Here is a 72,089-nt window from a genome sequence, read left to right as displayed (position 1 = left end):
TATACCCCTTGCAAACCTTTTTAAAACAGTTTCAACCAGACTTGTCCAATCTTTTAGAATGTGGGGCTGAAGCATTAACTTTTTGTCACCCAGTGGGCCTTCAAGCCAAAAGTCAACACCCTCACCCAAAGCAGTATATTCAAAAGTGATGGTGTGTGACCTTTGACACAATAGCATCACACGCATAGCCATGCAGTCCCAAAGATAGCTTTTGGTGTCAGGGGCAGTGATCAAAGGTTAGTTTCTTGTGATTTCTTCCAGTGTGTATGTGTTGATATTTCTCTGAAATAGTGGGGATGACCGAGCGTAGCGAGGGAGCTATAAGGATCTAGGGAGGGATTGGGGGGTCCCCCCAAGATTTTTTTCCAAATATGGGGCTGAAATTGTGCATTTTACAGCAGGAAAAGTGACCAAAAAGCCATAAGTTTACAATCAGTTCTAAAGGGGAACATGTACATTCCAGGTCACCAACAGCAAACAAGAACATTGTAGAACACAACACATTTTAATGATCGATGTGTCCACAGTGTGCATTCAGTCACTCAATGTATTTCTGCTACCAAAAGTGTCATGGATGAAGGTCCTCCCCCAAAATATCAATGACAAAGTATTATTGTTTCTGCTGCCGTTTTTGAAGTTTGTTGAAAATAAAATAAGCAAAAACAATTTTGTTTTATAAAAAAAGACAGAACTAAAATAAAATATTGACTTGTACCTCAATCAGCCATTTTTTTTGTTCACATGCCTTGGAGGTGGCTTGAACCCTGCAGCATTGACCAAATAAATAAATAAACTGGGCCATGGCCTGTAACTGCCTCTGGTGCCCCCTTGCACGGTTTATTTATTTGGTCAATGTTTGTCGGGTCCATGGACCCGATTCATTTATTTATTTCTGCAATGTTGGGTCAGACCAACATTGCAGAAATAAATAAATTAATTGGGTCCACGGACACGACAAACATTGGGCAAATAAATAAATAAACCAGACCGTGGCAGTACCAGTCCTCTGGCACGGCATGGTTTATTTATCTGGTCAATGTTTGTCGGGTCCGTGGAGCCAATTAATTTATTTATTTCTGCAATGTTGGTCAGACCCAACATTGCAGAAATGAATAAATTAATTGGGTCCAAGGACCCGACAAACATTGGGTAACTAAATAAATAAATGAGCCAGGCCGTGGCCTTTAAGTAACTGCCTCTGGTGCACCCTTTCAAGGAGCACCAGAGGCAGTTACTTACAGGCCACACCCCGCTTTTTTATTTATTTGTTCAATGTTTGTCGGGTCCGTGGACCAGATTAATCTATTTATTTCTACAATGTTGGTCGGACCCAACATTGCATAAATTAATACATTAATCAGATCCATGGACCCGACAAACATTGGGCCCGGTTTATTTATGTATTTGTTCAATGTTTTCTGTTTGGCCTCGCGGGCCACATGAAATGGCTTGGAGGGCTGCATTGTGCCCCGCGGGCCGTATGTTGGACAACCTTGGTTTAAACCATTTTTTGACGAGGGGTGGCTAGGTGGAATAGACAAGGGCCACAGAAAATGATTATTTAATTGTATCTTATGTTTACAATATTTGATTTGTTTGTGGGTGCACAGTGTACTAGACATGCATCACATCAGAGAAGGCTGATCAGCATTTAAAGGGTGGGTCACGGGTGTGTTGGCAGAGAGAAGGGGCAGAAGCTGTATGTACTGGAACTACTGAAACTGGAATCTATTTGGTTTGAACATCTATTTTCATTGTTCAGTATGCCAACAAGCAAACCACTGTGAAGCCTTTTGTTTTCTTCATTTTGCACTGGATCAGAAAGGCTGTTGGTCTGAAAATAAAAAATACAGCATTATTTAAGGAGGTGTTTAAACATTAGACATTGTACATATATAATATTCTAAGCCTAACAGATCATTGGACCTGAGAATGCACACAACCCTATACGTACATACATCACCTCCACTTCTAAAATTATGCAAGGCTCACATTTTGTGGGAGAGGAAACACAACACTGTGACAGATGTCCAGCCATTGTATCCTTCAATCCAAAACCTGGGGCTGTCTGAATGAGTAAATATGGCCATGACTACAAACACATTAATGTTAGGGTATGTGTTGAGCACTAATTCCAGTAGTGATTCATACATACAACCATGTTATCACAGACATATTGGTTAACTAATATTTGTGGCCTTTTTTGTTTGCAAAACCCGCTCCAATGTTAAACAAAGTAGCCAGGAACACAGATCAGTGTTATTTGTCCACTTCCCCTTTCTCAAGGGGTATTTTATTGAAGTATACTAGACTGTCCTTTGTAGACGGACAACCTTCCATCAGAACACAATTTATATGGTTATTCTAGGGCTTGTTATTGTGCTTTAGCCAGTAAGGAAATTGTGAGTTGTTTTATTATGATACAATTTATAGTTGCACTGAGTATTAGAAATGAATACTGTACGATTGAGTAAAAACATTTTACAATGTTAGCACAATTATACCTCCTATTTTTAATATCTTCTTGAGCCCAGCATATACAAAATGTTGTCTCTCAAAATATCTTTCCATCCAGGAAAATGTCTCACTCAGATTAAAATCAATGATATGTTTCTTCTGTGAGCACCAATGCAATGTGCCATTGTATCTGGTGGCTACTAATTGGTTGTCAGTGCTGTACAACCCACACCTTTATAACAGTAGTCACAAACACTAACGATATTTAAAAAAATAGAAAATAACAAACACATTTGTAGATCCTGCAGTCTGGCCATCTGGTCCCTTAGAACTTCTGTCAGAACCACAGCAGCCCATGCCGAGCCCATCTGACTCCCCATCAGTTCCCCAGTATAGATAATACACCAAGAATGTGGTGGTGACACACCTGAAGAATGCAGTCAAAGGCAATGGAAGTCTCCAAATACCAGGCCAGACCTCACCATGGGGGATGCCTCTGTTGCAGCTGCTCACATTCTACTTTTAACCAACAACAACAAAATCACAGTAAGATACAAAGCAAGATGTTTGAATGTTTTGCTCTGGCCACGCTGATGTCATCAACATTGTTAGTGGCTCTAGCAATTGTGTGTAATGGTTGGTCGGAACATCCCAGCCCTGAACAGACCTGATAGGCCCGGAAACCTCATGCCCATTAAATAGCACAGTCAAGGGGAAAGGTCTGTTTTATTAACAATCTGCATAAAACAGGGACAACAAAAAAACACAATTTGTGTCCGAGCTCTCAAAAAATTCCATGCACATTTGCATAAAATCGATAAATAGGCCATAGGTCAGATTGAATTTACTAGAACCTACATGAAGGTGTGATTGGTTGAGGGAATTGTCTACATATAGAATGCATTCTGGTCCGTGTTTTCAATGGACGTACAATTCTAGTGGCCCCACCTCAGACCATCAGTAAAGGTGATAAGGTAGGAGAATAGATCATAGTAGAAAGTAATTCGCTCTTGCAACAGTTGTAACACAGCACTGATCAGAGAGCAATGATTGGTTTGTCCCGCTTCACCAACCTTGGACATTTTGGCAGGTCAACAGCGCATGAGCAAAATAAATTGCTCAGGAGGAGAGGCACCGGAGAGCCCCTTCTTTCAATGACTTAAAATACCATCCCCGATTTCCTAGGCAACAGGTAAGGGCTCCTGCCTTTGAACCTATCTGTTCCCAGCATCTTTACTCTGAGAACTATTAGGGAATTAAGCATGTGCTTCTTCGTAGCTGCCACTAATGAATAGATACTGTTAATTATTTATGTGTCATGTGAGAGGAGGCCATGTTTCGAATTAACCTGTTGAGCTTTTGCCATGGATTTAACTCTTATGAATATGGATGCTATTGATTTCGGTCCTCTGTAGACTTGGTCTAGTTACCCTTCATGTGTTTTTAAGCTTTTGACTAACTGGCACTCTGCATCTAAAGGTTCTTTGTTCTTTCACCGAATCTAAGAGAAATATGTCTTGCGCTTGGGAACTGTTATCTTGTGTTCTACTATAGCCATGGACAGGGGCCACGTAGCTCTTTTCTGGTACATGCAAATCTGCGTTGTAATTGATTCAACACACTGACTTTCTCTGCAGCGTCAGAGACACCCTTCGATCCTTCATTCACTCTGATGTGGCTGCTCCGTCAATTTTCTCCAAAATGGTCACTTGTTATTGTTATATTTCTGCATCAAGAAAGCTTTATATGCATTGTTATGCATCTTGCATTTCATCGTACATATTGAGTATTTGTGTTCTAGCGTTTATTGAATTTTGGTAAAATTCTTCATGTCTAAATGCAGTTTTACCTAGTGTCTGTGTGACTTCATGGTGAATGCGTATATCCTTTGTGTCTAATCCAGCTACGTATTTCAGTTTCGGCTATAGTCTCATTTTGCTCTTGTCATTTTTGGTTACAACATGTCCATTTCTGCTAGGGCTTACAGGTATATCACTTCTTCAGTCGTCCCAGGGTAAGGTCACTAGGGTTGTCTCCGTGAATATCGTCTCCCGTGCTTCCAGTACGGCGGCGGAGAGGGGACAGGTTCCATAATGGGTGTACATCTTCCATCCCTACAATATTGAGGTGGGAAGGGGTCGATGCTATGGATGATGCATTCATCTGCCTCTCAACATTCCCCCCTCTGGTCGAATCCTCGACCACATCTCTTGGTGGTCCCTCTCCCCTGTGAGGTGTATTGGGGGTTCATATCTTTGTCACTCCCATCAGGTCACCTGAATAGTTTATGTGTTCGTCCACACTCCAGGTCCTATAGCAGCATTCCCCGTCTAGTTTTCAGAATACCCAGTATCCCACGTAATTGCGAGGATCTCAGAGGTAACAAAATCTGGAACCTGGAGGGATGATAGGACTTTGTTTTAAGTCCAAGTGAGGTAGCTTGTTGGTTTGTGTGTACTGATGCAACCGGGCATCCACGTTCACCACTATTTTCGTCCCTACTGCCTTTTTGGCAGTCTTTTTACATTGTTTTATGGCTATCCTCAAAGCGCAGAATCCCAATAGCACTAACACCAGTATGCTATCAGTATTTTGAATGCATTATCCAGCCAGGAGGGCATCCACAAAAACACATAAGAGAACCAGTCATTGCTTAGAATATCTTCCAACCTCCTCTATCATGTCAGTGTGAAGATCTGTTAACAACGTAATGTCCTCTGTGAGGGTATCAATGTTGTCATCATGAACAGGTGTGTAGGTTCAGCGAGATGGGACGATTTCTGTGCACACGCTACCTTCCATGGCTGTCAGTAGTAGGTCAAGGACATACCTATTGTGGAAAGCCATGAGTCTGATGGCATTCAGCTCTTCCCTTATGGCATTGCTTACTTACTTTTACTTATTTGCATTTTTAAAGTTTTTAAAGCGCTCGCACAGCCCGCGGGCATCGAGGCGCTGTTACAGGAATTGTTTGTTAGTTGCGTAATTGTTTTTTTTTTGTTGGTCTTAGTTGCATATGTCAAACACGCTGAAATACCCAGAGGTGTCTAAGCACGGACCCGGGGATCGAGCATGTGTTGCTTCGTGTCCTCTTGCTTCCAAGGCGGACACGTTGCCGCTGAGCTGTCCTCCCGGGACACTGTCCATTGAAGCCTTTTACTGTTGTGTTGATTAAAAAATAAAAAATAGGGCAAGGAAAAGCCTTTTTTTTTGTTAAAGGGGGGGGCTTGACTCCAAAAGGCAATATAGCATAAAAGGGAACCAAAGAGTCAGTAGCTACCCCTTTCAACCGTGTATAGAAGGTAGGCCTGTTAGGAGACAGCTAGCTAGTTTATACAAATACTGGCTATAGAAGGTCACAGACTAGTTTCCAAAGTGGTTATTTGGTGGTACAACTTATTTATAAACTTAGACACACATCTAAAATCTGTGGGTTCACATAAGCAAAAAAACAAATGAACCTTATAAATCACATTTAAGCCTTGTTGGACTTGCAATTAGAGTCTCCAAAATGTTACACCACAATTGAATGAGTGAGGGTTAGTAACATGAATGTATGGTGCCAAGTTTCATACTACTTCTAAACTGGTAGCATGTTACTATTGTCGACACAAAAATGATGTTGGTGTTTCTGGTTCGGGATAGAGTGAGCCTTCACTGGGAGTTGAGTGGTTGCAGGTGAAGGGTGCGAACTGTCATCAGGACGTTATTCAGAGGGTGAACGCCTGCAAAGCACAGATGACACATGGGACAGAGTGTCAGAAACAAGGGTGACCTCACAGAGAGGATTCTATGTGAAAACTGTATGCTAAAGGCCTACCTTAGTGGTATCATGCGTTGAGGCTGGACAGATCATGAATAGACCTCATATTTAGGGTGACAGGTTATCCATGGTCACTAAAATATGTAGGATAATGTTTATATCAGGTTTGACGACGACAGAGGTGATAATTGCCGAGTGGACTCGTTCTGTTGTGAATGGTAACAGTGAGGGAGGTGAGTTGGCTCGTGCCGTTGTGGATATTAACAGCAAGGATTGCGAATAGCTTTCGTATCATGGTAGTGCCTATAGTTGGTGAAAACGTGGTCTATTCTTGTAAGTTGTTATGACTGGGAGGTCAGTTGAAAATATCTGTGTGGTAGGTTGAGAAATTATGATTACAACTGGTGGAATTTTAGTGCGCTAAAAGGTGCCTGAGAAAGCACTCGTAAATTATATTGAAATGGAATCAAATAACCAGAGTTTCGTGCTCGATGGTGAGTCCAGGAGCATGGTAGCCATGATCGTGGGATAATTGCAGAAAGGCTGTGCTTGATCTATTACCTTGGAGCTATTACCTTGGAGCGTTGAATGGAGCTCTACGTGCGCAGTGTGTTCCGCTCTGTATTGAAGGACAGGGGAGTGCTGAGTTATACTTCGTGCGGATGCGTCGTTGCTGAAGTGGATGGTACTACTAGGTCTAATGTGTGCATGCGCATTGAGGTGACTAGGGAAAGGGGGCGCGCATGCGTGGTTAGATGCCACTGCGAGCGCTACCTAAAAGTAGATGGCGGTGCTAGAATGCAAGTCGAGTGTACGTTAAGTAGGATGATGATAGTAGTGTAAATTGTTTGGTACTGATACAAAATGTATTTTGTACAGAAGGCAGTCACAAGATGCTGGTACATATATTAGCATAATAAAAGACAATTCTAGGGAAATTTCACGGTACAAAAGCATTGTCATCATTATTTCCGAAATACTAGAGCTTTCATGTGAATGATTTTAGAATGGTTACAGACCGTACACTGGTTTACAAATGGTGCATTTGAAAGTGGTTAAAAAGAATTTTTGGTTGAAAGTCACAAGATGCTGGTTCGTATATTATCATAACAAAAGACAAATCTAGTGAAATGTTCACGGTACATGTGAAATTAACAGACGTCTCTCAATGGATCTCGCATAGTACATTGTCATCACTATCTCCGAATTTCTTGACCATTCCTGTGAATGATTTTAGAATGGTTATAGACAGTACACTGGTTTATGAATGGTCATAAATGTATTTGGAAGTGGTTGAAAAAACTGGTTAAAAAATGCTTATTATTCATTGAAGCCTTCTGAATCAGAGCCGAGGTCAATGGTAGATACGCTACTACTACTGTATAGAATTGGGAGATGATGGGGAGGTGGCATAGAGGGATGGATGGAGTTAATCAAAGATTTCCAGACAAATTTGAATTATTTGAAGAAAAGGTTCCATTCAATGGCCACGTTCAGACCTTGCTTGACAGAATCTAGTCGATAAATCCATTGTTGCTCTAGTTTGCGGAGGGATAGGTCTCTGTCACCGCCTCTGAATGGATTTCTAGCTGTTTGCAAAATGAACGAGAACATGTCATTGTGAGTATAGTTCTTCTCTCGGAAGTGTGCAACCATTGGCTTGTCAGGGATGGCATTTTTGATACATGAGCGATGTTTGCATATTCGTTGGCGGATTTCTCTCTTGCTTTTCCCGATGTATAGTAGCTTGCACGGACATTGATTGGCACATACTGTCCATTTGCTCTTGCAATTTGTAAAGGTATTGAAGGTCCAGGTTTTTCCGTTTAGGTCGATGGATTTCATATCTTTCATCAGGCAGCAAACTGAACAGGACCTGCATCTATTGTGGCCTTTTACCGGTGGTAGATTCCACAGGGTGTTCTGTCGTTCCGGTGGTATGATGGATTCTGTGTAGGTGTTGACTAAACGGTCTTTAAGATTTCTACTGCGCTTGAAGGCAAAGCGAGGTTTAGTAGGTTTGAATGGTTCTGAATAGGTCTGAAGGTTATCCTACATATTTTAGTGACCATGGATAATCTGTCCCCCTAAATATGAGGTCCATTCATGTTCTCTCCAGCCTCAACGCGTGATACCACTAAGGTAGGCCTTTAGCATACAGTTTTCACATAGAATCCTCTCTGTGAGGTCACCCTTGTTTCTGACACTGTCCCATGTGTCATCTGTGCTTTGCAGGCGTTCACCGTCTGAATAACGTCCTGATGACAGTTCGGACCCTTCACCTGCGACCAGTCAACTCCCAGTGAAGGCTCACTCTATCCCGAACCAGAAACACCAACATAATTTTTGTGTCGACAATAGTAACATACTACCAGTTTAGAAGTAGTATGAACATTGTCACCATACATACATGTTACTAATCCTCACTCATTCAATTGTGGTGTAACATTTTGGAGACTCTAATTGCAAGCCCTACAAGGCTTAAATGTGATTTTTAAGGTTCATTTGTTTTTTTTGCTTATGTGAACCCACAGATTTTAGATGTGTGCCTAAGTTTATAAATAAATTGTACCACCATATAACCACTTTGGAAACTAGTCTGTGGCCTTCTATAGCCAGTATTTGTATAAACTAGCTAGCTGTCTTCTAACAGGCCTACCTTCTTTACACGGTTGAAAGGGGTAGCTACTGACTCTTTGGTTCCCTTTTCTGTTGTGTTGATTGCAACATTTCCCATCTCATAATTTGGAGGCATTTTCAAACCACTGTTGCTTTGTTAAACAATGTATTCTCTTCTGGTATGTTGTTGTAGGCATCCTCCGATTTTGCTGAGAAATAGTTTTCACTTTGCCAATACGTGAGAGTGTGGGACCTTTTCTTCCTCAGATGTGCTTCCATCTTGGGGAAGCCAGCACTCTGTATATCACTTTGGGGTACCACCAGAGCGGATATGCCCAGTGTTGCTAGGGAACAGAGTCCTCCCCAATAAGGGGGCACCTTCATGTAGGCTCTTGATCCGCAGGTCGAATAGTGGTCCATTAGTACAGCTGTTCCTCCTCTCCTTCCTGGTGCATCAAAGATCCGTTCACACCCTTTGTTTTCCCCAATGTTTACTGTGTCATTCTTTCAAAAGCATAAGGTGACATTGTTTTGGAGTATTATCTGCAAAGGACCTCCCTCATCATCCACCCATGTCAGTAGTTTTGTAATCCTGGACCACTGGTCGATGCACTCTTTATTCTCATTCACTACAACCTCAATTCGCCTATCACTCAGGTGTGAGTACTGGCCCCTTTATCTGCAGTTGCCCACATTCCCAACATCCGGGTATCTCCTTCCCTGTCTTACCTTTACACTGTAACATTGTATTTTCCTCTACTATAATTCCTGCTCCACTTGACCCAAGCTGCTCATAGCTTTTCACCTTATGCTCCATTTTGGATTTTGCCCTAGATTTCAAATCTTGTATATAATTATCTTCTCATTTTGATTTTGTCTTGTTTACCCATACCAATGAAGCAGTTGAGCCTTGGAATTGTCCTCTTGTTAGACAGTGTGCAAGGTACCTTTTTGACAGGTACTTCTAGGGCTACAAAAAAAACATTGAGGTGCCCATAGCATAGGGAATAAGGGAACACACGTAGCAATTATCATCGGACGTGTGTCCTGCCACCTTACTCATTTGCTTTTACCATATATTATGGTTCTATTTGATTACAACGCAAACAATTTCAGAGAGGCATTTTTTAATGAAACGAAAACACAGAAAAAAATCACTGCTTTTCTTTTCTCTTTGGGGGGTCCCTGCCAGATCGCCCATTTCACTATGACTTTAAGCCCACCCCAACCCCCTCCCCACCTGTTGCATCCCCTTACCACACTCCCCAAAAATATTTTTAAATTCTGCATTTATTTCACTGTTTTCGTTTAGAACTGCCATGGGTCCTCCCCCCTCCCCCCCAGTGCCAAGGCCTTTTTTGGTGATTTTGGTATTTTGCCATTCAATGCCTTCTAATGTTTTCTGTTTCATAATCCCCTTAAGTGCCAAGGACGAGGTATCTCGTCCTTGGCAACAGGGAGGTAATCCCAAGGACGAGATACCTCGCCCTTGGCACTTAAGGGGTTAAAAATGCCTCTCTGAAATTGTTTGCACTGAAACCACCTGATACATATATTATTGGTCACCTGGGTGGAATCAGTCATATAGGATGTGTGTGTTGGAGGTTAGGGTAAACCTCCCATTTCATTCTCTTTGTCTGTTGGGTAGTAATAAGAAAGGGTTGTTCTATTGCATCATATAACATAACAATGGGTGTCATGTTAGCATGCACAGGCTTGGGCAAATTAGAATCACCTCTCCTACTGCCTGAAAAATGAAGAGATATAGAAAAACGAATGTAAAAACAGCAGCTAAAATCATCACTTCTATTGTGTCCATCTTTTTTAAGGGGACACAGCCATTAAATGGTCCGCGTGCCGAAAGGCTGTACTTAACTGAATTATAAGTATTAATCATTTTGCTTTTCCTTTCCTGGTATGTTCTGCGCACTGGGTACCCTCACATTCATATCAAGTTACTATTGGCTACAGAAAACTGTGTCATGATCGCATGAAGGATCCTTTAAAAAATAGATCTAGTCTTCAGATCTACTACTAGAGTGATACGCAGCACGCTGGTTGTCTTGAAGGCACAGTAGCTATCAAATATAAAGGCAAGAATTGTATACAGCAGTACTCTTAGAGGTAACATCTAGTAATCATTTCTTGTTTTTCTTTTATTTTTAAAGATGCAGGCGATTGCTTTATTATGCAGTTAAAATGTTTTTGGGGAAGAAGTTCATTTCAGCCAGTCGATTGTTTGTGTAAGAAAAACAGTGTATTAGTGGCTCTCACTCGCAGGTTGCTGTCTGTTTCTTGTTGTTGACCTTGTCTGTATTCTTGTCATGCCTTCTTCTGGTTGATCATCTGGGACTGGCGGCAAGTGGGGCTCTCCTTTGCAGGGTTTGATGTTGCTGAGGTGCAGCTAGGCACATCTTCCTTGCACTTTAATGGCGGTGGGAGTTGCTTCTTCCACCATAAAAGGTACTTCAAATCTTGGCTTGTGCAGGGTTAGCAAAAAATTATTCACAAAAACAGAATGACCAATGTATAAGGCGGGGGGTTTGAGTAAAGCCTGTAGACAAAGCTGTTTGCTGTCTTCATTGTTGTTTGACCTCACCTGCCGGGATCGAAGCTATCGAGACTTAAAAGAGACACTCATGCATTTCAGTTCCAAGAAGAACAGCAGCGCTATGGCCATCTGTCGGCGCTCTAGTGGGAGGAACAAACATTGACACACAAACACACATATTCTACAATTAATTTCCTCTCACTGCTGCCTTTTGCTGCTGTTACAGACCTGAATTTCACATCCTTCCACACCTGCATGACCAGACAGACAAGAAGGTCTGGTTTATGACACAATAAAACATTCTACCGACAATGGCCTGTTTGGATGTGCACTGCATGAATGTTCTTACCTCCATCACAGCAACCACCTTCTCCCACTTGGCCTTTCTTTACTTGGTGAGGGTATACTATCCCACGCCACTCCAGAATTTGGGGCATGTAAATTTGCTGCATAGTGACTGAGTCAAGTCAACTCTAGCTCACTAAAACGTGTGCCCAAACAATGTCATCCCCCACTCAACATAAAATAAAAATAGACTCAGGGATAGTAGCCAAGAAAGAGCAACAGTAGACATGTTGCTTTAAGAATCACATGTGTTTTGTGTGTACATGATTTCATCCACATCATGCACTCTATCCATGAATGAACTTCCCCAATCCTGGCTGTGCATATTTCGTTTTCTGAAAAATTAATTTTCACCAGTAATAAAATGTGCAAATGTGATTAGATGTTTTGTTGCACAACCTTTGTATATATGTGTTGATGGATAGTGTTGTGTACACTATTTTGTTGAATACCCCCGGACCTACTACAGTCCTGGGTCGCACCCTGCACAAGTTCTATGTCACTACCTACCTGTATTTGTATACTCGTGCACCACTGTGGAAATTGTCTCTCGATAATTGAAGAGGACTATACTCACCTGTATTTCCCTTAAGAAAAAAACGTCTGTCCATACTTTCGTGCTTATCGAAAGTCCTGTAAATGTTTAATTCAATTTATCTGTGCAAAATCGTTTTGAAGGCAAAATAAAATAGCTTCAAAACAAGACAACTATCTACGGATCTCCCATCCTGATTTCTAGCATTTCACATACAGGCACCCTCCTGGGCATATCAGGACTCCGCGAGGCGCCCTTTATTGAATCTCGGTAAATTGCATCTGCCAAATAAATGGTAAAGGCAAAAATTGTTTTCCAATCAAAGAAAACAGAAAAAGTGAGAAACTTTGCGACCTTACATAACTGAAAAGTCTGGAATTTCACAAATTAACTTCAGTGAAAAAGAAGTTGTACACCGCTAGTGGTTAGGGAATTGACAGAGTTCTATGTAATCTGCATCATTCCCAATCTGGACATGCACTATCACTATGTTGTTAAACTCCTCAAACATTGCTGGGTATAGCCTAGTGAAATGCTTCATCAAGACTGAGATTCTACTCATCGGCACACCCACTCTCTCCCTCCCTGCACCTCTCTGGCCAGACTCTCTTGGCCCTCTTCCTGCTCCCACCTACAAGTCAAAAAACCTTGGGTTCATCTTCGACTCCACACTCTCCTTCTCTCCTCACATCTCAGACGTCTCTAAGAAATCCCACTACCAGCTGCACCTCCTCAGAGGTATTCTTCCTTTCCTCTCCTTCCCCCAGAAGCTCACTGTCTCCAGAGCCCTGGTTCTCTCTAAACTGGACTATTGCAATAGTCTCTATCTTAATCTGCCTGTCTCTACTCTCTGCCCTCTGCAACTTATCCAAAACAAGACTGCGAGACTTGTCCTTGGCCTCAAGCCCAGGGATTCTATCTCTCCAGGACTGAAATCTCTGCACTGGCTCCCAGTGGCTGCAAGGATTAAGTTCAACACCCTCTGCATTGTCCACAAGGCCTTCTGGGGCCTGAGGATGCAATACCTGCAACTCTCTCTTCCCAAATACCTTCCTTCTGGGGCTCTTCGCTCATCTGCCTCCAACTCCCTCAGGGTCAGTCGCTTCTCCAAGCAGCGAGTGGGTGGTCAAGCTCTCTCTTCAGCAGGGGCCTCCCTCTGGAACAGCCTTCCTGCCTCCCTGAAACTTGAGGAGAACCATCTCTGGTTCCGGAAACACCTTAAAACCTTCCTCTTTGCTTCTGCTATCTCTGTCTCTCTCCCCTGCTGAAATTCCTGGCTGAAACTGCACTGGTTATCTGGCAACCCTTTCTGATCTTGGGTCCAGGCCAGGCCCCTCTTTTGCACACCTGGCCTGCCCCCCCTGGCAACCCATCGCACCTGGGGACTGTTTTCTGTATCCCTACAGTCCCCTACCAGCACTTATTCTGCTCTTACCCTGCACTTGCCACCATCTGGCCGCTTTTATTTATCTTATTTATTCTTCTATCTCTTGCACTGCACTTTTTCCCCTCTCTCTTCCCCCAGGCACTTGCCCTTTCCCCCTACCCATGCACTTGCACGATCTGAATGACACCTGGCCTAGTAAGATCATTGTCTGTTTCCCACTGTTTCCCCTCCCTTGCCTCGTTGCGCCCTGAAACACTTGTGTATGGGCGCGTTATAAATGTCATATCATATCATATCATATCAAGACAGGATTATCAGAGAACTGGTGGCTGAAGACCATGTACCTGTTTTCAGAGCCACACATCACAACACTAGTGGATCATGGAGCTGGCCTCTGAATCATTGTCATCTGAGTCAGGAGCAGTGGGGAAATGTTCAAAGTCTCCCAGATTTGCTAGCTCTGAAGTTCCATCACCTGGAAAAGCATTTGTGTGGGTCATGGTCAATATTCAGTATCATTAGGATTCATGCTTTTCTGTCTGACAGACATGCCCTTCTGTCTCTGATGATCACCCCTGCAACACTAAAAACATGCTCATAGTTGACACTGGTGCATTTTTACTTATGCTGATGTGCTCACTATTAAAAGATGGATACATTTGAGTGGCTAGTGGTTTCCATTGTGCTGGGAGTGTGCTTGCATATGTAGGGATTGTGGTTGTGGTGGTGCCACTGGGACTGATTTGTGTAGAGGTGGAAGAAGAGTGTGTATTCACTTCCTTTCCTAGGAAGATGCAAGGCCTTCTCCTCTCATATGCGTAATTCAATCCAGGATTCATGCCTTGAATTTGTCCATATTAACCTCCAAATATGGGAGAGAAAAAATAAAAAAAATACGATTTGCAGTAAGCATGAGTATACAATTGGTTCTAAGCCATTTTCCCTTTTTCTGGAGGTTGCATATCAAAAAAGACAGATTATTTTCGGTTGATTTCATGCCACCCCCAGAAAACGGGAAAGGGGCATCACTGCTTTTTTTCAATTAAAGGCCCCGACCCCCCTTTGCTCCCTGCCTGCCCCCACCCGCACACACACACATTTAATCACACTCATGCACACACAAACAGACACACACACACTCTCACACACACACGCTACACTCACACTTGCCTATGACTCCCGCAGCTCGTCCTCTCCATCCCGCCGTGCCTGTCAGCTCCTGCGCGCACTCATGTGCGGCGCAGAGGCTGTGTAAGGAGCTCATAATGTCAACAGTAAAGACAGACAATAGTGATCACAGTCAAGGGTGTTTATTAAACTGTATAAATGGGTTGGAAAAAGGACTAATCTAAATCTAAATCTAAGATGGGAGCAAGCTACGACCATCAAATAATAATAAGGCAGTCCTAGTGGCGTCTTGCCAAAAAAAATGCCTACACTAAAAAAATCTATTGCCAATCCTTAAAACTAATTTACAAATTAGTGTGAAATAATGTTCTCAAGAAAAAAAAGAAGTGTTCACCAAATGATAAATCAGCGTGGTATGGCTGGGACTCCCTTCCCCACGTTTTTTTTAGCGTGGGACAAGGCAGTGCCTTTGAGTACAGCACACTCCTGGACCTCACCAAAACGAGGTTAAAGTTTGTTTCCAAAATATCAGGGCCTTCTGTGGCCAAGTCTCTTTCACACAAAGTATCTTGCCTCAGAGGACCTGATGTGCCATAAACAATAAACAAAAAGTTCCTTCAATAACTGTTCACGGGTAATTACTCTTCCGTTTAGGATCCCCTCTGCTGGGCTCCAATCCTTCTTGCCACGTGGGCCTCCCTCAGTCGGGTTCACTACGGCCTTTTTGTCACAACATCACCATTTGCAACATTCGAGAGTCTTGATGTCTTTTTAAACAATCATTCACTGTGGACATCCCTTGATCGGGTTCACTCTTGTTGACACAGTGCTCACGGGTGTATTCCTATTCACCTTGATTCACGGGCATCTCTCAACCGGGTCCACGTTTGCCAAATACACAGTTCACTTTGCTTTCTTTCTTGTCAATGTGTCAGAGACTTTCAATTGTAAAAGTGCTTGACCTGACCCTTGTATTAACCCTTGGACTCCTCAGGCCGGCCTCTCCTATGGCATTATGGAACTTGCAGTTTCAACCAAAAGGGGACCAGTCAGAGTCCTTTGAATGAGCACACACATGGCGCCTGAAAAGAGCAGACTTTCTTTCAAAACACACACAAGTTCGTTGTGCACAAGTTCATACAATGTTAACGTTCACAACCTTGGGCTCAACACAGTCTGGTTTGCTATCAGCTCTCTCCGACTCACCGACTGTGCTGAACCTGTTGGCTTATCTTGCCCCTGGAGTCAAGGACAGAACCACCATAGCAAGCCTGCCTTCCCACCTGGGTTATAAATGTGCAAGGCCCCCTGTGCACCATTGACATCTGTTCCACCACACACCAGCATTATATCCTGGTTTTATGATTCTTTCCAAAGAGGCTTCACAGGTATGGGTTGAAAAGGGCAGGGGCAACTTCCTCCTTGTAGTCTTCTCCGATTTTGCCACCTTTTTTCTCAGTTTGAACTTTTGGTCCGGAATAGCTGCTTCCTCGTACATGTTGTCTCATTCAAAGCGTGCTTTCATGCTCCCCCTTTTATCTCTGTGGGGAAGGGAAAGGGCCATCAGGTGAGCATAGTTTTTGTCAGTTGCCTGACTCTGCCTGACCCTTGTGTTTAGACATATCAGGTAAACGGCTCGGTTGTTAGTCAGTTTTGTGTCACTATGTAGAAAAGTGTTTGTGTTGGAAAGGGGGTGGGTAGAGCTTCTGAATATCCTACGGGGTAGGATGGGGAAAGGTGTTATGAGAAAGGGGGTACCGCATCTCACCCATCAGTGTGCCACGTCCACTCCCTTAGGACCCCCATCCAGGTGATCCTCCAGCACTGGTCCACTCCCAGGAACTGGGATCCAATAGCGATGACCGTGTCCTGGCCACTTGGATGACAGATCCCCAGCACTAGTCAGGGGGATACCTTCAGGTTTCTCACAGCCGACAGTTCGATTTAGAAAGAACGCTCTGTGTGGTCAATGAGCAGTCTTTCTACATCAGTCTTTTTTCCTTTTGGAAAAAAGAAAAAAGGTCATTTGACCTAATACCATAAGATCGGGTAACACACGTACTCTTTTGAGCCAACTATTTCTTTGTTGATCCAGATTTATTTTCTAAGCACTGCTTTGTGCTTGTGGTCAAACCAAGAGCTTCAAAATCCTCTTCTTCCTTAATTTCCTGCCCCGTGGTCATGATCTAGTCTTTGATCACATTAACTGGAGAGATCACAACAATGATGATAGCGTTATTGTTGTGCTCATATGTGTAAAATATTGAAAAGGTGCTGTAAACTGGATGAGCCATTTAACAAGACACTGCGAGTTAAAGATATGTATGACCTTGCTTCACATTTGTGTTGCACGATGTGCTCGTGGATAGATTGTTGCTGTTCAAAAAGGCACTGAAGCATATTTAGGGGCTAATTCCATTGGGTGGAAACCTCCTGCGTGAGGCCAGGATGTGGAAGAGCATCCATGATTTGCAATCCTCTCAGTATCTTCTGGGCTTTGAAAGCATGGTTGATATGCCCACACATTTTGCAACTAACGGCTATTATGTCAGTAGCGTCTGTGTCTTATGTCAGGTAGTTCAGTACTATGAGGTTCAAGCAGCATGCAAAACAGGGCAGTGAGTAGTAATTGACATCCGCTATTACATGAGCAATCTTGCTACCATTGCCACTGACAACACAGTCTGTCCTTTTGGGCTAAGCCCACCGAAATACTTGCCATTGATTGCTGCCTCGAAATAAGCTTCTATGTGTGCCTTCTAGATAGCGAGCATCAGAAGGGTTGGTTTCTGGACCGTTTTTGTGGTATACCGGGTGGGGTAGTGTTAGTTGAGTGGCTGGTGTGAAGTTTCTTAAAAGAAGTCCAATGTGCAGTGATATACACATAATATGTTGCCTGTCACCACTCAACATGCCATTTTGCACATGAATGATATGCATGGTGGCTCCATCACTGCTTTTCTGGTTGTTATTAGAAACATATCTGGGAAGATCAGGCACTGCAACTGTGGAAACATGTGTTCAGCTTTGTACACAATATTTTGGACAAACAGTTTTGACAAATCCCTGAAATCCTTCAATAACCACTAAAGATAGGGGCAGAAGTTGAACAGCCAACATTTTGGCTAGGTTCAATTTGTAAAAACCCACCAAGGGATGGTTTGAATAGAACTCATTAGAATTGATTAAAAAAAAGTGCCTTGATGCATGCTGGTTTGTTTAAGAGGCTGTGAAAGTGTGCTGCCAGTGCCAGCAGCAGTCTCTGGCCCACTAAGTGATGTCCATGAATGATCAGGGGAGAATCGCATATCTTGCTTAGAAAAGGAACAGGGCACGAGGGCCATGATGACATCTTGTATATGTCTTCCAGCATACACTACATCTTTTAAGAGTTCAGACAGCTTCCTGTTCATCATCTTCTTCCTTGACAATAGGCATTCACCATTCAATGAACATTTCAGCAGCCGACCCACTGGTTCTCCTTTCCTGTTGAGCATACAATTCTTCTGGATTCATGTTTTTTTTCAACTGACTACACAGTCCCCCAGTGCCAGAATTAGTGCCCAGATTCCTAACTTCCAATGGTGCATGATTTTTTTGCAGAGTGCACGGATTGTAACGTGATCATTTTTGTTATCAGTAGTGAAAACAAATTCCATGGATAGAACATGACATTTTTCCCACTGCACTGCAGAGTCAGTGACAAGGCTTCCTGAATTGACAATGGGTGCTGGAAGATTCAGTAGTGAACATTGAAGAAACCTCGTTGTTAGGCAACTGCCTGTGGCTGCCACCGCAACCTCAGTCATACTTGGACTACTTGCCCTACTATATGTCAAATTCGTTTTCTTGGGCAAATAAAAGGCACTGAAATGTTCCACAGATGGCATTATCATCCTCATCACTGAAATGCATTAGCAATTCTTGCATCTTCCTTTTACCAGGTCCTGCAGAGGTCCACACATGGTCACTAGCAGCGTTGCCTAAAGGAGCAATAGTAGGCAATGGCTGTTTTTGCCATCTTCTCACATTGACCCTCATTCCCACCTTCTTGTGAAGAGATTTCCTTGTCTGAATGCAGCCATAGCTTGACCTTTTTGTTTGGTTCCCTGTGCTTACCTCAGCTCTTGTGACGGTTCAGCTCAACCTAATATTATCTCCAGTACTGCAGTGCAGAACACGTCTTCCCTATCATTCAAGTTAGATGGCGCATTGGGCTCAAGAGTATTTCCGTATTCACTGCCGGGTCTGATACCAGTGGCTGCAATAGGTATACTAAGTGGTGACTGCTGAAGTAGACACATTCCAAGGTTGTGGGATGGTTTGTGCCAAGAAACTGCCATTGAGGTGTGCACTTTTTGTCTTGCTCAAGCTTGCATCTTATGAGACAATTTTGGTTTAGCTTGTCAGTAAATTTAATCTGTAGTGAATGCTCATCATAGGAGAGAAAAAATATATATGGTTGCATGTATTATGCAGAATGAACATGTTTATATTAGTTAAGGTTTGTTGGAAAAATTGAAATGTTGAGGGTCAATGTCATATTATGCATTTGTTTATGAATGCTTTGCATAAGTGATTGGTTTATATGAATGAAAAGAAAACAACATTTTTGACAATGTCCCCAAATGTATGTAAGTGTACAATGAGTGGACTTTTAGAGTTCTCAAGTTCTTTTGGGTAAAAATACAAACATTATGGACCATACATGATTCATAGTGTCATTAAATGTGCTTATAAATGCATTGCATAATATGTCTGTCAACCTGGCTGAGCTGGTGGAATTGGCCAGAGCCAAAGTTGCATGAAATTTGAAATGAACAAGTTACTGATTGCACACATTTTGTGTAAGTGTGCAGTACTATACATTTACAAAACTGACCCCATTTTAGGATATATTTTCTTCTTTTTCCCTTCTGATGTAACAGACTTTGCACATCCCTTAGCAATTTGTCCATGATTTCCTGACAGGTGATTTCTTGTGCTATTCCTACTTAATTGCAAAAATGTAGCCATTATGATGCTATTAAATGGTCAGACCGGAAGATTGCGATCCTGAATAAAGAGGTGGACTGTGTCATTAGAGGGACTCCCCTAGACTAGAAAATGAGGGTCTTCAACTCTCTTTGTTTTGATAAATTCTTAGGGGAATTAAATGGACGTGTAAAATTCAATCAAAAAATTCACTAGTAGTGTTAGGGGGAATAGTAATCATGTATATAATCCAGATATGGCAGAAGCGAAGAGAGGATTGCATAGAGATATAAGGGCTTTGAAGCATGTAAGTATAGGAAGTTCTGATCTTTCGGTTGAACTGAAGAAGTTGAAGCAAAAATATAGGAATTTCTGTCAATCAAAAAAGGCAGTCCTATTGCAGTTGGATGCTGAAGTCATGCTACAAACTCTAATAAAAAATGATGCCCATGCTTTTTGGGTATTAGTGAATAATCTGGACCCTTCCTTCCAAGTTAATGAACTGAATACATTATGTGAAACCCAATGGTTGTACTTTTTTGGAGATATTTACGGCCTTGGGCCACTAGAGTTAGAATCCACCCTTGAAGTTAAATATATCATTGACTCTCCATGGGTTCCTAAAATAGACTATCAGGATATCGGGACCTTAATAAAGAACTGTAAGAAATTGCCAGCCCCCTGGAATGAATGTACTCACAAATTACACCTTTAAATTGGACCCTGTAAATTGGTCTAAGGTTTTGTTATTGATATTTGGGAGTATTTTGGACTCAGGGATTTTCCCTGTGTCATGGAGGACTGCCAACATTGTCCCTATTTTTAAGAGAGGCCTAAGCTAGACCCAAAAAACGATTGCCCTATCTCTCTAATAGATGAGGATTGTAAAATATTTTCCTCCTTTTTATTGGGCCATGTCGAAGAGTGGGTGCAAGCAACTATGAGACTTAACCCTTTCCAGACGGGGTTCCATAAAGGACACTCCACAAACTTGAACGGTTCGGTTGATGAGGGCCTTGCAAGATTCGGCTTAGAAAAGAAGGAATGTCTGTACTTATTTGGCATCCATCAACCTTTCCATGACCTTTGATAAGGTATCTAGGAATAGATTGTGGAGTAAACTGGCTAGTTGGGGGTTACCGGGTGGATTATTGATGCTCTTAATGGGCATCTATGCAGACTCTGGTAATCATGTTAGGTTAAACAAGGAGGGTGTCCTATCGGACCGTACTAAAACCTTTATGGGTCTGAGACAGGGCTGCAATCAGGCACCCTGCCTGTTCAACCTTTATGTCTCGGATGCAGTGAATTATTTAGCTGGGGCTGGTTTGGTCGATCCTAGGATAGGATTGATGAGCCAACGACTTTTTGTTATTTGATAATTCCTTGGCTGGGTTACACTGTCTCCTGACTAAATTCTCCCAATTCCCCAAAGATAATTGACTTGTGATCAATCCTAGTAAGACCAGGATTTTAGCATTTTCTCGGGAAAAAAACATAAAGGGACGGTTTGGTCTTTGGAGATCAAGTCAATAGGAACTGTTATTTCCTTGGTATACTTAGGTTTCCAGATAAGTGCTCGGCCGGGGAGGTACAATATTAGAGAGAGTCTTTTAAATAAAGGGAAGTTCTTGACTAATCAAGCCTTAAAAATCAACAGGAAATATGGGCGTTTCTCGATTAAACCTGTCTTAATTTTTTTTAAGGTAATATTGTCTCAAAACTAATCTATGGTCTGGAATTGGCTGATGAATCCACCTTTAAAATTCTAGATCTCATTAAAGCAAAATGATGGCGCAAAGTCCTGAAATACCAAATGCTATTCCATTAGAAACAATTAGATTTGAATTGGGGACTTTTTCTCTGGAGGCACGAGTGCAATAGCAGTTACTGGCGTTATTCTCAAAAATGATTGCCCCGATTGCATATTTCCTTAATGAGCAATTAGGGAAACAATTGCATTGTATGAAGCAAGGTGCTCTGCTATCCTAGTGAATTTGGTTATGGATAGGGCTACTTTGTTAGCCAACCCAGAGAAAGTAAAGAAATCCCTTTATGATTATGATTGGGTGTGTAGCACCAACTTATTCTATTAGTATTCTTCTTTGAGTGACCTTAGATTTAACATGGAATTCAGGGAACCCGATCTATGATTCTGGTGCAGTTTCCAAAACATTTTTACAGAATGATTTTACTTAGATTGAGATGCAACCTACTTTTAACGAAAGACATCTTATTTAGGAGACAAATTATTACTGAGCAGGAGATTAGTTGTAGGTACTGCTGGTCCTATGGAAATGGCGAGACATTTGGTTTTAGAATGTGAGGTCCTAAATAAATGTAGGATGAAATACTTTTTAAAGTTAGGTCATCAGAACTATCAACTAGGCTAATTAAAATGTGACTATTTTTGGAAAAGATGTATTAACATAAATTCGGTAGCAGAAGATTTAGCAGTGGCAGGTTTTATTAAGACTTTGAATTTGATGACTTGATGTATTTAAATAATATATTTCTTTTCGATGAAATGTTTTAAGGTGACTAATATGTTATTGATTCCTTTGTGAGTGTTTTTACTTTGTGCTTTGGTTTCTTTTCAATGTATGGTATTGACTTTGTAAAGTTTTTTTTAAACCAAATACAAATAAATAAAACAAAAAATAGCCATTACATTAAACAAATAAGCAATTCATGAAATATGTAACAGTAATCATAATGAAATACATATTGTTCACAAATAATAATAAACCAGATTATTACATGCAATTGTTGTACTTAATGAGTAATCTAACTGTAGTAGAAAATACAATTCATATTGATCAGAACACTAATAATGAAGATTAATAGAACTAGTGTATGAATTGATTAGCACAATTTTAGTAATACAAATAAAATGAGTAGTTATCAGAAATAAAATAACCAAGATTAAAACAAAAGTAGAAAATCATATAAATAAAACTGTAACTGAAAATACATTTTAAATTGACCAGAAATAATACTAATCAAGATATATATAAAAATGTAAAACTTACAATTGCAATAAAAATAAAATGAACATTGACCAGAAATAGAAGTAAGATAAGTAAATATGGTAGCCATTCATAAAAAAAGACAATAGTAAGAAAAATAATATTAATATGTATCAATATTTATAAAAATGCAGATGCATACAAAAAATACAATTCATGCTGACCAGAAATAATAATAATCAGGATTACAAATATTTATGTAATTAATGAAAAATTAAATAGTAACAAAAGAAAATTCTACTTTGATCAGAGATATTAATAAACATGAATAGTCAAACTCTATGGGTTAATGCATGAAGAAATGCAAGTAATTTGCCATACAGATGATTTGCTCTTCCAGAATTTAAATGGAATCTTAATGAAATGCATCAATGAATTTAAATTCAAATGTTTTGCAAAGAAAGTGATTCTGGATGGATGTACGTCACATGTATAAAAAAAAAGACATTACGAGATTCGAAGTCAACTAGGTGCAAAGAACCTTAACAAATTGCAGTTCCTGGTATGTGACTTACATGATTACTTGGCCCTTCAATCTGAGGTAAATGGGCAAGACACAAGGCGTTGAAAAAGCATATGTCTAAACATTGCTTTGTCATCTGTAATTTGTTGGCAAATGTCCCTATGGTGAAAAATTACACACAGGCAGGACACCCAGCAGAATATTTCCACTGGACAGTGATTGAGCAGGTCAAACCACACACATTGGGAGGTAAATGGATAGGCTACTAATGCAATGGGAACAGCAATTGATTTTCTGTCTCAAAATAGATGTAATGGGATGAATGAATGCATGGAATGTAAACGGCTGGTTGTTTTGTAAGAGCTACCAACTCAACTCACTCTGAGAAAACCTTGCATGCCCTACTGAAGTGCGACCATCTCTGGGACAACCATTTAGGCATGTTATTGATCAATGGCACCAGTTCTGTAACACTACTGGGTGACAGTGCAGTTCCAAATAGATTGTCTCAGAGAGCTGAATATCCTGCTACTGAGATTCGTTCATCTCAAGGCAACTTGTGAATAGTGTCAATACATCACTACAGGCAAATACTCTAGGGGGCCTATTGTGTTCCTGCACTCACAGCACACACTAGACAGGTGTGGAATAACACTCTGGTTAAAACACAAGTCCAAAACTCATTTTGGGATGTGTGAAATTGTTAAGGCCAAAACTTCCAAACATTATGGCAGGTGTCATCAGTCTGAATCATTATTATTATTGACATCATCATCATCCTCCTCAGTGTATGATACACTGTGTATGATACAATCTGTAGGTACAGTGTATGTAAGCTCTTATAAGATCCTGATAAGATCCTTATGAGAAAATCAATGAGAAATATGTGTGTGGGTGAAGACTGAGAAGCACATTTAGGCAGAACCACCTGGCACTCAGAGCCACATGATTGCAAAGCATGTCACTGGGAGCTACACAGAGGAAGAAATGATTATTTAGAGCCACATGTCAGTAGAGCTCAGACATGACAGTCACATGAAAGGAGAAAAGGGAGTGAAAGCCATATGGGGCACAACTGTGCAATTAGGTCTGCACAGGGGAAGAATGGGTGGAGACTCTGCACTGATAGAAACATAGGAGAATATGTAACTGAAAACTGAAAGCCACATGGCAGAAGAACCATCTACTAAGGGCCACATAAGGGCAGAACTGGGCACGGAGAACCATAGTGTTGCAGAACTGGGTACTAATAGCCACACAGGGAAGCATAGGGCTCTGAGAGACATATGGTGGCAGAAGTGGCCACTGAGAGACAAAGAGAGGCTGACCCGGGAACAGAGAGTCACATTGGGGTGGAACTGGGCACTGAGAGCCTGATAGATTGAAATCTCAGGGCTATAGCCACATGGGTGCGTAACTAAGGACTGACAGTGGCATCGGAAAGAAAAGGAGCAGTGCACAACACAAGGAGCAGAACTGGGGCAGTGACAGCAACATGAAGCAGAATGGTCACAGGATGTGTGGCATTGAGTAGAATCAATACAAGAAAAGGGACATTGGGGGAAAACTGGGGCAAGAAGCAGCATGAACGGTTGTATACAAATTGTTCGTTTTACAACTGTTCGAATTACAATTGACCTTTTCACAATTGACTGAATTGTGAAGGTCAATTGTAACATATATGTGGGGGGAGACCCCCCACAACCCCCACCCAACACAAAACCCCCCAAAACCCCTATATATATATATTTTTTTTTTAAAATTGTTTTAATCAATAAGATTTTTACAATAGAAGACTTTTCATTTTCAGTGCGAAGCTGTAGTAGCATCAGTGATGATAAGAACGGGAGAAGTATTGAGGCCGGAACTCATCGAAGGTCATCGAAGGTCGTTGGACGGACCGATCAACCTGAGGACGGTCGGCTGCGAAGTTCAGTGTTTACATAGACCAACATTTTGTAGGTGGCCAGCAGCCACGAAGGTCTGTCTCAGGCCATCAATCTGGACCAACAAACGTCCTGGTCACTTAAAATGTGCTCCGAAAAGATCTTCGTCAGGTAGACTGTTCGGATCCTGGCTGTGCGAGGACATGCTAAGAGCAAATGCCTAATCGATTCTGTTACTCCCGGCGTTTTGCAGAATCGGCACTCGTTCGATGGGGAAAGCCCTCTGATTGCTAAGATTTCGTTGGTTATATATATAACCAAACCGATATATATATATATATATATATATATATATATATACATATACGGTCAATTGTGAAAAGGTCAATTGTGACCCTTTAAATTCGGTCAATTGTTCATTCGAACATTTGTAAACGAACAAGTTGAGTAATACCGCATGAACACGTGTTTTGCAGTAGCAATGCTGATATTTATTTTTGAGACAGCCCTCATGGTTTTCTTAAGGCACAATCAGCATGGACATGTGATTTAGATTGGCAATTCTGGCATACATTGTTGAGCCAAGCTCCATGAATTTCTAAAAGCACAAGCAGCAGAAAATGCCTCTCGCTGTGGACCTGCTGAAGTACATTATTGAGCCTGGGCCTCATGACCTTCTTCTGGCACAGCCACTATACAAATGTGTTACACAATGTCCCTGTGCTTCTGTTGGTGTCCTGTCATCAGTATTCCATATATTCCCTTATAAAACGGATTTTAAGTTCAATGGCGTTTATCAAATTATTCAATAATTTATTCTGTCAAAAGCTGAATTTGAACCCAATATCATAACAATGTTCACTGGGGATAACCCTCCAAACATAGACAATGAATACGATATTTCCGAAATAGAGCATGTCCTAATGTTTAAGATATAAAATAAAAATAAAAATGTCCAATGCTTGTAATGGAGCCCTCTGTACACTAGGTATAAGAGAGGTCAGAATATGTGGATCTGAAGTGCCCACGTTAGCTTCGTAGTTGTTTCCCTTATATTAAAGAGACAGGCTAGCACATCCCAGTATGACGAGAACAAAATGCTTAGCCGTTGCTGGGGGAGATATTTCAGAATGGTATCTCTGTATTTTTGGGCGGTGTTGTATGGTGACCCCTCCTGGGAGCATGGTAGCTCCCAGGATGTTGTAATTGGTCACGTGGCTGAGCCACGTGACCAACCTAATAAAAGAACTGAGCTGCTTCCGGCTCGGCAGTCACTCCCATTCTGGCTCCAGCGTCGTTCCTGTTGCACCATGCTGGTGCTGCGCTGTAGGTGCTGGGCCCACGGACGGGGCCCAGCTTAAGGATGGTGCCCCTGCCGGGCAACGCCGTCCGGACGGTGCCCCTGCCGGGCAACGCCGTCCCTGTGGGTCCCCCAGCCATGTGAGGCGGGTTGGGGATGCGACCCCGGCCTGGGTGCCCCCAGAGCCGGGACCGTGGTGGCCAGGTGGACCTGGCCACGTGTGCGGAGCTCCGGTGATCTGGAGCGGGGTGGGCTGAACCCCCACCCCTGAGTATGCAGCATGGGCGCCGCCTAAGTGTGTATACTGTCGGGTACCACCCAACCCGAGCATGGGGCTGCCCGGTGATCCGGAGCAGCCCCCAACGATGGCGACGAGGGCTGGAGCCCTGCGTGTGAAGCGGCGTCGGCCGCATGTGGAGGAGCGTCTGCCCCCACCGCCACCAGGAAGAAGGAAACTGTTTTCTCCCCTTCCCGGGGGGAGTGAGAGTGCCCCGCGGCATCGGCCGCACAGACAATGTGCGGAAAACATTGCCGGACACAAGAGATGGATGCGGGCCCATCTCCAACTGGGCCCGCTAAGGAGGGAGAGGGGCCCTGCGCGCCCCGAAAGGGAATGGTGAGGCGGTCCCAACTCCAACTGGGCCCGCATAGAACATGGTGGGCGAGCTGCCTACACGTCCCCCGAGGGAGATGGAGGAAGTCCGCGGCCTCGGCCGCGTGGGTGTCTGCGCCCCTCCCCCCATCCTGGACACGGACTCTGCCGCATCAGGGGAGGGGAGAAACAAATGGGTGGCGTCGACTGCAATGAGAGGAGGCATGGCCGCAACATACGGATGCCCACGTTGGGGAGAGAGGTGAGGCCCTGCACCCCCACAACAGGCAATGGGGCGGCATCCGCCGCAATGGGGAGGTCAGCTGCCCCTCGTTCCCATCTGACGGGACTGCCCGTGAGGAGCAGGAAAAGAGGTGGGTGCCACCGCACAGCTGAGGCGGCCCCGGTCCAAGAGCGAGGCGGCCCCGGTCCAGGATCGGGTGCCGCCCAACAGCGGGGTGCCCCCCCTCCCAAGAAGTGTTGTGGCGGCTGAGGCCGCAACAAGGAGGTGAGCTGCCAGCCCCTCCCCCAGCAACTACAACGAGGTGAGCTGCCTGCCCCTCCCCCACCCGCAACACGCTCTGTGCGGCTCCGCGAAAGTGGAGAATGCCCCGAAAACAGAGAGGGGCCGCCAAACAGCTGACGCGGCCCCATGGGAGGCGGGCCCAACAACAACTGGGCCCGCGCGCAAAGAAAAAACAATGCTGCAGGCCCGAATCCAACGGGGCCTGCAAAGGAAAGGGACAAAGGAGGCGGGCCCAACACCAACTGGGCCCGCAAGAACAAAGGGAGAAGCTGCAGCGATGAGGAGGAGCTGTCCCCCCACCCCCCACTGTCAGGAGCCGCACGAGATGGTCTCTGCCCTGCCACAATGAAGAGCGGCGTACATTGCCGCATGGGAAAACGGATGCGGGCCCGACTCCAACTGGGCCCGCAAACAAAATAAGACCGGTGCCGCCTCCCCGCCCCCGCTGTGAGGAGGAAGATGCGGCTCTGCCGCAACAAAGAAGTGAGCCGCCGGCCCCTCCCCCACCCCGGGCAAAGAGCAGCGAGGTGGCTGCATTGAAACAACTGGGCCCGCGGCGGTGAATGGAAAAACTGTGATGCTGGCCAAACATAACGCCAGCAACCCCCATGTGAAGGGGGAGGTGCGAAAGGTGGCCGGTTTGTCCGTCGTCGGTGCCCTGACTCTGGACTTGGCCGATGTGGCCCCTGGGTTTCCCCCAGGTGCGGCTTTGCCGGCCTGTTTGTGACTCTGGTGAATGGTGACCTAGGGGAACATTAAGGAGGACCCTAATTGGTCTCCTGCAGCTCCATCTGTGCAGAAGAGGAGCCTCGTCACCGATGGCCCCCAGAAGTCGGCCGACACTGCTGTGCGGGGGGTGGCCCAGCGGGTGGACAGTGTTGGGTGGTGTACCTCTGTACACAAAGACTGCTTGATGTGGGGCCAGTGGCGCGCACCAGCGGGCTGTGTATTAGTTGAACCTACTCACCCAGACTAATAGAGTGGTGTACAATGAGTAGAGTGTTGATAGGAGTAGGAGTGTGTAGCGTTTTAAGTTTGTTTTGTTGTTTATTAAAAAATGGAGTGGTGTTGTATGGTGACCCCTCCTGGGAGCATGGTAGCTCCCAGGATGTTGTAATTGGTCACGTGGCTGAGCCACGTGCCAACCTAATAAAAGAACTGAGCTGCTTCCGGCTCGGCAGTCACTCCCATTCTGGCTCCAGCGTCGTTCCTGTTGCACCATGCTGGTGCTGCGCTGTAGGTGCTGGGCCCACGGACGGGGCCCAGCTTAAGGATGGTGCCCCTGCCGGGCAACGCCGTCCGGACGGTGCCCCTGCCGGGCAACGCCGTCCCTGTGGGTCCCCCAGCCATGTGAGGCGGGTTGGGGATGCGACCCCGGCTTGGGTGCCCCCAGAGCCGGGACCGTGGTGGCCAGGTGGACCTGGCCACGTGTGCGGAGCTCCGGTGATCTGGAGCGGGGTGGGCTGAACCCCCACCCCTGAGTATGCGGCATGGGCACCGCCTAAGTGTGTATACTGTCGGGTGCCACCCGACCCGAGCATGGGGCTGCCCGGTGATCCGGAGCAGCCCCCAACAGGCGGGAGGAAAATGTAGCAGTATTTGGAGGTTGATTTCAACGTCATAAACTTGCAGTGTTCATGGGACACCATGTGAGCCGAATGCCTATTGTTGGATCTTAAAAATTGTGATATTTCAAACATTGGCAATCTTTAGCGTTACCACTAAGCTCATAAGCGTGCCAAAAGGGAAGATTTTATAACGCTCAACAGATTTGTGTCTATCAGTACAGCAGTGATAAGGAATACAGGTATACAGTGGTAAAAACAGCAACACCACCAAGAACGCCTTCCTTGCATAGAAGCCACCTCTACATGCTGATCAAATCAAAGTGTTTTTCACTAACAAAAAGCAATATTGTCACAGTTAATATCAGAAACACGTTTTTGATGTGAATTAATATTTTTCATATCTGTTCTATCATTTTTCATTCACTAACTATATATTCTAGGTCAACCAGATGAGACACATATACCATTTCATTAAAACTGTGCTGCCATGTAATTGAATGTGCCTTCAATTCGAGTCCCCGCCTGTTTTTCGGAATGAAGCTACCATCAGACAGACCCCATCTGGCCTCTTTATGTAATGATTCAGCCCCACATTTTAGCATAGCAAATAGTTGCACATGCACATGATGCTTATTGCATATTTAACATAATCCATTGTGACACAGCTTGAACATAGCCGTGAGCCTTTTTCTGATTTGCATTATTAAAATGCTTCAATATATTAATATCCCATATGACCATTTGCAGCTCGCTTACATCTACATGCTTTAGCAACAATATAACACATTTAAGTCTGGTCTTGACACATTTCCACTTTATTAAGTATATTTGTTTTATTTATTTATTTTATTCGTTTCTCCTAGCTATCAGTTGCGGAATTCATGTTTAAAAAGGTTATATCCTGTCGTCAGTGCGGTTATGATATTTTTAGCAGTTTTATATAGCACAGTGCAGGCCCAGGAGAGCATCAGCTCAGGTATTGTTGACAACGTGTTATGACAATCAACATAATTACAACTGAATTATGGGGCAGGACTCAGGAAACAAATGGTATTTGGCATCGTTTGTAAGAAACCAATGCTTTGAATCCAGCCGCACTTAGCTGCGCTGATATTGCTACAAGCCCATAATTGCAAATTTTTCCACCAGAGCAGAGGCAGAAAACTTCCCATCATGCCAAGCAGCTTCAATGTTAGAGGGGAACTATGATGCACCCGAAACCTGGGCAACCCCTGCTCCGGCCCCCCTCTCTCTCCCGCACCCTCCACAGTCCCAGTCCTTAGTGGGAACTCCCCCCTCCCCAGCCAGCCCCTGACACCCCTGCCTGCACCCCCTCACAGACCCAGCAAACCCTCCTAGCCCTCCCACACCCGCAGTTGCGCCCATTCCCATCCCTTCAAAGTATTTGCATCCCTAAGCACTGCCCAGAATACCATCACCAATACTCCTCTCTTGGTTGCCCCGCCGACCCTCACACACAAGCTACAGGTGCACAAGAATCTATTAAAACACAGAATCTGCAACAACTGGACATTCTCTTCTCTGCACACTTCACCCTAGCTCCACCCCTAATCCCTGCCCGCACCCCTCACCTACACCATCACTACTTCACCCTTCTTACCAAACCCAGTCAGTAAAATCTCTCTTCAGTCCATCCTTTAACACCCCCCTCACTGACCCCATTCAGCCCTCTCGATACTCCTCTGGAACCCAACAACCCAACATCATCTCCAGCCGTCCACCCTCCATTCTTATCCGCTCCCATTCATATACATTATCACTCAGTGATCCCATTTGCTGCCCTACACACAAACCAGCCTGCCCTCATACCTCTGTGCCACTCCTCTGATGAGGGACCGCTCTGCAACTCCATCTCACACACGCCTTCCACCCCCTCTACCACACCAGGCCTCCTCCTAAGAAACCGTACCCCATGAGCACTCTTCTCTCACACCCAGAGATTTCTCATAGCACCCCCCAACAACAGGAACACTTCACTATCCCTAACAACATCACACCTCCTTTAATCCACCACCCTCCCCATCTTCCCTATGATGCACACTGAACCCTCCCACAGGGAATCATAAAGGAGATCCCCACCACTGTATCCTCCTACCCCACCTCCAACACCCTGCCGCTCTCCTCTCCGGGGGCTTATAACCTCTGTTCACCTTATAAAATTTCAAGCATCCTAATCATGCCAGGTCTGTCACCAAAAACAGACATAACATATTCAACATTAACAATTTCCTCTGAAAAACCAGACATCCTCTTTATCACAGAAGCCTGGTTCTCTGATGACCTCTGACCCATTGCAAACTTGGCATTCCCACCAGGATACACACTAATCATGCACAACAGAACCAACAGAGCAGGTGGAATCACCATATCTACACAGGGTCCACCTCACTATCTCACACTCTGAGGAACAAGCCTGCAATGCAGAGTGTGAATCCCTCCAAGTGAAATGTCTCATCAATTCATCCCTTACCCACAGCTTCTTACTCATGTACAGACCACCATGCTATAATATAAACTTTCCTGATGCTGTTAGCGACTCGCTAGAGGCCATCTTAGTCACCCACCTCTCCCTCACCAGGCTAGGAGATCTCAACGCATGGTTCAATGCCCAACATAATCCCATGACTCAACCACTCTTAGACAACCTGGAGGCCCTCAACATTACTCAACTGATTTCAGGTGCCACGGACACAGCAGGGCATCCCTAGATGCAATTTACAACTCCTCCAATCTGATCTCCACCCTCATCCTCAACCACTAATCTGGATGGACCACGCATCCCACCTCTTCTCGCTATCAAAGTCAACTTCCCCCTTCCCCTCTTGACTAACACCGGACCATCCACCCACTTCCCACAGTGGAACAAGATCATAGTAACGCTGGACATGGCTGACTACCTGCTTGCCTCCCTTCCCAATCTCCCTCTCCAGGTAGGCATGACCTTCATCAGCCATTTGTACCTATGGCTGACCAATGCCCTCAAACTGCCCCTCCCAGATCCCCCACCCACAGACAAGGCACCTTCCCTAGATGGTTCACCCCTTCTCTGAAATGCCTCAAAACACTGAACCACGCCCTGGAGCGCAAAAGGCGGGCTGATCCATCCCCCCAGAATAGAGCTGCTTACGCCAGTCAGATCAAAGCCTATAGGGCAAAAATCCTGAAGGCCAAAAGATCTGACTGGAACAGAATGATAATGATAATGATGTGTTATTTATATAGCGCCTCAATCCAAAGCGCTCTAGACTCACTAATGCCCGCAACACCAGCAGGTAACTCCACACAATCATCTCAGAATTCTAGGCCCCTCTCTGCACCCACCCCACCTCCCAATGCCCAAGCATTTTGTGATGCCCTCTCTGACCATTTTTACAACATTTCCCTGGAAGGATACAGTCCCATTGGTGCTAAACTAGCAGCCCCCCTCTGTTCACCTGCTCCTGTCTAACCCCTCTTACCCTTCCCGTCGCGCCGTATCCTCTGCTCCTTCTCTCACATCTCTCAACGCGATTTCCTGAAGCTTCTTGCTAGCAGCCACGCATGTGGATCCCCAGGCGATCCATGCCCTCCCACCCTCTTTAAGGATATCCTCTCCTGAACCCGTGCAGGCAGCATCACAAGATCTCTCATAAACTCTTCCCTCAACACAGGCATATACCCAGCAGCTTTCAAGACATCACGCATCAAACCCCTGCTCAAAAACCCTCCCTTGATCCCCTCTTTCTGGCCAAGTACAGACCTATATCTAACAATCTCTTCATAGCCAAACCTATTGACCAAACTGCCTATTTTCAGGTCTGCCTCTTCACCGAATCAAAACTCCTCCTCAACCCTACCCAGTCTGGCTTCAGACCCCTCTAAGTAACTGAATCATCTCTAGTCTCCATCTGGGATGACCTCAAAAGAGACGCAAACTCAGAAGGCTGTACCACACTTATCCTCCTCGCCCTCTCAGCGGCCTTTGACACTGTCAATCACAGCATCCTCATAGACAGAGTCACTCGCTTGGCATTAGGGACACAGCACTAAATTGGATTCTTCCTCCCTAACAGATTACAAATCAGGCTCCCTACTCCCCTCTCCTTGACCCTTCAACACTTTCACCAACGGGGTACCACCAGGCACCTCCCTATTCCCTCTACTCTTCAACCTCTACTCGAGCCCCTACCCTGCTATGATTCTCTAACATGACCTGATCTTTTACAACTACGCAGATGACACCCAGTTCATCCTCAAGATCCCTAGATCCCTAAGACCTCTGCCATTCCTCATCCCGACCTCACCTAATGACTCACAGAAATCAACCACTGGATGATGGCTAACCAGCTCCTCCACAACCACAGAAAAAGTGAACTCATTATCTGTGGGAAGATGGCACTCCTTCCCCAACTAATCCCTTGGCCCTCTTCCCTAAGCTCTCCTCCCACAACTTCCTACTCAGTAAAGAACCTAGGATTTACCATGGCCTGACACTTTCACATCACATCAACTCTGTGTCCAAATCTTGCTATCTACAGCTCCACATTCTCAGACCCATCTTCCTTTACCTCTCCTACCCTCACCGAGTCACAGCAATTATGGCCATCGTCCTCTCTTACCTACACTGCGCTAATTCCTTTTACCTGGGCGCCCTTGCATATCAACTCAGAAAGCTCCAAAGGTTCCAAAACACTGCAGCTAGGAACCTCCTGGCCCATGGCCTCGTAGAGCACATCAAACCTGCCCTCAGCATCCTCCACTAGGTCTCTGCCATGCGACGTGCCACTTTCAAAGCCATGTGCATCACCCACTGTGCCACCCACAAGACAGGCCCAAAACACCTCCAACAGAAGTGTACCTCTTTTCAACCCAATAGAAACCTACGATCATGCTCCACTCTCCTTGTGATGCCTCCCTTCAAATCGGCAGGAATAGGGGGGATCCTCATTCTCCATCCAAGCCCCCACAATCTGGAACACAATTCCCCTTAACGTCCGTCGCTTGGAGGATCACCTAACCTTCTGGAAGGTCCTCAAGACCTGTTTCCCTACCCTGCATCCTGACAAACCCAGGCAACACTTCGGCTCCCTTAACTGTCTGTCAGACAGGCTGAGGCAGTAATGAAACCCTCATTAAATGTAATGAGCAACTGAGTGAATAAACTCCAGCAGATCACAAGACAGAATCTGAATTGCTTCTACGAAACCAGAAACCAGCCAGGACACACGGCAATGTATCGCACTCCATACTGATGGAAGATAGCCGAAAGCACGGCCACCCACCCGCAAGCACCTGATATCATACACTATTTTAAGACATATTACACAACACCTCTGCTCTAAGAATGCATCTATGTCCCACGAAAAGAAGTCAGTCTAGCTGGACATATAATGAGTCTCCTGCACTCGCATACTCTCCCAACTACTTCATAGCACCCATTCACATGCCAGCATGGCATGGGAGGCTAACAGGACTTGACCACCCCTACCCACCTTTTTATTGGCCAAAATATACACACATTCTAAACCTCTCTGATGAATTATAGATACCTTGGACTTTGGTCCCCCAAGGGCGTTCACATATAGTGCTTTGTGGCCATATCAACGGGAAAAGGCGATATACAAATGACAAATGACATTACATTACATTACATAGTTTGTCCTGAATGTGCAATACCCTGGTCAAAAAGGCTCCACCTGGAAATATTGGTTGTGAAGTTGGAAAGACAAATTAGTGTTGACGCCCCATCAATAGCGTAATTGAGCTCAGGACTAGTGCTTGGTAACAGGTAATTCAAGACTGCTATAGATGGCATGAGTTAGTTATATGCATCATCAAATTACCAATGATGAAACACTTTCTTGCATATAGTACAGTTGTAAAACACCAGTACAACAATCTGTGGTCTAAAATCCCACAAGTATTCTACTTAATATTGGTGGGACGATTCATGGAAAACACGAGCTCTTAGAATTCTCAATGGGTTCGAAGATTTCTTTTCATCCAGCTTGAAACCAACTTGAGCTAAGTATCCAATGAATTAGGAACCATACGTTTAGGCACCTGTTTAGGATTAGTTGTCAACTCCTGTCCCACTGCCTTTTTTGGTTTCGTTTCAGCATTGTCCCCCTGTTGCCCAGTAGCCTTCCGTTTGGTCTTCTTCACTAGCATACAAAACAAGACAATCACGTTTGTTTGCCCAATGCAATTTCAGTTGCAGTTGTAACCTCTCTTACGCAGTAAGACCCCCAAAAAACGATGGTTAAAGGCTATGTGCCAGCTAAATGTCAGCTGGGCGCTGGGAGCGCCTGGAGACACCTGCCTGATATACTTGGTGTGACCAATGTGACGTGTGTAACAACACTTCTAAGGGTGCACAGAGTGGACACTGGGCATCGAAGGTGTATAAATAAATGAAGTCTGACCCCGGTTCATGAGCTCAGAAGCACAACAACTGGCAGCTCTAGGACTTACCCACAGCACAAAGGTAGGATACTGTTAGCTATAAGCAGGTCAGAATAGTCACAGTGGGTCCACAGTTTCACAATTGAATATGCACAAAAAGAGGATCAGAAGTTGAAGCTGGGGCTCACCTTGGCTCAATTCAGCACCCAGCACAAAATCAGAGGGGCCGTCTCCGGTGGTGGACAAGTCACTGCTAGACTGCGCACAGCACTCTACGCAGCAACCTCCTCATAAAGGCTTGTAGCTGCCAACACATGTCAGCCGAGCGGCCAGACTGCAGGACACACAAGGGTTTTCCTCTGCCTCTTGGTCTCTGAGTCTCTGGCTTTCCAATTCAGAGGATTTAAGAGCAGATGGCAAGGGAAACAGATAACAAATGGCAGAGCCCTTCAGTGGAGCGGCAAGCAGACAACAGCAGGGCAATAGCCCGGCCACCAGCCGGTCTGCCGCGCTACCCTGCACTTAGGAAGCAGCGTAGCTTATCAATCGTCCAGAGCCCAGCACAGCCTCCTCAGCTCCCTCTTATTGATTTCTCCTGTTACGGGCAACAGCCCGTCCACCAGCCACTGCACCAACATTTCAGGTTTTTTCCCTGAGGTTCAAGATAAGAGGCTCTACTGGGTTTGACCGTGCGTCTATAGAAAGGCTAGTCAGTAAAAACTTGGGACACTCTTTGGATGGCGTTTGAAGAGTCAGGGGCAGTAGTACAGTGCCCTGGATAGTTCACGAAAGAATTTGTGTTCTTAGGCGGTACCTACGTTTAGTTACAATGTAGCTTAGAGTAGTATTAAATCGATATAGGCCATATGTAGAGTGAGGGAATTAGAGTAGAATTATTTATGGTAACTTTGGGCGACATTAATTGTAGGGAGATGTGGAAATCAAACCAGGGGAAGGCCAAAGTAGTGAGGACCATACATGCATGTTGTAGGTGTTGTAGTAGGCCAAAGAAGTCTTAGGCACATGTACATTTTGTGGGCAAGGGTATATATCAACGCAAATTTAGCAGGACTTGTGAACTTTGTAGGCAGAGGAGTAAATTAAAAAAAGTCTTAGGAACAATGAATTCCATAGATTAGGGTGTACACAAAAGTAGCCTGAATCACATGTGGATTTTCAGATGGTGAGTATGTCAACGCAGTCTATGGCTCAAAGGCACACATGAAGGACACCTAAGCAGTCTTAAAGGTGAGGATTTTGAACCTTTTGGAGTTTGCCAAAACAATCTTAGGCATACATGAAATGTCTACGTGGAGGAGTATGCTAAAAACACCATTAGCACACATGACTTTTGTTGGCAAAGGAGTACACCAAAGAAGGTGAATGCAGTTAAATTATGTACATGGAGAAATAGCTCAAAGCAGTCTTGGGTACACATGAACTTTGTTGGTGGAAGCGTAAACCAAAGCAATATTAGGCACATTTGACCTCATTCCGAGTCCGGCGTTAATCAGTGGGTTGGTGCCGTACTCGGAATTAATTACCGGCACCTAACTTCCCGGTGCCACCAGGCTATTCCAAGTCCAGCGGCCAGGAAGTCAGGCACCGGCAATTTCGTTAATTTCCATCCCCATAGAGTCCAATGGCACTCTATGGGAATGGGGACATGGGAGCACCGGCACATTAAAAACTGTGCCGGTGCCCCCGTGACAAGTCTGCCTACTGTGGCCGCTGCGCCCGACAGGTTCAGCCCTATCGGGCACAGCAGCTCTGGCAGGCAGACTTGTAGTTTGCCGGTCCAGAAACAACAGTGCTTGTAGGTTTAGCGGCAGCATTTTTTCCAGACCGGTAAACTTACAATGAGGCCCATTGACTTTTTGTAGGTGCGGTGTACAGCAATGTCGTTTTCGGAATGCATGAACTTTAAAGGTGGGGAGTATATCAAAACACAATTAGGCACACATTAATTAGGCTGGGGAGTTTGTCACAGCAGTCTTAGGCATATATGAGTTTTGTTGGAGGAGAAGCGTAACAAAGCAGACTTAGACCCAAACACATTTTGTAGGTTTGTAAGTATGCCAAATTACTCTTATGCACCCGTGGATTTCGTAGTCTGGGGAGTATGCCTGCACAGTGTAAGAGCACATGAGAATACTTATAAGCTGAGGAGTATGCTAAAACATTCTTTCAGACACATTAATTTTGTAGGTGTGGGAGTACACCAAAGCAGCCTTCACCACACGTGAATTTTGTGTTTGTGGGAGAACTCCAAAGCAGCCCTCGGCACGCATGTTTGTGGATCACTAAAGCAGTCTTAGTCACTGATGAATTATGCTGGGAGACTATCAGTCTTAGGCACAGGATAATTGTGTAGGTGTGGAAGTACTTCAAAGAAGTCTTAGGCACAGGTGACATTTGTAGTAATATGAGTACATCAAAGCAGTCTCAAGCACACATGGATTCCATAGGTCTGGGAGTATACCAAAGCAGGCTTAAACACACACATGCATTTTGTAGGTGGGGGGAGTACAATAAAGCAATCTAAGTACACATTCATTTTATAGGTGTGTGAGTATGGTAATGCAGTCTTTGGCATGCATGCAATTTGTAGGTGAGGAGTATGCCAAATTAGTCTAAGGCATATGCGAGCTTTGTAGACTGGGTTTATTCAAAGCAGCCTTAGGCAAACCTGCATTTCCTTGGTGGTGGAATAGGCCAAAGCATACACACATTTTGTGGCTGTGAGAGTACATCAAATAAATCAATCTTAGGCACACATGAAATGTATGAGCATGTGAGTTTGCTGAAGCAGTCTTCAGCACACCTGCATTTTGTGGGAGAAGGGTATGACAAAGCAGTTTTTTGCACACATGCATTTTGTAGATGTGGGGTATACAAAAACAATTCTAGGCATACATGATTTTGGTTCTATGTACAAATTAAGAAAAACAAATAGAAACAAAATGAGTGTAATACACATTTAACATTATAATATTGAAAGGCTTGGATTAGTTTGCTTGCTAAATATTAGTTTAGTAGCTTTCATCTTTTGCACTTATTTCTCTTTTTGCATTAGAGTCCGGTTTCTTTATTTCAAATCTGCTGCATTTTGCACAAGCACTTTAATTCACCGAGGTAAGCATTATGTTGGTAATGGCAAAGAGAAATGCAACTAAATACCCCTTGACCGCAAAGTCTGCCTAGAAATCCATATAATATAGTAAACCAATAGATGAGGCCAATATCCCAATTAATGAAATTAAGTTTATTCTGAACAATATTAACCTTCCAAATATCAAAAAGCAAAAGTCTCTCATGAAAAGGTAAAGGAGTGAGAGTGAGATCATCCTATTGTGTAGTTAAACCTATAGAACCTCTATTGACAGTAGGTACCTATAGCTTACACAATCATCTACCTACCAGCTCTACTCTATATTGGTGAGACACTGACAGAATTCAATGTCCCTAAAGTTACTGATCAAGTGGGTGGGAAGAATTATAAGGTTCCCATGGAAATGAACAACTTACATGTAAATGACACAACCCAGCCAAGTGGTGTACCCATGGGGAGGGAGAGCAGCAAGGACCGTTCCCAGATTGAGAGGGTCGCTTACCCACCAGGTGTCACGTCCCCAAAAGATATGAGATTCTAACCCTTAATGATGCCAGAAATTCTATGATTTTGGCGGGACGGTCCAACCAAAACCATGTTAGATGAAAATGACATCATCAGAATTACTCAAGGAGAATGACGATGAGTGTATAATAACTCCAATAACTAGCATTACAAGCATAAGCACAGGCGACTGACTGAGACATGTAGGGCCAACACTTGCCCCTGTTGCGATAAGTTGTTTGAGGGGTCAGTAATGCGAGGTGGACAACTGCTTGTATTTTCTCAAGATTAGACATTTTATTAAAGAAAAAGTTTGCAAATAAATCCTTACTTGTCCTACTCTATCAGAGAATTCCCTACCTGGTCTAAAGGCTAAAGGAATAACTCCTAACATAGACAAACGGGACCTCACATTAAACATTCGGAGGTAATCATAAACAACATAAAAGAATGAACAATAATTAAACAGTATTTTGGATGACCTTCACCTGCCCTGGGTAGATCCCTTCGCCAGGGTTTCCCAATGTCAACTTTCCAAATGTTCAAAGGAAAAGAAATGTCTTAAACCAGTTCTTTTCAGTTCTTCAAAATGTTCAAAAGGAAAAAAAAAGTCTTAAACCAATTCTTGTGAGTTCCAAGTTAAAGCAAACGTCATAAAAATAAAATCCACTGGTAATAACTCTTTAGCTTTCAGTTGAAAAGATCTCTTTGCAATTACACAGCACCATTCCAGCAACAGTAGATTGCTCAACAATAGACAATAACAGGGGGGCGTTGCCAACATGCAAGCTCAGGAGACGTGAGTCCCATGAGCTCCTCTTGCCGCCGACAACATCCTGATGTTATTATCCTGTTTGGTGGGACGAAGCGACTTGTGATTTCAGGAGCAGCTTAGAGTCCGTCGGGAGCAGCTCCGTGACAACTTTCAGCTCTGAAATCCTAATTTTGGGGTGATATGAGGAGTAGAGGTTTCGGCGTGTAAGATACGGGTAGCCGCTTTCAAAATGGCCGCCTCAGCTCGACTTCCCTAACGGACGGAGTCTCCCAGAGCCCGCAGTGGGAAAGGACCTCTGTGCCGCTTCACACCGGGGCTGGATGGATGATAACTGCTCCCTGTGAATGACTGCTGAAGCACAGGGAGCGGAGCTGATATCCGATGCCCGGCTGCTGGGGAGACGGTGCACTGCAAACACCGCTGGAGCCGTCCCCGAGATCGGAGAGAGGGGACTCCCATCAGCACCCTCGCAGATCGGGTGTGCTGTGCGGCTGAGAGGCGGAGGAGGGACTGAAACATACAGCCTCATATCCGCCGGCTGCGATCTTGTGCTGCTTTTTACACCGCAGGCATCGGCGGAGGTGGCTGGGGAGAGTGGCATTGGCTGCGGATACTGGCGGATGTGATCCTGGGGGCCGGTGCACCGGGGGAACAAATCAACACAGAGAGAGTGCTATTCCGCCGGACTCCGGCGAAATCAGCTGGAACCCCCTCTTCTCCCTTCAAGCGAACCCGCTGCCTGCTGGAGTGCACTCCTCCATACTCGACACGACTGCTTCGCACAGCCCCTGGTTCTCATGAGGTGAGCGGACCATAGCTGTGCAATGGCCCTCTGGCATTGAGGGGTGCTGCTGCCGGGATATAACGGTGGATGGAGAGCTGTTTGGTTTACCGATGGTGACACTCTTCTGGATCGCAACCTAATGACACCCCTCGACTGGGCTGGGGAACCGAATTCAAGAAGCATTCACTGCCTAGAGTCGCTAGGGAAGACTACCCACTTCCATACTGGTGCTTGCATTTCTACCCACCGATATTCCTGGGACCCACACGTTGTGTGCACCCGATCTAACTATAGGTGCTTCTGACTAGGAGGACCTTTGGTGTTTACCTGGCTGTGGGAGCAGAAAGCTTGGGGGATTAAACCCTGAGGGCCGTTAGCCTGCGACCCGTGTCCAAGATGGCCGCCGGAGCCTGGTGACGGTCCCCATTCGGTCGCCTGCCTCGCCTGTGACAGCTGAGCGTGGCAAACCTTCTCCTCCTCCCTGTGCCCGTGCAGCGCCCGCTGAGGGCGCGTGTCCCGCCTCTCAGGCTTCTGGATGGGGAGTGCCCTGGCTCTCGAGCCATAGCGCCGTGCGGGGAGAGGCCTGCGGGAGGAGACCTGCACCCGAACTAGAGGCGGTTCCGAAGCACAGCAAGTAAGTGGGCCCCCTCCTCCCGCAGCCTTTCCCGACATCATTGAGCAGTCAACCCAGAAAATACCCGAAGCGAGGGGGTGATCTCTTCCCACTGGGGAGAGGGTTGAGGGTGCGGAGGGGCCCTACAGGCCAACAAAGGGAGACAAACCCAATAGGAATCCAGGGATACGGCGAGGGCCCTTCTCGGGGTCTCTTGGCCGTACGGTCGCCGGGCCCATTGCGGGGGGTACTCACGGCCCCATCTGGGAAGTGACCTAAAATACAAACTTCACCCGGCAACTGCTCCCGGTGAAGGACAGGGCACAACATAGTGCATAGTGGGGGAGAGACCACCAGGAAGCGGCGCCAACGAGGGTGCCGGACCCCATTAGGATTCGGCTGCTACCCCAGGACTGGTCGGGCTGCGCTGATCCCTCCATTGCAGCATCAAACGCACAGAGTCCATCAAGATGGGGAAAGATAGACAGAAGAAAGCATCTACCCAAAGCAGCATGGACCAGTTTGCGGTCGCTGCCACCCCAGCTCTGGTGGGAGCGACAGCATGACCAAGCTCCCCACCAGGTGAAGAACCTCTCTCCTTGCGGGACGTCATGGCTGCCATTGCCAGCTCCCGCTCCTCCATGGAGATTAAGATGGATAGCATTGCAGCGGATGTCTCCTTCCTGCGGCATGATTTACAAAAGCTAACTTCCAGAACTGGCGAGGCCGAGCACCGTATCTCCGAAGCAGAGGATAACATCAATGGGATTAACAGGCAGCTGTCCCAAGCCCACACCTGCCTGAAAACCCTGGAAGCTAGAGTGGATGAGGGAGAGGGAAGGTCCCGCCACAATAACGTCCGCATTCTGGGCCTGCTGGAGGGAGATGAGGGGCAGTACATGGAATTGTTTCTCGAACAGTGTTTCACGGACATCTTTGAACCCCACTCTTTTCTTGGGGCAGACCGATCCCGGGTGCTCCGCCTCGAACAATAATTGCCAGATTGCTTAATTATCGCGACAGGGACGTTCTCCTGCAAATGTCGCGCTCACATGGGTCGATCACACACAATGGGTCGCGAATAGCCTTTTTTCCAGACTCCACCCGGGAGGTGCAACGCACAAGGCAATCCTTTGAGCCACTTAAAAGGCAATTGGCGCAGTTGAAGGTGAAATATGGCCTTCTCTTCCCGGCCCAACTTAAGATTCACCATAAGGGATCGACAGTTCACTTTACGGACCCACAGGAAGCCTGGAAATGGGCCGAGGCTCATATTGAAGGGGATTGGTCCACTAAACAAAGAGGAAGACCACGACTCGGGCCATGGTGGGCCTCCCCGAGGAGAGATCTGGAGCGGGAGGAACAAGAGACTCCAGAGCCTGCTGCAGAACAGGATGAACACTGAATAATGTACCATCCTGCAACGGAGGGACAGAGTGCCCTGCCGCAACAAATGGGTGCACCGAAGCCACACCTCCGGCTGAGTCACGAGGGGCACCCCACCATGTAAGACGCTAACATTCGGCTCAAGAAAGGGGACCCCCCTGGGAAGGACCTTTCCTTGGAACTTATTTAGAAGTTGAGAGTTAGAGTTGGCACCCTCGGTTTGAGTGTCAGCGATGTTGGGGCGACAGGTACTTCGTGTTGGGGTGGAGTATGGGGAGGGGGCGGGTTGGGACGAATTGAAAGTTTGTTCTCTTTTCATATTTTTTCGGGACTACAACATGTTCAGAGGCCGACTTTATCACTGTTCCTCTACGGGGACATTTTCCATCACTACATGTAAGAATTCTACTCACACTGCACTACACGGAGGGATACCGCTACTTCCTACTGGGCTGCAATATCCTGAGAACCTCCACAACGCACCATAAATGACATCTGTGGGTATCCAAGCACCGTCTATGCAACGCCCCAGATCCCTTAAACTGGTCACTTGGAATGTGAATGAATGGGATCAGGGATTAAAAGGCACCTTTTCATGTAATTTTTAAATAGACATTCTCCGATATGGCTCTCATAACTGAGACCCATCTGGCGGGGTCGAGATGTGCATTTTTCCAGAGATCTAACTACCACCTAGCTTTCCATGCGGGGTACACAATGGGCTCTAGGGGCACCCTTATCCTGATTCACAAGCGTGTTCCGTTCATCCTGCAGACTACCGAACAGGACCCCAGGGGTCGCTATGTGTTCATTCTGGGATCATTTTGGGGTGAGACGGTGGCCATTGCCTCGATCTATTTGCCACCCGGGCTAGGGCAGGACTTATTAGAAGAACTCACCTCCCTTATGGGGAAACACCAACCCGACACGTACATCCTGGGGGGGATTTCAATGATGCCATGGATGATAGCATCGATCGCTCCCATTTTAGGAATCGGAATCCAGATACCCCTACCAAATTGGTTAACTTCACATCCACCTTAGGGCTCCGGGATTTCTGGCGTGAGCTACACCCCGGCACCAGAGAATACTCGTTCCACTCGGGAGCCCATGGTAAATTGTCCAGGATAGATTACTTCTTTTTACCAAATACTGATCTCCATAGGGCACTGTGCACAGAATTGCTTCCTCATGGCATCTCGGACCACTCTCCACTTACAATGGAGATGCGTAAGCAGGGTGCTTTTCCCCCTAGAACCTGGAGATTAAACAACTACTATCTCGGGTTTCCCGAACTGACCGAGCGCCTCGTTGAGGTATCCACCGAATACTTTGAAATCAATGCAGACTCGGTGGACAGCCCAGTGACAGTGTGGGAGGCATATAAGACGGTGCTTAGAGGAGAGATAATCTCCTGGACGGCACATAAAAAGAAAACCCAACTCCAGAAGATACTAGAAGCCGAAGATGAGGTGTGCAACTGGGAGACCAGACATGTTCTCGACCCCACCCCCGAGTCTCACCGTTCCCTGCAACGCGCCCAGGAGCGCCTGCGGAATCGGACAATGTATACAGCTAGGAAGGCCCACTGGCAATCTAAGGCGAGAATATACGAACTTTGGGACAAGGTGGGCAAAATGCTCGGCTGGCTGGAGAGGAGGGATGAGGGACAGCGCCATGTGTGGGAAATAGTCACAGGTCAGGGGACTAGGTGCCAATCAGATGCCGAAATAGCAGAGGCTTTTGCCAGCTCTCTCTACGCAGCAACGGGATCAACTAGACTCTGCCTTGTCTGAAGCCGAAATCTCAGAGGTGATATCCCAATTACAAACGGGGAAAACCCTGGGTCCTAACGGTTTCCCCGTTGAAACATGGCAGAAATTGGGTGGTGATAGGATGGGCCCCCCCCCCTCCATAGAATGTTCCTCACCGCCCGAGAACAAGGGACTCTCCCTCCAGATTTATGTAAGTCGTCTATTGTGGTCATTCCTAAACCCGACAAACCCCCGGATAATTGTGCCTCCTACAGACCCATTTTGCTGATTAACGGCGAGGCTAAGGTCCTCGCTAAGCTGTTAGCGAATAGCTTACAATTGGTTGCACCCACCCTGGTCCACCCGGACTAATGTGGCTTTATGCCGCACAAATCAACCCGGATGAATTTACGACGTCTCCACCTGGCACTGGAACGCTCCCCGGTTATAGACAGATCACTGGCCCTTTTGGCAATTGACTTTGAAAAAGCATTTGATTCAATTAGATGGGACAGCCTTTTGGAGGTTTTGCGTCGTATGGGGTTTGGAGAGGCCTTTCTGGGGTGGGTGCGACTGCTTTACACAAATGCCCAGGCGGAAGTAAGAGTGAATGGCTGGTCCTCCCGATCCTTCCCCTTGGTAGGGGAATGCGACAGGGTTGCCCGCTCTCTCCCCTTCCCTTTGCCCTTGCGATCGAGCCGCTCGCTCTGTGGCTTCGCCAGAACGCAGCCTGGACAGGGTTTAGTTGGCCAGAATGTCATGATGACCGGACATCTTTGTATGCAGATGATCTCCTGGTATGCCTGGGGGATCCACCTCGGTCCTGCCCCAGTGTGACTCAGATACTCGTCCGCTTTGGGAGTTTAGTGGTCTTAGAATCAACTGGGAAAAATCGGTTCTCTTCCCAGTGTAGGGGGGTACACAGGCCATCCCCCAGGACTGCCCACACCGGGTGGAAAGACAGGGCTTCTGATATCTTGGGATCTGGATATCCGGGGATTTGACGGGGTACATAAAACATAATCTCCGGCCGATTATGGATCGTTTCACCATTGACGTCCAACACTGGAAGCTCCTTCCCCTGACTCTCATGGGCAGAGCGGCGCTCTTTAAAATGATCACCCTTCCCAGATTCCTTTATGTTCTTCAGAATGCCCCACTAGGGATCCCGGTCTCGGAATTTCATCAGGTGGAGACACTTCTTAGAGATCTCATATGGGGGGAGGCCAGGCACGCATTGCGCTCAGTACACTCCAAAGGTCGATCTGGGAGGGTGGCATACGGGTCCCTTGTCTCCAAACCTATTACTGTGCTTCGCAACTTGTAGTGGTAAACAACCTGCTACACGGAGATCAGGGCCTGCCTCATATACGGGCAGAGATACCGACTACTTATAGCACAGATCCGCTAAACCTCCTGTACCGACCCCTACCGAGATCCTCTCCACCCACAACCACGTCACATCTTATTATGGGGTGGAGACAGGGTGGGAAAATAAGGTTACCACTGCGCAACCCCTGTGGCAAAATAGCAACCTGTCCGAAGTCGGGAAGTTGGAGCCTTGGCCGAATTGGGTAGGGGCTGGGGTCCTGAGAGTGGGGGATATCCTCATAGATGGGAAATTGGCTCCATTTGACTCCCTGCAATCGCAATTCCAGATCCCGAGCAGAGAACAATACCACTATATGCACCTGGCCCATGCACTACGAGCCCACATATCGGCAGATGCTGATGTCCCGGAATACACTCCCATCGAGCGTAACATCCTGCCAGGATATATCCCCGCCAAATGCACCTCTATCCTATATAATGCCATTACCTCCTTTGCCACCCCCGAATTGACCAGTTTGAAGGTGAAATGGTAGGTGGATGTGGGCGGCATAGACCCAGAGGACTGGATACAGGTTCTTATGCACCTCCGAGAAATAGGCATTTGCTCTAGGCTTTGCCTCGTTCAGCTGAAAATCCTACACTGGGTTTATTACCCTAGGACACGCCTTTATGGTTGGAAACAGGCCTCAAACCCAAACTGTCTCTGGTGAGGGGAGGGTGAGGCAACTTTTATGCATACCCTGTGGTCATGCCCCCGGATACAAACCTTTTGGGAAGCATGTTGCAGCGAACTCTCCAACGTCCTTGTCCGTGATATACCACTGGACCCGAAGGCCTTACTCCTGGGAGTCCCATATGAAGTTGAGACTAACAAATGGGAGAGATTGCTCCTCCACACGGCTACGGGGCTAATCAAGCATAATATAGCGCAAAAGTGGGGAGCTCCTGACTCCCCGAAATTGGACCAATGGAAGGCGGATATGGACACATGCGCCATGATGGAGAACAGGATTTATGCAGCTAGGGGATGCTCTAATAAAGCTTCGAAAATATGGGATAAGTGGGAGGAAGCGGTGAACTAAAGACTCCTTTTTATATGTGGTATGGACACGACCAGCACTCCATCGCAGTTACGTTTAAGGCCTTTTTGATTACTGATAAATATGTGTAATACCTTATGATTGTGAATGAACATGACAGTCCTTTTGTTGGCTTGGTTGTTCTTTTTGTGATTGCTACATTAAAATAATAAAAATGTTTTATTAAAAAAATAACAATGGACAATAACAGACTTTTCTTACACAAACACTACGGCTCTCACTATTAGTGTGCATACTACGTTTACATTGTTTAGAAAGGATTTCCAGTGACAGCGTTCCTGGAGCTGGTAACAGTTACCTGCAAGGATTTTCAGTAACAGTGCAACAGGAGCTGAAAACAGTTACTGGCAAGGCTTTCTGATTGAACCTGAACACCGAGCTTCACCCACCAGCTACAGGAACACTGCAGTTGTGAGCTGCTTCACTTTCCTGACTTCTGCAACTTCTAATACTGCTTTGGGCACACTTGGGACCTCCACCCTTCCGCAGAACTTGTGTCTCCGGTCTGTCCACACCAATTGGGAGTCTCCTTCATTCCTCAGTCCCTCGACTTGCCTTCTGCTATGGTCCTTGGGCTTCAGCACGGTCACGGCTCCACAATCACAGCCGCTCGGTGAACATGGGGAAAGGTCCACTCTCAGCACGTCTTCCTCGGTGCAGCCATGTCAATGCATGTTTTGAGAACACAGGACCCTCTCAGAACTTGCAGGTGAAATCTGCTGTCTCCATGCACCAGTGTCCCTTCTGTGATCAAACTTTCTCATGAATTGCCAGCCTCGTGCTCTTCTGCTACCACTATTACTGCCAACCTCCCGTGGATGTCCCCCATAATGCCATGTCCCCCATAATGCCATTTTGTATGTCATTGTGAATCCCTTCTCTTATAATAAGTATATGCTCATGGGCTCTGCAACGGGAGCGCGCCGACTTAAGTTGGTCATGACTTTCCACATCCGCAGAATTTTAAGGGTTTGGTTACGTTAAATCTGCACAACTAAATTGCACCTTAAATAAGGATTTTCATTGAATTTCAAGGGTTTTGTTATACCATTGTTTATTTTACCGGCCTCTAGCCATGCCCTTCAGTCATGGCCAGTGGCCATGGCCTTTGGATGTGCCCACTGTATATTTTAAAACATAACCAGGCCACTTGCCATGGTCTTTGGCCATGGCCACTGTACATGTTCCCCCAATATACTTCTGTTGGACCCACATGCCTTTTGGGCCCAATTTTAAAACACTGGAGTGCCACTAGCCATGGCCTTCAGCCATGGCCCCCCAATAGGTTTGTTTTGGACCCACTAGGTTGCCACAGCCTTTGGCCATGGCCGCTGTACATGTCTTTTGGGCCCAGTAGCCAGGCCTTCAGCACTGGCCAGTGTGTACGCCCTTCATGCTCACTGGCCAGGGCCATATTTCACCCCTTGACATGTTGCCCCAATAGGGGCACACCTCCACTTTTTTTGTTCTTATGTCATTTTTTTTAACTCTCTTTTTTTAAAGTGTTTTCCCTTAACTATGGCTATTTCAGTAATACCAAATAAACCTGTATACTTTGAAAATATTTGTGCTTACTTCACATGTAACACACTTCCAAAAATAACCTTGAATAAGGAAAAATGTGCCTACAACCTCGAATATGTGAAAACCTTCAAGAGCTGATCATTGTCTCCAGACCCCCTCCCAACTCCCCAGTTTCACATGGCATCCTCTTTTCCCCTCCCCACCTCTAGGCTGATGCCGTTTCATCCTTTTTCCCACCTCCAAATGGCATTTTTTCAACTTTTTATTATCACCTAGAATATCTGAATATTCGTGACTATCTCTTGCATCGGAAAAACAAGATGGCAGCGTGTTCATTTCTTAAAAGCCTCTCTGCTGCAAAGCACTATGGGAGGATTCTCTATAATTTTGGGAGACAGGGGGCATCCCCTTCTCCGTCAAATATTTGGAAAAGTACTGGACGCAAACCCCAAACTCCAATGGAACTCGAGTCAAAGCTTCATACCCAAGTTGATTCATACCTAGTCCAATTTTCATCCAGCAGTTTTTCCCTGTGCAGTCTGGCAAAAATGTGCCTTTTTAGTCTATGGGACAGCTGATGGGGACTAGGCTGAAAGTGTGTTCTTGCTATCTTAATAAAAATGTTATTTTGTGACAGATCTTTCCCAAAATCTCCAATCTGGGTATGCTCGCGCGTAAAATGTTGTCTGCTAAATTTCAGCCAACCCTCCCATATGTTATTAGCATATAATCTTTCGGATTTTCTATTGTACTCAACATGCACCTTAACTACAGTGCGGCCACCAGTGCACTGCAATATATTGTTGACTTTATGTTGTGATGATTTGCAAAATATATTTGTAAAATTACGCTGCAACTTCCTCAAAATCAGACTAGTGCATTATTTGAAGGGGTACTAAAGAAAAAACAAGCATTTGTCAGTGATCTGTGTTTTTGGGAAATGTGTAAGTTTGGATGTGTTTTTATCCTTTATTCCAAAAATGGAAAACCTACTAATAGTTAAACCATGAACAATTATGCCTGCAGAACAAAGCTTGAATAAATATTTGTTTTTGTTATTGTATTAATGTGAAATTACTACTCTGTAAAGGCGGACTTGCTAACAGCAAGTAAACAATAATGATTGATGCATTCATTATCCTGTATTTTCATCTAATATGCCATTATGGGTTTAACACACTCAAAACTCTTAGTGCTCACGGCAAGGATTTGCAGAAATTGTAAAACTGTCAATTAGCCTCAACACAGCATAATGGCTCAGTGCAGCTGTTAAGTAGATTTAAGTATGGATGCAAACTATCCTTTTTGTTATGATGTAAATAAAATTATATTTAATCCCACACTTACAGGGCAAGCGACAAGTGTGCTAAAAAATGTGAAAAGAAATGTGTATACATGTCCAGCTATTAATTATTAAGTACTAACACATTATGTTCCGTTTTATTGATTTGATAAATCCATTTGTTTCAAATGGTGCAAACACTGTGGTCATTATTTGCTACCAACGTTTTTATATCACACCAATTTGAGCAGTATTTTTGACTCTGATGCCTTCACTTATTTTTTCCCTCTCACACTGATTTGAATCACTACTCGTTTGTATCTCCTAATTAAGATCTGTCCTATGTAGTTACTCCTTTCAAATGATACTGTGAATTGTCCTGGTCAGTAATGTACATCAAAGCAGTCTGAGGCACATGTGAATTTCAAAGAGCAGACAGTTCGCCAAAGCATTCTAAAGCACATATGTATTTTGTGCACAAGGTGCTACATCAAAGCAGTCTAAGACACACATGAATTAAGTCGAAGAGGAAGGATGCCAAAGCAGTCTTAGGGTCATATGAATTTTGGGATGATAATGCAAAATCCAATTTTAAAATAGAACATCTAATATTAATAAATCCTCATTGGCCAAAGTAGAGCCTCAGATCGCCTTAACTGAGACTATTGAGGGAAGACTGGGTAGAAATGGGACATTTGATACCAGGGAGATCCAGAATAACACGAAGGTAAGAGAGAGAGGGATTGAGATAAAGATGGAGCAGGGAACCCAAGACCCGTCAGGATTATGCCAGATGCATAAGTAGGAGATGGGGAGATAATTGACATTACTAGTTTCCCATAAAAGTGCAAAGAAGGGCCCCAATGAGGGCTGGGAGGCAGTAACAAAATTCATCGAAAAGAGGTGAGACCGTATACAACTGGGAGGATTGATGCTGATTTTAGATCTCCCCTCACCAGGCAGCTGCTCTAGATGTAGTATTGACTAATGTCCCAAGGCTAAACCCAGCTCCTGAGGAAGATACCATCTCACTCATGAATAAGGTGGCCCATTATGTAGCAAACAAAAAGAAAGGAAGGACCACAACCTTAAGTGCTCCCTAATGTTCTCTCATTATGTAACCTTTAGAAAGTCCAGAAATAATGGACCTATATTAATCCAAATATGTTTGTCTTACCTAAATACTATACAATACTTTATTATACAATCTTAACTATATATACACAAAACATATGTCCGTCAATTCATTCAAAAATGTAAAAATGTAGGAAATATAGCCTCTTCCTAAGGTGCATCAATATATAATACACGCTTCAAACATAAGACAAAGACATCAATCACATACACATACATTCTTGGACGGGAAGTAGTTGTGTATATATATATATATATTCAGTAAAAAAACTTTGTTAAAGGGACGTTATGGTTAAGTTGCGCTACTAAAAACCTATGAAATTCAGTGAAAAAACGTTGTTAAAGGGACGTTATGGTTCAAAGTAAAACCGAAAAACCCCTGAAATTCGGCAGTTATGGTAAGATAAGCAACCATAACTCGCGCCACCGTGCACTGCTAAGACTAACACCCAGGACATCAAAGAAGACATCACAAATGTCATTGATGACATCACTGATGACATCACATGTGCATTTACTTTTCATGAAAACTCTGTAGAAGGGATTCTTATTGTAATATTGACAAAAAAGTGTCAAGAATCATTGAAATAAATATCATGAGCTAATTAGTGCATTAAGGAATGTGTTGATATACATAGCATTCTATTATGAAGTTCTATCCAGTATACTAAGCTATTCATGCAGAAACATAAGCAGTGTGTGCAGCATAAATGATGAAGGTGCAATATTCATAATCTTGCCATGTTGAATACTGAAATGATAACTGCTTTTTTATGAGAGTTTTGCATAATGTGAAACATGTAATAGATAGCTAATAAAACCCAATTACTACATTATTGCATTACTGCACACCAAACACAAACAGTCAATAACACATACAAATAGAGCATATACAGGGAAAGCGAAGTAAACAAAAAAACAGCAGTATTACCCGACAATTTTCATAACGTAACTGATTATCTTCATGTACAGAAATGATTGCTCTGCTTCAAAGCTACTACTTCCCTATGTATAACTATCACATATTGTGGCTAGACCCTAATGAAAGTAGTGTACGTGCAATGTGTACCAATACGAGCATATTCAGGGAAAGTACAGTAATAAAAAAACAACAGAACTATAACACAGTGTTGATAACCGTACTAATCATCTTCATACATAGAAAGCATTGTTGTCTTCCAAGTCTGTGTTTTCTCCCTTGTATATGGTTCATATGCTTTGAGTGGACCCTAAGTGAATTACTGTAAGAACATATTTGTACTATAAGTCTACAAACATAGTACTTTGTATTATAGTATAGTGAATTTTTAGTTCCTGATTGTAACTGGCCTAGATATATCAGTAAAGGAAAAAATAGGGAGCCAGACATGTGATGTCATCAGTGATGTCATCAATGACATTTGTGATGTCATCTTTGATGTCCTGGGTCCTGGGTGTTAGTCTTAGCAGTGCACGGTGGCGGCGCGAGTTATGGTTGCTTATCTTACCATAACTGCCGAATTTCAGGGGGGTTTCGGTTTTACTTTGAACCATAACGTCCCGTTAACGACGTTTTTTCACTGAATTTCATAGGTTTTTAGTAGCGCAACTTAACCATAACGTCCCTTTAACAAGGTTTTTTTACTGAATTTCATAGGTTTTTAGTAGCGCAACTTAACCATAACGTCCCTTTAACAAAGTTGTTTTACTGAATTTCATAGGTTTTTAGTAGCGCAACTTAACCGTATCGTCCCTTTAACAAAGTTTTTTTACTGAATTTCATAGTTTTTTAGTAGCACAACTTAACAATAATAACTTTGACTTTATGTACATATAATATGGAACATACTGAACCCTTTCTACTGAATTTGACGGTCCGCAGACATGTTTGGACAACAGTACCACCACCTAAAAACTCTGGGGAGGTATGTGTAATAGTTATATCATAACATAGGAACATTTAACAAATTCACAAAGCAGCACACATACAAAGTATATGTGGTAAAACCTAAAAAATGTTACCCATATATGTAACACACTAACCATTCATGTAAATGCAATATGTTTTAAAATGGAATATACCAAAAGAAGATAAAGTGGCTTCCACCATAATTACCTCACAGACGCTCCACAACCAACAGCAAGACCAGACGTATACACTACTGATTACATATCTCACCAGACATAGTAAGTGCACTTCTTTTTACTCATATATTTATAAACTTTCTATATTAGAAAAAAAAAACATATTACTTTTTTGTTTTTTCACAGAAATGTGTAGTACTCTCGACTGGCTAGAGGAGCATTTCCCACGAGAGGAAATGTTAGAAAATAGTCCACCTAATGGTACACACTTTACTATATAAACCAATTAATAAATATTATTCTGTATACATTTAACATATACATTTTTTTTTTATTACAGACCATACAAACATTCCAAGCATCTCACAACAACAATCAGAGGATATCACTCTACAGCAGATTAATCAAAAAATGGATGATCTTATGCAACATTTTATGGATTTGAAAAACTTTGTGGAAAATTATGTGAAACCCCCAACAGCACACCATTGTCCAACCTGCACTTGTCCCCCCTCACCGTATCCCACGCAGTTAACCCCAAACCCTGTCTATGGACCAAAGCGTTTCGATGAGCTTTCCTTCCCTTCTTCACCTGATCCCAGTTATCTAGAAATCCCTAATTCTCCTGTTTTTGTTTCCGTTTCTTCCCCACCTTCCCAGTCATAATTGTATATATATATATGAAATAAAGTTACTTTTCTTATATTGTGTTGTAATTACTTTCAGTTCCTTGTGATAAAACCAATTTAGGTGTCCACGGACACCGCGGTTGTTCGGAAATGTTCGTAAAGAAACAAAAATGTGACTGTCCTGAGGACACTACATCTGTCCGTAATGTTCTCATGCAAGTTGAAAATGTTCTAAGAACACTCGTAGTGTCCTGAAATGTTCGTAAATAAACGAAAATGGAGGTGTCCTTAAGAACACTATGCCTATTCGTAGTGTTCGATAGCAAACAGAAACTGTTCTAAGAACACTCGTGGTGTCCTGAATTGTTTGTAAATAAACGAAAATGGAGGTGTGCTTGAAACGCTATGTCTGTCTTTATTGTTAGCAAATAAATTAAACTGTGCTAAGAACAAACGGCTGTCCGTAACTGTTCGTTTTACATGTGACGCACTTTTAATTAGTTCAGGACCCGAACACTGTCCGCAGAACATCAACACGCATGCGCAAAACAATGTCTGTACATTGGGTGTCCTGCGGACGACCGCTACCTTAGCGAACATGCTCACAAAACAATCATGTGACCGTGCCCACGCTCATCTCGTGCTCTAAATGCGGACACTGTTCGTGTCCCCGACCAGTTTAAAAGTACATTTCCAAGTAATCCACAATATTTCTCATTAAAAAATCACCATACCACAAATCCCACATACTAATCCTAACTTTCCACATAGTTTTAGTGACTTTTTGAACCTTTTTTGATGTTCGATCTGTCTTGCGGATGGCACGCATGTCCGTGACCCGCGCACAAGCACCCGATATAAGACCACGCCCTAGAGCGCATTCTCATTGTGTTTCTGACTATTCCACAGAGCACACTGCATGTTGCTGCATACTTTGCAGATTTTGAGATTTCCATCTCCAAGCCTATGACATCCATGGCTCGACTATTACCACATGGTGCTACATCTGCCTCAGCACCACCCCCACCCCCTCCACCACCACCATTTCCCCAAGGGCCTGAAGAGGGGAACAGGAGTGAGGATACAGAGGAGGAAGAAGAAGATGACGAGAATGAGGTAAAGGAAATCCCTACTACCCGCCCTCGGCGTGAATCTTGGGTGTGGCGGTTGTTTACCGTTCATGGAAACGGTCCTAAGTCTCATGCGAACCGTGTCACCTATAATGAGTGCAAAATGGTACTCAGTCGCGGGTAGCATGGTTCGTATAGCTTTGGGACCACTACCATGAAGCGAAACCTGCGCTCATTCCACACTGGGGCCATTCGCAAGGTTGTACCTTGTGAGAAGCGTAGTAGGTTGATTGCCTCTACTTCATCCTCCGTTCCTGATCCTGTCACCACAAGGAACACTTCTGTGGGACAGCGTCTTCCTCAAGCTGCCTCACAGGCCATACAGAATTCTGATGACCCTTACCTTTCGAGGGTCACAGTTGTATGTGTGTACTGTGACACAGTACTCTGCAGGGGGGAACGACTTCAGAGTGCTTTTGAGACGATCGTCTCAGAGCACCAGAAGACCTGCTCACTACCCAAATAAAACCCACTCTACATCTTCCTCTCTCAGCTCGCCCTTTCTTATCCCTGTGGTTGGTGTCCCCCTCCCTTTACCCTCCTTTCCCTCCTCTCCTAGTGTGTCGTGTATAAAAAAGAACAAAAAAATACAAAATAAAAAAATAAAATAAAAATAAGGCTCTTTTCAGAGCCGCCTTTCACAGTTAAAAAATAGAAGTGAAGATACATAAAGCATAGCCATTTCCATTTCGTGAAAGTCCGCGGACGGTCCGCGAACAGAAAAACAATTGCATTGCTACCCTATTGAAACCAATGCATTTTTCTCTAACAGGAAGTGGTGGCTCTGAAAAGAGCTTTTGGGAGTTGTTTGAATGTAAAACATTTTAACTACGTAAGACGTACTTCAAAACGAATGCTGTATTTCTAAAAAAGGTCGCAATGCATTTTGTACATTTCTCAGAAAAATCTGATTGCCAGCATAAGTAAGATGGACTCCATCTTTGCGAAAAATGTATGTACTACGAAACAAAATATTTTCATTGTTAAAAGAGGACATGCCAAAATCTCTTAGGAAGGCACAAACAGCCTTATTAACATTACATCTTGCTTTCTCCATTTGTGGACCACATGAGAAATAACGAAGCCACACTTGTCTCTGCGCAATCCGTGAAAAAAATATTTCAGAGTTTGGAAACATGTCCATTATCTTCTGAAGTCCTTCTTTCATTGCAAATTGCAAAGAAATTCCAGACACATGTCCTAAACTGTTCCCTCCACAATGCATTACAATTATGTCTGGATGTTCCTCTATCTTCAAAGTTGCACAGAGAGGTAGCAAGTCCAATCACTTCATTCCACGCACTCCATGCCAGTGCACTTCCACATGTGGGAATCCAAGATCTATAGATACTCCACAGCTTTCTGCATGCACCTTCAACCAATGAATCCACGAGTCTCCCAAATCCATACAATCTGTGTTTTTTTTTTTTTTTTTTTTTTAAATGTTTTGTTTGACTTATCAAACTTTTCATTTGTATTTTTCCTTCTACTCTTCTTACCACTAGATTTCATTCTGGTTTTTCTTTTACGGTTCTTTGTTGATTTCATTCCAAAACTTGATCACTGTAATGATCAACCATTGGTTGTTTCCTTTGAGCAGCATTGCCCATCGCTCTTCGGTTGTCATTCGGCGATTTGATATTTTAAAAAAATCTCTGAATAAGTCACGTTTGTTTTTTAGCCCTGGGCACACCATGATTAGATGAAATAATGTTTCTGGTTCTGTAGGGTCTTTACAGTAACAACAGATTGCCGAAATACTACGTGTTTGATCTATTAGTGACAGATATTCACGCGTAGGTAGGATGTTCAAACGAAATCGCAAAAATAAGTCACGAATTTTCGCACAAGGGAATTGAAGTAAATACGCAGGCAACACGTTAATAGCTCTTACTTCCATGTCGGCCTTCAGATGTCTTTTAAATTTTTTCTGGTCTTCTATTGTTCTTATCCAGTCGTTTTTCTGAATTTTTCGTTTAGCATATTGAGGTCTGTTTCTCAGCATTTCCTCGGTGATTTCCTCTTGTTCCATTTTTAGTTTGATTTTGCTTGTCCACTTTGTTAAAGCTGTGACTTGAAATGCCTGTTTTTTATCTTTTAAGATTTCCAGTTTTGGGATTTTTTCCTCCGAGATAATTTTTCTATATAGGTCCATTTGTTTCCACAGTACAATGGATTGAATAGATTGGAGGGCAAGTTCATAACGAATTCTAGAGATTGGAAAGGATTTTGGCAGAGCAAGGGTTTTTCTCCAGAATATAGCTTCATATCTTGGCCATTTCAATAGTTGTTGATTTATCAAAGATTCGCTCGCGTACGTCAGAATCGGAATGATTTTTTGTTTATACAGTAGGGTTGTAGGTTTTACCGTATATGCACCATATTTGCAGTGAAAGAAGCGGCCTTGTCTTGACAACGATATTGCTTTTTTTTCAATATTTTCTTGCCATTCTTTTTCATTCTTAGATGGGTTAATTATTGCACCTAGATATTTTATGGATTTGGTTGCCGCGATGTTTTTCTGATCCAGATAGAATTTTGGCGACCATTGTTTCTTTGAGTTTTCTGTGATGAGTTTCATCATTTTGGTTTTATCTGTGTTAATTTGTAAATCATTTGCCTTCATGAAAGTTTGCGTTTTATTCAGTGTTATTTGTAGACCTTTCACCGTTTTGTCCATGATGATAATGTCATCAGCGAAAATTAAGGTTTGAATAGATTCGCTATTTATCTTCGGTGGACTTGCCATAGTGTGTTTAATTTTTCGTTCAAACTCGTGGGTGAAAAGGTTGTAGAGGCATGCAGCTAAGGGACAACCCTGTTTCAGCCCATTCCATGTACGAATTGGTGCTGTTGCCTTTCCATCAGTTGAAAGTCGAACTCTAATTGACGTGTTCGAGTATAGCTGTTGAATTGGGTTCAGAATGGTTGATGGGCAACCCCAAGCAGCCAATTTGGACCATAGAAGTTGTCGATTGACTGAATCAAAGGCCATTTTTAAATCTATAAAGATTGCATATACCTGCTGTACTTTTGTGAACGCTTCATATTTTATCATATTCAGCAACAGAAGATTAACGTTGGTACTTATTTTTTTCACAAAGCCGGTCTGTCTTTTTGCTTGTTTACCATGGTGTATAGCCCAAACAGTTAGTTTTTTCTCAAGGTAGCCTGCAAATAGTTTCCCCAACGGATCTAGTAAGGCTATTGGTCTGTAATTGGCTGGGTTTTTTCTATCTCCTGCCTTGTAGATTGGTATTACAATGGCTACTGACCATGTGCGAGGAATCTCTTTCGTCTTTTCTATCAAATGTAAGAGATGTAAGAGGAATTTGGCCCAGTGTTCTGGATTTGCTTTAAGGTTGCTGTTTGCCAGCCCATCAGGACCAGGTGCCCTAGATGAATTCAGCTTCCTCATAGTGTTGGTAATATCATCTATATCCCATTTTAGGGTCCAGGGGTCAGCATCTTCTTGCAGAATTGATGTTGGTTCGAATACCGGTTTCTTATATAGGGTTTGGAAGTGTTTAACCCAGATATGTGATTCTACTTCTTGGATCAGAGTTTGATTTTTCACTGTTGTATTCATCAAGGACCACAACTGCCGCGTGTTTTTCCCATTTAGCGCCTTCAAAAGTTCTTCTGCATCGTGTTGCTTCATTGTCATTTTGTATGATTTCATTATGTTGGAGAATTTTTGTTTTTCCTTTTTTATTTCAATTTGATAGTCTCCTTTATTTTTCTTTATTTGTCGAAGTCGTTTGTAGTGTTTCTTTTTTTCTAGAAAGATTTGTAAATTGAAATAATGAGTATGTGGCTGTTTGACTCTTTGTTGATTTCTTGGTGTAGATTGTTGGTACTTCTCCAAGATCCAGCCATAGTTTAATTTAACTTGGTCCTTCAGCACTGTGTCTTCAAATAGAGTAGTTAAATCTTGTATTTGGTGATCTTTGATGCGAAGCCGGTTCAACCCGTTGTTTATTTCAAGTTCAGGGAGGTTCAAACATTGATCGGTTGAGGGTTCAGCTGGCCAGGAGATAAAAATTTGTCGATGATCACTATCTGGGTTTGGGGAACTCGCAGTGAAGGTTGTGATTTTCCGAATACCTTCTGTGGCGAAGATATAATCGATTATTGTATTGGAGTTCTCCCGTGACCAGGTCGGCAATGGGGTGCCTTTATCGTTCGTGGGTTGGACGCTTAGGCAAATGTTGCGTAACGTTGTTTCTTTAATCCATTTTCTCGCTCTGGATGACAATTCATTAAGTGCCAATTTGTTTCCTCTTTTATCAAAGAGATGGAAGTTAAAATCTCCTGCCAAGATGATTTCGTTTGTACTATTTCTGATGTTCAGTATGTCGATTTCCTCTAATATAGAATCGATAAATTTGTTGTCAGACATAGCTGTAGGGTTCCAATATATGTTAAAGATTGATAAATAAGTGTATTTTGAAGGATCAGGTGGATTGAGTTTCAGTATTGACGGAATGCTGATGGATAGGAGTTGTGCCCACGGATGGATTATTTTAGTTTCCAATATTCGCCATGTAGGTTTAATTTTTGTTAGTAAGAGCATTCCTGATGCTGGTCTCCCCTGTTGCGAGGATATGGCTGGATTCATGAATGAACTATAGCCATCACACACTACTTCCTCTTTCAACCAGGTTTCTTGGAAGCAGATGATATCGACTTGTTCGAGTATAGATGTTTTATTTTCAAAAAGATGTCTATGTCCCCTTGTATTCCAAGAACATAGGGTTGTGTGGGATTTCGGTGGGTCTTTTCGTTGTTATAGATATGTTTTCTTTGTTCTCTGATTCACGTCTGGTCTAGAGATGTGTCTTAAAGTTTCTCGTGACATCTTATTTTGGTCGTTTGGTCTTAGACATAAATCATTACATTTTTTTCCAGAATCTTGGCTGTAACTTTGTCCAATCCGATTTTTGGTTAAATTTTTGGAAAAAAAGTCTAAGGTTCTTGTTTTCTTTTCCGCCATCAAACGAGATACCATTATTTCTTCTGTTTGAAATCCCAAAGTCAATAGATGATGTTTGTTGTCAATGACAAATTGCATTGTGTCATAGTTTGAGAAATCAACATGGGCTTCTTCCATATATTTCTTATTTGGAAATATAATTAACTCAATGTCTTCTGTTTTTATGTGAGCCAATTGTGGAATTGCCTTAAACAGTCATAAAGTATTGGATCTATTTAAGATGACCGGCTCTTCAGTGCTCGAGTTCCTCGGATATATGGCTAGTCGATATGCATACGAGGAATTTAACGGATTTTTGAAGATTGGTCTGAGGAGTTTAGGGGTTACCTGAATTGTCATATTGCCATTGGTTTCAATGGGTCTTTCTGATTCATCAGTAGGCCATATTTCTTCAATGGAGACTGCTGAATATGCCAATGAGATGTTGATTTAGTGTACATTTTCGATGATTTCACTATGGGTGCAGTTAAAAAACGAGTCTTCATATTCATCTATTACAATGAGAGATTCGTCTTGAGAGTTTATAGAAATGGAATTATGGGCACTTATATCATCATCTGTCTCAGTCTCTGGCAGATTTGCTGGATTTGAAGCTTTGATTCGCTTTTCCTGATTGATTACCTCTTTGGGTATACCTTGAGGTTCGGCCGTTGTGTGTTTACTGTGTGCCATAACTTTCGGAGCTCTATCTCTTTTACCTGAGTTCAGAGGGGTTTGTTGATTGATTGCATCTATAAGTATATCTAGTGGTTCCGGCGTTGACTGATTACCTTGAGATGTAGGATTTAGGACTCTATCTACTTTTCCAGTGCTCAGAATAGTTCGTGGAGGAGTAGTCTGGTTATTCACGAGAGATTTTCTGTTGGTCTTTGTCTTTTCATTATTCGTTTTCTGCGCATTTAGTACCTTTCAGAGAAATGCACGTGACCCATTTTTTATGATTTTTTTGGGCTTTGATTTAATCGATGTATCCTGCCCTACTAATCCTCGTTTTGAAAGATCAAAAATATCGAATGGGGTGCACACAGATGGTTCAGTGGTGTTTTGCCACGCAGACGTCAGGGCTTGTGGAACTGGATAGGGTTGATGATCACATTGGGTTGTTTGGTCTGAATTCTTCATCATCGTATTCGGTTGATTTTCTGTCTGAGTTTGTTTAGTCGTACATTGTAAGTTCGTTGTTGCTTGTGCAGATTTTTTTACTTTGTCATCCACCATTTTTTTGGTGATTGTTGAGAAAGTGTCCATTAAGTTTAGTTTATCCGCTCTATCAGCTTTCGCCACTTCCGCTAGTCTATTTTGCCATGTTCTTGACGATTCAGCTTCATATTTTAATCTTTCTTGAATGGAGCTTATTAGAGATTCGAACTGTGTTTGCTTGGTCAAGATCATTGCCAGCAATGTCGCTTGGTCTTTAATGGAATCAACCATTGCTTCTTCAATTTTTAGAAACGGTATCATAGCTGTTGATAACACTGCTACCAAAGTATTTTGTAGATCTAGCATTGTCGTAGGTAATCTTTGTTGGTATTCTGGAGAGTTACTTATATTCCCAGGGTTCACACGGTTGGAAGAATTTGTGTCATCCGGATTGGTTTTCCAAGTTTTCTTCACTGGCGAATCGGTTTTTAAGAAACCTCTTGGGGTAGATGACTCAAATTTCCCAATTTGTTTAGGCATAGACAAACCGCTGAAAACCTCGTTTTTTTTCCCTTGTAGATCCATAATTGTATCTATTTCTGTAATGTCCAGTGAAAGGCGAGCAGTTCGTGCTATGAGTGGATTTGTGGGATCATCGTTTCTCATAACAGTCGGCAGATGCGTTGTTTGCCATTGCTGTTTAGCTGCCCTCGCACGCTCTTGAAGAGGCGTTTGATAGGAATCTTCACGTCTCGGATTGTGTCCCAGCATATCTGGAAATGTAAAAGACTTAGTAGCGTCGCGTATAAGACAAACGTGATCAGTTTGAGATATCGAAGCTGTGGCAGAACATGTGGTTCTTGTATCTAATTTGCCATGAGCAAGAGTGTGTGCTACAAAATCTGCGATGACCAGGGAAGCCTGATCCACAGATTTCGCTTTGATTGTGGTGTGTGTGTTTGGTGTTTTTGAATTATTAGATACTGTTCCATCGAGGTCGCGGTTGCTGTTCATATTATGTGTAGGCGCTAACGATTCCTCTCGTTTGCCCTGGAGCCTTGTACGGGGTTTAGTGGGTTCCATATGGACTTCCGAGTCTTGTCGCCGATCCAGCCGCAAACAGCACAAAACAGCCTCGCCCTTTTCTCCACCTCGGGCTTTTCGCCACAAGGGCGCCGGAGTGCTGGTTATGAAGGCACTTCCTGTGGGCGTGTCGCACAGCTGTCAGGTGACGCGTGTCACGTGATGGGGAAGCGAAGGGGAAGCACACCGCTCGCTTCAACTGCTATCGGCTCCTGCCGATAGACTGATGCGAGTTGGAGCGGCGCTTCGCCTTTCCTTATTCCTGCAGGTATAGTAGTGAATCGGATAGTCTCTCAGCCGCACAGCACAAAACAGCCTCGCCCTTTTCTCCACCTCGGGCTTCTCGCCACAAGGGCGCCGGAGTGCTGGTTATGAAGGCACTTCCTGTGGGCGTGTCGCACAGCTGTCAGGTGACGCGTGTCACGTGATGGGGAAGCGAAGGGGAAGCACACCGCTCGCTTCAACTGCTATCGGCTCCTGCCGATAGACTGATGCGAGTTGGAGCGGCGCTTCGCCTTTCCTTATTCCTGCAGGTATAGTAGTGAATCGGATAGTCTCTCAGCCGCACAGCACAAAACAGCCTCGCCCTTTTCTCCACCTCGGGCTTCTCGCCACAAGGGCGCCGGAGTGCTGGTTATGAAGGCACTTCCTGTGCGCGTGTCGCACAGCTGTCAGGTGACGCGTGTCACGTGATGGGGAAGCGAAGGGGAAGCACACCGCTCGCTTCAACTGCTATCGGCTCCTGCCGATAGACTGATGCGAGTTGGAGCGGCGCTTCGCCTTTCCTTATTCCTGCAGGTATAGTAGTGAATCGGATAGTCTCTCAGCCGCACAGCACAAAACAGCGTCGCCCTTTTCTCCACCTCGGGCTTCTCGCCACAAGGGCGCCGGAGTGCTGGTTATGAAGGCACTTCCTGTGGGTGTGTCGCACAGCTGTCAGGTGACGCGTGTCACGTGATGGGGAAGCGAAGGGGAAGCACACCGCTCGCTTCAACTGCTATCGGCTCCTGCCGATAGACTGATGCGAGTTGGAGCGGCGCTTCGCCTTTCCTTATTCCTGCAGGTATAGTAGTGAATCGGATAGTCTCTCAGCCGCACAGCACAAAACAGCCTCGCCCTTTTCTCCACCTCGGGCTTCTCGCCACAAGGGCGCCGGAGTGCTGGTTATGAAGGCACTTCCTGTGCGCGTGTCGCACAGCTGTCAGGTGACGCGTGTCACGTGATGGGGAAGCGAAGGGGAAGCACACCGCTCGCTTCAACTGCTATCGGCTCCTGCCGATAGACTGATGCGAGTTGGAGCGGCGCTTCGCCTTTCCTTATTCCTGCAGGTATAGTAGTGAATCGGATAGTCTCTCAGCCGCACAGCACAAAACAGCCTCGCCCTTTTCTCCACCTCGGGCTTCTCACAATCTGTGTTTTGAAACACTCAGCCATAGCTATCTGTTCTTCTCTCTGCAAAAACAATATCTGAGAAAACTTCTAGCACAACACACTCACTAAACTTTACTAACCAATCCCTTGCTTCATCCAATCTCATTTCCATACCTCCCCTCCCCAAATTCCCCGGATGTAATACGCAGTGTCCTAGAACTACCGCCATGTCCGCGAACGTATCGTAACATGTACAGCCCTTCTACCATTTCGATTTCGCTCTCTGTGCCATTCCCTCATTGGATGTAGCTAAGCAATCACATGACCATCCACCAATCAAATCCAATAACTCTACATGTAACTGCATCATCATAGAGCAGCACTACAAATGTACGGTGTATCTCTCGGAGTACAAGTCTCATACCATTGACAACCATGATCGACGAGAAATACTATACAAATCTCCAATATTTCTACTTGCAGCTTGGTCCATATCCATATACATGAACAGAAAGTACAGGTATGCATATTTTCTACACAGTACATGAACACATTTTCTAACTGACTTTTACCTTCTATAATCTGAAAAATGAATGTACGATCATTGTTTCATTGTCCTAAAATGACCTGTCACTTACAAACCTTTATATCGTTTAATTTCTTCATACACACACACACATGCAAATACTATTACACTAACATTTTTTAAATAAAATATATACACGACATATAATCACACAAAATAACATACACACTCTATGATCAAATCTCAAACAATAATATTTGTACAAACACATAATTGGTTTTAATTTTTTTCGTTTATATAAGTACTTACATACATTTATATAGGACAAGCAGACTATGACATTCACTCACTGTTACGTGCAAAAGCAAGCTATGACACATAGCTCTCAACTCACACGCTTTTGGCGGGTGTCACCCACCTTGTAAAGGACTGACTCACCCGCCAAGCCTCCTGCACGCCCATTCATTCCAATGGGCGTCTCACCCGCCAAAAACAAAATCAGGTGATTTCACCCGCCTTTGCGACACACATGGTTGAGAGCTATGATGACAATGACTCACTATTACGTGGAAAACCTTAGTTACAAGAATAGTGGTATATGTTGGTAGATTATGAATTCCACAAACCATAGTAAAGATATTTTCTTTCCTACTCTTAGTCATAATATAGTTTTAATGGTTTTCAGGAAGGCGCTGAGCATTTCAATTTAAAGAAATCTATGTCTAGAATGAAAACAGTGCTATATAGCAACCAAATTACTAATTTCTTTCTTTTACAATTGCAGTGAAGCCCATTCTCCTGAATAGAAGCAGCCGATTTTGATTTACAAAGAACAACTAAGAAGCAAACTACTCATTTTTGAAAAAAAAGTAAGTAGATTGTTACCATAATATTTGATTTATAACTCACACGCACTGTACGGTGCATTCATGGTATTTCTGTGCCTAAAAATAGAGATTCTGCACCATTCTGACCAAAAATCCCCCCCCCCGTCTTAAACAGTGATCTCCTGTCAGAATGGCCCTCAAATTCCTATTTTTCGGCACACAAATTACCCAACTCAGCCGCTAGAATGTAGATGTTGTAGAACAAACAACTGTTTTAATTGTATAGCTTTACCTATATTATTTATTCTTCTCCACACCACCGGCTTACTTTTTTCTGTCATCTGAACCCCAGTTTAGTAACACATTAATTGAAGAATACCCATCCCTGGTAGTTCAACTTCCCAATTCACAATCACACACCATTACATACATCTTTATCATCTTACTCAAACAATCATGCACACAACACACATGCATTGCAGAAAACCCCAACCCATACCTTCTGTATTTTTTTCAACAGACGCTACAGAATGCCCACCAAAAAGCAACTCGGTAGATAGGGACGCAGAAGTAGAGCAAATGAAAAGAAAAGTCTCCAACATAAACACCCATCTATAGCAGAATTTGTAAAAAACGTTGAAACACAACAGCTAATACAGTCATGTTGTGAAACAGAAGAAGTTTCTAGTGCAAAAACTTTGCCTCCTCTATCACAAAGTAAAACGACCCAAAAAACTATTAACAGAAAATCAACTATCACTACAAATAAAACGACTTCTATAAATCTTGATATAGTACAAAGTAAGCATACCAAGAAAAGTATATTAGCCAAAATGTTCCGTCAAAAAGTCCTTCAAAATCTGATAAAAACAGGAGAGAAACCAGGTTCAACACTTCAAACCTATCTAGGAAAGTAATCTTAGAAGCGTTGATAGACAGTGCAATTCTTCTCAAAAGAAACTTTTTTATTGTTGTGTTAAACAGAATGAAACCACTAACAAAACTAATAACTAAACTTCAAAAAAGACTTCTCAATAAATGAAATGTGAACAGAAATAACTTCTTAAATATCTGTGGAGGTGAATGGAGTCACACTACAAGCACAGAACCATACTTTAATGAAGAAGCGTACAAACAAAAGCAAACAAATACAATTGCCATACATAGCAGTGGTCGAGGGTATGAAAAAGTTAATAATACCATAATGGAACAAGAAGTACTCCTTACAAAAATATGCCCTGAAAACTTAGATTTACCCCTCCATTCGACTGAATCAGAACATCTAATTTACACATGGCCATGCACGTCAATGTGTAACATTCCCAAAAAAATGTTGAAATCTTTACGCCTATTCCTCAATCAATATGTGAAAAGCAAAGACAAAATCAAAATTAAAATACTGCAAAGTATGGATGCTTGTCCATTACGCAAGCACACAGGACTGCAAGGACATTCGTTGGCCTGCATATCAGGAGCTACTTGCAAAACAACCTTCCATGATATCAAAAGGATATCAACACATCATGCAAGTATAAGAAATCTAGTTTATAAACTGTATTATGCAAAAAGTCCTGCTTTAGCTCTAGCCAATTTAAATAACATTCTTCTACATGGTACACCAAAAGACCTACTAGAAGAAATCGAATATATACAGAAAAAATATTTTGGAAATGAAACCCACTTACAAGATGAAATAGCTGTCAACCAACTTCGTAACAAATCTGCACATGGCAACCTTTCACTACACACATACAAAAAAGAAATACTAAAATTTCAAAGCACTTCAGCTGAAGTACCAAACCACGTGTGTGTATGTTGCCGCAGAACGTGTTATAAAAGTAACACAAAAACTATAGACCTTTCATACAAAATCGAAGACAATGAAGATTCTAAATGGTTTGAATTAGCTCTCTACCTTATAGCAGAAAACAAATACGAAATAACTGACCCCATAATACTTTGCAGTTACTGCACTACCAAACTTGACAACAACCAAACTCCTTCACGTGCTATCTCAAATAACTTGGAATAACATCCACTACCAAAACTCCTTCAACAACTTAATTTATATGAGAGCATCATAATTCAAACAGTTCATCCATTTCAAGCAATAACACGCTTTCAACCAAAAACTGCAAAATTACCTCGCTCTGAATTAGTGAAAGGTATTCGTGGAAAAGTAGTGTATTTACCATTTGATCTAAAAGAAAATGTGCACACTCTAGGAGTGCAACGTCCAATGCAACAATCTTTAATTATCTTGGTAAATGGAGTACCTACAAAAGACAAAAAAATTTGGCAACAACTGATAGATTTACACAAAGTTAGAGAAGCACTGCAATATCTCAAAGAGAATAATGATTATTACAAAGAAATTAATATCGAAGAAAACTTGAAAGATACAACTGAAATAATTCAAGAGACACAAGAAACTGGTCAATTTGAGCTCCTAGATCCTGCTACAATAGCAAACACTTTAGACCATTATACAATTCACCCATTGCACTCTAATGACACCATAGAAGATACACTGGAAATGTACCAAATGCGTCAAACAAAAGGATCACCAATCAGCATATGGGAAACAAGTATAGAAGCACATGCTTTTCCTCTACTCTTTCCTACTGGCAAAGGAGGAAGATACGATGATAGACCTGTTCAAATATCAGCATCAGAATATCGCTCATTACGAATGTATTCTGAAGATCCCAGATTTCGACAAAATGTGGAATACATATTCCACCTACTCTTTGAAAGTGAACTAGCAACTTTATGTTACGGAGTTGCACACATATTAAAATCAGGATCTATCAGGAGAATTATTACAAAAAGTTCAACAAAAAGATGAGGTTTTACAGACAAATCTTACAAATCTATTAGCAAATATGCGAGGTACTAAAGAGTACTGGTTTCGACGCCATGGAGATTTACGTTGTATGATCAGAAACCTTGGCCCACCCACTTGGTTTGTTACATTAAGTTGCGCAGAATATGCATGGGAAGATTTACATGCTTTCCTACGCATATCAAACGAAAACAAAACAAACATAGATATACTAACACCTGGAGAACTTTGTTCTCAGGATCCTGTTAATGTTTCTAGATATTTTCACCATCGCTTCATTGCTATGCTACATTTTATTTGTAATAAAACTGTTCCTCCCCTTGGAGAAGTGCAACACTTCTTTTGGAGAAAAGAATACCAAGCCAGAGGAGCGCCACATGTCCACATGCTTTTATGGATTAAAGATGCTCCTAAATTTGGTCAAGACAGTGATGCCACTGTTTTACAGTTTATTGAAAAATATCTAACTTGTGAAATTCCGTCAGAATCCACAAATAGTGATCTTCATGCAAATACCTTACAATTCCAAAGACACAAATGTGGCAAATATTGTCGTCGCAAATACAAAAACAAAGGGAAATACTACACCAAATGCCGATTTGGTTTCCTTAGACCAGTTACAAATACAGGTCAAGTGAACAACCTCATGTCTTCAGTTAGACATAGGGCCTCATTACGACCCTGGCGGAAAGTGACTGACCGGACCGCAACAGCGTAAATAGCGTTTCCGCCATTGCACGAAGGAGCAAAGTGCGGCTAATCACGACCCATCGGGCACGAGCATTACGCCATGGCGGAATCCGAAAGGCTGCGATGGCGGAAATGACCCCAAAACGGCCCTTACCGCCGCCGTACGCTGCACCAGGTGCAATACCGCCACCCATCTTAGCGGTCACCGTAATGAGCGGTCACCGTAACGAGCGGGCACCGCAAATTACGGCCACCGTAAATATACGGAAACGGAAGTAAAAGCATGTGGCCGGAACGGGAAACAGCACGCCGCACAACTATAAAATCCGAATCCCAACACAACCATTAAAAATCCGACCCTGACACACATCCCAACCCGTTAGCAACCCCAGTTAAAAAAATAAATATGGGAAAGGTAGCCAAGAAAGCGTGTGACCGCAAGCGGCAGGTACACTTCTCCCGAGAGGAACTGACCGTGCTCACCGAGACCCTCCAGGAAAATGCCGCCGTCGTCTTCTCCAGTCAAATGACCAGGACGGCCCTTGCCAACAAGAAGGCCATATGGGCCCTGGTGGCACAGCGCGTAAGTGCGGTGGGGACAACACCCCGCACGCCACAGCAATGTCGCAAGCGGTGGGACGACCTGCGGATCCGCGTACGCAGCATACTTTCTGCGAACAGGAACATCGCCACAGCTACCGGGGGGGGTTCAGAGTCGCCCATCAAGTTGACCCCCTGGGAGGATATCTGCGCCTCCACCATAGGAATGGAGAGCATAGAGGGAGTCGGAGGGATGGAGAAAGGAGTGCCGACATCCGGAGAATCAGGTAGGTTGGCCAAGAGAAACAATGCGAAATCCACAAACCACGAACATGTGCAGTACCATGTGACCCCATAGTGCAATACATACTTTGCCCTGACAGCGCCCTCTAAAAGTCAGAATGAATAAACAAATCAATCAAGATGCCATAAACAACCCCTACATGTGCAGCATGCACCCCCTAACTGCAGGCAGCCAAATGAATGCATCCTCAATCCACACGAAAATGAGACCACCTCCAAGGCCCAGTCCCAAATCAGCCTCATGTACCACCCCAATGCATCTGATACGTTGCCATTCTAAATCCGACAGACCCATAACTAACGCTCGCCCCTCTTTACTCCACCACAGGGTCCGATACCAACGACGAGCTGCAGGACACCCCTACCAGCACGCCTGCAAAGAGGGCCAGGACCAACGTCCCAAGAGCCTCCACCTCAGGTGCAAGGATCAAGACACGGCAGCAGCAGGAATCAAGTGGCAGCACACTGGAGGGGACTGCAACAGGCACCCCAGCAGCCAGCAAGTCCACAACCCCAGCACCACAGGTCCCCCCAAAGAACGTATCTGATGGCACTGCCTCTGGTGGTAGCAGCACCATAGGTGACACAGCTGTCATGCCAGCATGCTCCGACACGGAAAACAGTGCTGGCGACGTAGGTACCATCCATGACCTTTCCCAATCCCCCTGCATGTTCCATCCCCTACACCATGACGAAACCACGCAGGGGCACCCTGAAGACGACGACTGGCCAACCCCCACAAGTCCTGTGCCAAGGCAACATGTGTTGAGCAGCCCCCCTGTCACACCACCGCAAATGTCCATGGCCCAGCAGAGGCAACAGTCCCTCGACCTGCTGATCGAGCAACAGCAGGAAGTGTCCACGCTACTCAAGGACCATGCAAATGAATGCGGGGGTTCCAGGGCAGCCATGGAAACATCCACCGAGACACTCAGGGCACAAATAGAGAAAAGTAGTGAGAGCCTCAGGGGAGAAATGGAGAGAAGCACCGAGAGCCTGAGAGCACAAATGGAGAAAAGCACCGAGAGCCTGAGAGCACAAATGGAGAAAAGCACCGAGAGCCTGAGGGGGGAACTGCATGCGACGTCCAAAGACGTTTGTGCTGAACTTGCTGCTGTGCGCCGTGTGCTCTCGGAGCTCTCACAAACCCTCAGAGACATGCATGGACGCGAGCAGGCAGAGACATCATCCGTGGCAAGTTCCGTCCAGGGCTGCCCCCAACGCAGATCTGGCAGGAACCTGCGCTCCACGGGCAGGGGTGCCCCTGATACCCGTAGAGGGGGCTTGCAATAGCGTCCAACCACGGACAGCATGCATATTTGGACACTGGTGTTGGGGGGGGAGGTAGTAGGGTGGAGGGGGTGTGTTGGGCTTCACTGGGTGGCGGGTCCATAGGGTGTATAAATCAAATCACATTAACAATACAGCATCTCATAATCATCCAATGACATGTGTGGACATTGATATTTGCGTACGAGGCCTTCATAGGCGTACAGTCCACAATGTGCCTGTACTACACACACACAGTGCCACAGGTCCCCTTTCCGTGTAATAGGCACCATGCGTGGTTGCTAGAAGCATGCATCTATGATGCTCTGTCGGATTGCACGTGCATCCTGTGCCTCATGGACTCCTTGAGGTGCCTCCACATCCCCACCCTCATCATCATCATCATCTTCAGGTGCATGCAGTACAGCGTCAGGGGGCATGGGCACATTCCTACGTATGCACATGTTGTGCAGCATGACACATGCCATGACCATCTTAGAAACCTTCTCATGGCTGTACATGAGTGCCCCGCCAGACCTGCTGAGGCTGCGGAAACGAGCCTTCAGTAGGCCGAATGCCTGTTCAATGACCACACGGGTACGTGAGTGGGCATGGTTGTAGTCCTCCTCATGCTCGTTCTGTGGGTTCCGGATTGGTGTAAGGAGCCATCTCTTCAGTGGATACCCGGCATCACCTGTATGAGACGAATAAAGGGTGTCAGTGGAATGATAGTGCTAAGTAGCCCCCCCCCCCCCTGCAAGGTCATTGACGCATCAAATGGGCCACGATGTAATGCATGGAATGAGACTCACCGAGTAGCCAGGATCTGTGCCCTGCGTGTCGCTCCATGTAGCGTGGTATTCTTGTGTTCCTCAGGACCATAGAATCATGGGTAGATCCTGGAAATCTGGCACAACAATGCGTAAATATCTTGTTGGAGTCACACACCATTTGCACATTGATTGAATGAAATTGTTTCCGGTTGCGGTACTGGACCTCCATGGCATGTGGGACAACCAATTCAACATGGGTGCAGTCGATGGCACCAATGCAACCCGGGATGCCGCCAAGTGCATGGAATCCCACTTTAGCGTTGGTAATCTCCTGGTACGTGCGTGGTAGTGTGATGTGGTCGTCGGCGTGCTTCAGGAGGGCATCGTGCACTTGGAAGAGTGTCCGTGAGAACAGTGGCTGTGAAATGCCATGCAACTGTCCCACTGTGTGCTGGTAGGTGCCTGTGGCCAGGAAGTGGAGTGCAGACACCACCTTCAGTAGGGGTGGGATGGCGGTTGGGCTATCTATCATGCTCACGAGGTCAGCATGTGTCATGTCCACAATGGCGATTATGGTGTCCCGGTCCAAACGGTAGAGGGTGTGGATCTGCTCAGCAGTGAGGTTGAACGGATCGGCTCGGAGGCGTGGGATTGCGGTCCGCCTGCGTGGTGGTAGTGGCAGTGCTTGTGGGCCTTGCTGACCCTGCCTTGCCCTCCTCCTCCTCCTTCTCCTCCGTCTCCCCTGTGCGCCCGGTTGTTGTACCTGTTGTTGTTCGTCGTCTTCTTGTAGTTGTAGCACTTGCAGTGCTATCTGGTCCCCCAGGCCCAACATCGCTAGTCCTGCCGGTAGCATTTTGGAGTGGGAGTGGTTGTGGGAGGGGTTTGGGTCTGCTATATATGTGCTGTCGGCCTGTATGGCCTCCACCTGTGCTGATTGAATGAATCTGTGGCAGATGCTATCCCTTCTGGCCGAGCACGTCCCGCACGTAAGGCTGCATTTGGCCGCATGGCATCTTGGGATTGGAATCATGTATCTAATCCCGATGGCAGTGTGATGTACTTTGACTGATCTTCA

This window comes from Ambystoma mexicanum, chromosome 4q, assembly GCF_040938575.1.
Source record: "Ambystoma mexicanum isolate Mex_15411 chromosome 4q, UKY_AmexF1_1, whole genome shotgun sequence".
In the NCBI taxonomy this organism is placed as follows: domain Eukaryota; kingdom Metazoa; phylum Chordata; class Amphibia; order Caudata; family Ambystomatidae; genus Ambystoma; species Ambystoma mexicanum.
This window is presented reverse-complemented; position numbering follows the sequence as displayed.